Below are 72,089 nucleotides of genomic sequence, written 5' to 3'. Positions count from 1 at the left end.
GGTCCTAATGGACCCAGGATCGAATCCCGGCTGGGGCAGGGAACAGTTTAAGGATTTGAATTTCCTAAAAAGCAGACTTTCCTGATCTACCAGATGACCCGCCGACATGTCGTAAAAATACCCCCGCTAATACCAATACACCAGTCCTGTATGAGACAGCCCTAGCATGTATTCAATATGGACGGTGGGTGTTAGCGCCGAAGTGGTGACATGTGGAGGTGTAGGAGGACTACTGGGCCTTGGGATAGGCAACTGCCCCCAAGAAATAGGCCCTGAGCCTTTGCCTAGAGTCGGACACATAAAAAAAAAAAAAAAAAAAAAAAAAGTGATTAAGTATAACATTTTTAAATGTACTCATCTTGTAGTATTCAGCCAAGTTGCTCCCCTTCATCACTGGTGGTGGTGGTGGATGTCTACCACCCGACACCACCACAGCAGGGTTGGCCTTCTCTGTCATCAAGCTGCCCTCGTTGTACTGCCATAAAGTACAAACATGTTTTACAACTCCACCCTTGAACTACAATGCCAGTGCTACCTCAACCATCAACACTAGTTAAATCTTAGGCTGAAGGACATACTGAAGGCTGTATCAAACCAGCCATTTCAAGGAGTATCAGTTAATATTCTTGCCATACACACATCTACCTATCTCTCAGGAGGAGGATGGTGGACTGCAGAGGGGGAATTTTAGCATGAAGTCTCCTAGATTCATATCCAGATAAGCATGAACCCAAAACTGAGTTAAGCGCTCTAGTAAATAAGTTTCTAAGTGAAATATGTTAATACCCATATATGCCTAGTAACCAATGCATTTATTCCTATACAGTATAATGCTACTTCCCTATTCAAGATAAGCAAATGCAAACAACAAACTAGCTAGGAACAATCTTCATTTTCCTTCCTCCTGATCTTTTTCACCATATGCTGGAGTGAGGAAGGGTGCAGAAAGGAAGGACAGGGAAAGAAATAATAGAGGAAGCACCATAAAACAAATAACTCAAAGTCAAATGGCCACCCCTTATGGGATTGTGGCGTCTGGCAATAGATAGATAGATAGACTTACATTTATACCTCAACATCTTTACCCTCCTAATGGAGCGGGAAAAAGGAACTTATTTCCTTCATTCATTCATTTATAAAAACTCCAAGATGCTTCCATACATCACCCTTGATCACCTAATGGCAGTTCTCCATGCTGCTTGATCTCTAGCAGCTTCTCTGTCCAGCCCTTTATCCCTGAGGACACTGACTTCATCCCAGGTCTTTCAGTCTGCCTCTCAACTTTATCCTCCATGCTCACACCTCTCACCCTCCGCACCCAAATGTCATCCCCCGTCCTCTCCACATGCCCATACCATCTCACTCTACCCCTCCTAATCACAACACCACTACACTCCAGTCTCATCCTTCCTCCCAAACCATCTCAGTCTACCCCCTTCACATCACAACACCAATACACTCCAACCCCATCCTGCCTCCCAAAACCATCTCAATTTACCCCTTAACTCTACCCTCAACACACACACCTCTCCCCCGCTGCATCCAGTTGTCATCCTCCATTCTCTCCACATGCCCAATGCAATGGACAGTAAATTTCTATGACTGCACCTATGTAGATATACCGTATACTTTACCAATGCCTTCACCCACACTGGATAAAACTTAGGTCATACCGTATCAACTGTTCCCTAATCTTTCTTGCATAGTCTGTTAACTGCTCTAACACACGTATCTAAATGACTTGTTAATTATGCTGAAGAAGGGCTATGGCAGAGATCGGCAACCTGTGGCTCAGAAGCCGCATGAGGCTCTTAGGACACTTTTGCAGCTCCAGGAGCTTCATAAATAACCATTTATTCTTTCAGAACAAAGGCATCATATTATACATGCAAGGCAACATTAGATTTTTCATTCAACTTTGATAAGATCTATACTATAAACAGGTCAAACAATATCACCATAATGTTTTGTTTAGATTTAGAATACTGCAGATTTCGGTTTATGAGAATTTTCTGTATTGCAGCTCCAAGAGTACTACATTTTTATGAAACTTTGAAAAGATCTACAATATACTATAAGTAGATCAAACAGTATTACCGTAATGTTTTGTTTAGAATACTGCAGATTTCAGTTTGAGAATTTTTTGTATTGCAGCTCCAAGAGTACTACATTTTTTGAAACTTTAAACTAAATGGCTCTTGTAGCTTTAAGGGTTGCTGACCTCTGGGCTATGAGAAAGGTGTACAGGCAAGATAATGTCAATCTGGCATTAAGCTGTATCCCTCCACAAAAGGACAAAAAGCTATACCAATTTAAGAGTAAAATCTGTTTCTATCTCACTTAGATTTCTTAACCAAGGAAAAAATAATCTTGCCACTTAGCTATACTGTAGTCTGTCCTTCACCTGGTGGAACTGGCCCATTCTCACAAATTTAGTACTTAATTAATTAGTTTCATTAATTTTATAGTTATGGAGGTATGAATGAGTCTCCTTGGTTACTACATGTTTTCACTGGACATAACTACCACTCCCACATCAATACAGTGTGCTTGCTGGAATTCAGTTATATATCTATCTAATCTATCTATTGCCAGACATCTTAATCCTGTAAGGTATGGCCACAAATTTCCTCAACACTGTCCTGTCCTCTGCCATTTCACTGCCATCCCTCCAACTCAAACACCCCCTCTCATCTATATCCCTCCAACTCTCACTCTCCCTCCACCATATCTACCCACACTCATCCCTCGTACACACATCCTCACTCCCATATCTACTTGTATCTACTCTCCATTCTTCCAACTTACACCCCCCCCATCTCTCCACTCCATCCCTCCATCTCATTCTTGGCTATAATGTAAGAATGAGTGTCCTTGCTCAATTCAACCCTCCATAGTTACCTGCCTACACTAACAGACAAACAGGAGTGACACGAGAGGCAGACAAGAGAAAGACAGAAAAGAGACAGATAAGAGACAGATAGACAAGAGGGACAGACATGAGAGAGTGACACAAGATAGAGAAAAAGACAAGAGAGAAAGACAAAAGGGACAGACAAGAGACAGGAGAGACAGGAGATAGTACTATACCCATCACAACAAATTACAACCTCTCCAAGCAGTCGTGGCCCCTCTGCTACTCTGAGTTCTCCAGGCAGTCTCCCTTCACTCCTCTTGAACTGCCATCACACTGCCATCTCTCTGGAACCCTGCTTTCTTGTACTTCACTTACACCCATACAAACCCAAGGCCGCCACAGGAACACCACTGCAATGATTGTAGGAACATAATACAAATTATTCACATTTAGAGTAGACAGTTATACAGTAAATAGCACTACTTCTTCTACCATCTACTTGGCCTATATTTTGCCTTACGCAGTCAATCTCACACAGTTCAGTGGCAGAACAAGGTAATGCCATAGAGTACCCTTTCCACAGCACTTCTTCATGACTAGCAACATTCTACTCATCCACAGTTACAATTCAAAATTCATGATGCTATGATATTTTAAACCAAAAAAGAAGGGCATAACATCATATTCTAATAAAATTTTGTTACAGCCAAGTATTCAAAGTGGAAAGTTGTTTTTATACCTATAGCCACTTCTGAATCAGTCACTCCTGCAAAAAAATACGAAGATGTGTATGCATCTGACGAGCTGTAGTTATGAGTTAGGAATGAGTCTCCTTGGTTACTATTCCAATTTACAACTACTAAAATCTGACCGGTCACTCCCACAAAAAATACGAAGATGTGGTTGCATCTGACGAGCTGTGGTTTTGAGTCAAGAATAAGTCTCCTTGGTTACTATTCCAATTTACAACTAAAATTTGATGTTAGTCATGAACAAGTGCTATGAGTCTCCTTCGTTACTAGCTTGCTTCTACTTTACCTTGGCCTAAAATTGCCATCTCTCCATTCTGAATGCTGAATTGTAATCAGATTAACACTAGAACATGATACTAGTCACAAAGAAGTGCTATGGGATGACTATACAGCCATACCATTGCTTTTTTCCTGCCAATGCGCTACGTGAAATAATTTACAAAGGAATGAATACCTGGGCAAAGCTATTGTGACAGTCTCCTTGGTTATTAGTCAAAACTGCCCTCCTAATCTGACTACACCTGCCCATCAATTAACTGAAAAAGGGCTAAGGATCATTACAAAGCCTTGGTCAAGAGTAAAGAATAAGTCTCCTTGGTTAATAGCCAGAATTACCCCCCCCCCCAATCTGACTGCTTTGCCATAAACTGAAAATTATGAAGAGCCTCCTTGGTCATGAGTAAGGAATGAGTCTCCTTGGTTACTAGTCAAAATTACCATCAATCTGACTACTACTTGCTATCAGTTTATTAATAGTTCCTGTATGGAATACTAGCCTTAGTTAGGGAATGAGTCTCCCTGGTTAGTCAAAATTACCATTCCTATCTGCCTACACTTGGCCAAAAGGTAACTGAAATTAGGCTAAGGAGCACTACGTAGGGCTTTGGTTGTGAGTCTCCTTGGTTACTATTCAAAATTACTACAACTGGCATTAACTAAAACGGAGTTAGGGATCTTTGAAAAGTTGTCGCATGAAATTTGAGTCTTAGGGAATGAGTCTCCTTGGTTACTAGTCAAAATTACCTTTCCAATCTGACTACACTTGGCCAAGAAGTAACTGAATAAAGGGTCAGAGATCTATAAAGAGCCTTGGTCATGAGTCTCCTTGGTTACTTGTCAAAATTACTTTTCCAATCTCTACATTTGGCCATAAATTAACTGAAAAAAGGCTTAAGGATCTTTACATAATTCTATTCTTGCGTGGAATTAGCCTTTGTTAACCCCTTAACCCCGGGGCATCACTTTCGTGACACTTGGGAGCAAGGGATCATACCGCGGGGCGTCGCTTTTGTGATTCTGTGTTATTTTGAATTCACCCGGGCTTCCAAGTGGGGGCTTGTATCATCTATCAGTACTGCCAATGTCCAACACTAGTCAGCACTCCTAATCTCATCTGTACTCCCATCCATTGTTGACAATTTAGCCATTTCTCCCCGTTCTTGACTCCCCTCCCTACCCCCCCTCCATTACCCTATCCTCTCGCCTGCCTGGCCGTGCTACGCTAAGTAAATCTTCCCTGGAATTTTTCACTGATTTCATCCATTGAAATAAGCCCTATGCCCTATTCTTATACCAAATAATATATACAAGAAAGAAATAAGGTAAGTGAGAGTGCCATACACCTGGAATTGCCTAATTATCACCTGACAACACTTCATGTGCACTCGTTCGCTAATTTTCGCTGTTTATTTCCCCTCGAAATATGCCGTACAATCTATTTTCGTAATAAATATACATATAAGGAGAGAAGGGAGAAGCCTAAGTGATATTTACATTCACCTGGAACTACCTAATTTATAATGTATTGTCTAGATTTCCTGCCAATCATTTCAGTGCTATAAATAGCTGTGTCAAAAGGCTAAACGTTGGCAGTACTGATTTCCCTAGGTAGGCCTCCACCCCGGCCCACCCTTATCAGTTCACTCTCAACTTCCAGTGTAGGGGTACGTCTGTTCGCTAGTGCTAGCTTCAGGGCCTTTTCACCCCCATGCAAAGGGCCCTGTGACCTTTACCCCCTACTAAACCTCGTGCAGAAAGAGGTAAAGGGCTGACAATTGATAAAAGAGTAACTACGATCTTTCTATTGAGTAAACCAGTGCAAGTGGAATTGTAAATAGTGTGTAAACAGCAAGTGAAAGTAATGAATGTAAATATACGTGAACAATGGAAAATAGTTTTATAAGTTACTTCAAGTGACAGTGCATAACACAGTGTAAATAAAATAGAAATGTAAATAACGTAAATAAAATAGAGAACGTAAATAGAAATGTAAATGAGTAGTATTATAAGAATCCGAGTATATACCCTAGGAGTAATGAAAGTGAAAGTTTCACTCTAGCATGTCTGAATACTATGAGTTATGAGAGGGAAATTGAAAGTGACATTCACTCTCAATGCTAGTATACAGGACGAGAAAGTGAATGCTACGCATTTTACTGAAAGAAATTGAATCCCTACAGTAACAATAAACTAATACTACTGAAGGAAACTTATGGATAAAGACTGTAGATATATATAAGTGTTATATAGTAATAGAAATATAAAGTGTGAGGGGTTTTATGAATAATAAATGACAGAGTACCAAGAGCGAACTAGTGCAAGTGCGATGGTCAGACGCGCTCGTAATTTTCATTGCTTTCACAGTTGCTGTTTTTTTTTAGTATGGATCCCAAACTACTTGAAAATCATAGAGTAGTGTTTATAGTGTTAATATCTGGCTGTGGTAATCATATTACGGGTTGTCAGGAAGTGTAAAGTGGAGACTTCGTTACCCAACTTCAGAGGTCTCCATAAGTCCTACGGTAACTGAAGAAGGCTCAACAAACATTCTAGGAGAAAGCTGAAGGTATGTGCCATAAGCATATGTAATTTTAATATTCTATCTATCTATCTATTGCCAGACACCTCAATCCCGTTTGGGGTGGCCACAAACAAATCGCCTCCAAGTCGCCCTGTCCCCCGCCATTTCACTCCCCTGCTCCCAACTCACACCCCCCTCTCTCATATACCTCTCCACCCCATCTCTCCACCTCATCCTCGGCCTCCCCCTCCCTCTTTCCCCCTCCACCTCACTCACATACACTCTCTTCGTCAGTCTTTGACCCTCCATCCTCTCCACATGGCCAAACCACCTCAGTGTGTTCCTCATAACGCTTCCTATCACATCCACATCAACACCACAATGCTCCTTTATAACCTCATTCGTCAGCCTGTCTCTCCATGTGACTCCACAGGCTCCTCTTAAATAACTCATTTCCACTGCTCTCACTCTTGACTTGTGTCCTTCCAACAACGTCCAAGCTTCACTTCCGTACGTTAGAGTTGGTATCACAATACTGTCATGTAGTAACTTTTTCACTTCCATGCTCACTTCCCTGTTTCTTATCACTGCTTTCAATGAACCAGCAACCTTTCTTCCCTGCTGTACCCTTTCAAGCACTTCACCCTCCAAACCTCCATCCTTACTCATCACACTACCCAAGTACTTAAACGTACTCACATTTTCCAATTCCTCACCATCCAACCTCACTGTACATTCACTGACTTCACCTCTCTCAAAGACCATCACTTTACTCTTCTCTACATTCACCTTTAGATTCCATTTCTTACACACTCTCTCAAACTCATCCACCAAGCCTTGCAGCTCCCCTTCGTCTTCACTCAACAACACTGTATCATCTGCAAACAACAGTACAGGGAGTTTCCAAACACTATCCTCTCTCACCAGGGCCACTCCAACATCCACTACCCTACCTTGTACCTCTTTTATTACCCCATCCATGTACAGATTGTACAGATTCTAGGACTAATAACTGATTTTTGGCAAATATTTTTTGAGTGTGTCAGAGCCCGAATAACCCCGCGGCACACGCAAAACATTGGTAAACATGCCCGCGGTGTAGGGGTTAAGGAATGAGTCTCCTTGGTTACTAGCCCAAATTACCATCTCAATCTGACTACACAGCCACACAGTAACTGAAAGGGAGTTAGGAATCTTTACATAGTCTTTGTATGGAATTTTATGAACCTTAGTTATGGAATGATTTAATCTGACTACACCTGGCCAAAAAAGTAACTGAAAAGGGGTTAGGGATCTTTACGAACAGCCTTGGTCATGAAGCTCCTTGGTTACTAGTCAAAATTACCTTTCCAATCTCTACACTTGGCCATAAAGTAACTGAAAAGGGGTTAGGGATCTTTACGAACAGCCTTGGTCATGTCTCCTTGGTTACTAGTCAAAATTACCCTTCCAATCTGACTACACCTGGTCATTAACAGAAAAGGGGTTAGAGATTTTACAGAAAGCCCTGGTCATGAGTGTTATGTCTCCTTGGTTACTAGTCAAAATTACCCTCCCAATCAGGCTACACTTGGCCATAAACTGTGAAGGCTGGGAATCTGTCACTAAAAACTCAAATTATTTTTAGAAATTAGCTGGGAAAGATATACCCAACCCCTCCACAAAAGCCAGGTGGAAGTAGTATGCTTAAAATAACAATAATAATAATAAAAGAAGACTGAGGGGGGTACAAGGAACAGCGTGGTGGACTGAAGAGGTGAGACAGGCTGTGACACAAAAGAAGAAAGCATACAATGAATGGATGAGAAATAGGGGTGTGGAAGAAGTTGAGAGGCGGAAGAGAGAGTTATATGTAGAAAGAAAGAGAGGTGAAAAGATTAGTAAGAAGAGAGTGGATGAGGAATTTGGAAAGAATTTGAGTGTAACGTGGAGGGACTAAGAAAATGTTCTGGAAAGAGGTGAAGAGAGGAAGACAGGGTGAAAGTGAAGTTAGCAGGGGAGTAGTGGAGAAGGGAGAAAAAGTGAGCAGATAGAGAGAACACTTTAAGGAAATGCTGAACATAGAGGATGGAAGTAATGAGAGTAAGTGGCTGGGGAATGGCTGGGAGAAGGAGGGTGAGAAGACAGGAAAAAATCAGTAGGATAGAAGTTGTGGAAGCAATGAAGGAAGTTAAATTGGGGAAAGCCCCAGGAATTGATGGAGTGTGTGGTGAAATGCTGAAGCATGGGGGAGAGATAGTGGTAGAACGGATGTGGAAGATGTGCAGATTGGCCTGGGAGGAAGGTAGAGTCTCGGAGGATTGGAAGTCAGGTATAATTATTCCCTTGTACAAAGGAAAAGGGAAAAAAGAAGTGTGTGGTAATTACAGGGGCATTTGTCTTCTTAGTATAATAGGAAAAGTGTATGGTAGGATACTTATTGACAGTCAGAGAAAGAACAGAGGAATTAGTTGGAGAAAAACAGGGAGGCTTTAGGAAGGAAAGAGGTTGTGTAGATCAGATATTCATTCTTAGATCTTTAGTGGAAAAGTTTCTATAGAAGGGAAAGAAGTTGTATGCAGCTTTCATGGATTTGGAGAAAGCTTATGACAGGGTGGATAGACAAGGATTGTGGAAAGTATTAAGAATATATGGAGTAGATGGGAAGTTGTTGAATGCTGTGAAGAGTATGTATGACTGTGCTAAGGCTGCAGTGCGTGTGGATGGTGAACTAAGTGAATTTTTCTCTTTGAAGGTTGGGTTGAAACGGGATGTGTCATGTCTCCATGATTGTTCAATCTGTACATGGATGGGGTAATAAAAGAGATACAAGGTAGGGTAGTGGATGTTGGAGTGGCCCTGGTGAGAGAGGATAGTGTTTGGAAACTCCTTGTACTGTTGTTTGCAGATGATACTGTGTTGTTAAGTGAAGACGAAGGGGAGCTGCAAGGCTTGGTGGATGAGTTTGGGAGTGTGTGTAAGAAACGGAATCTAAAGGTGAACGTAGGGAAGAGTAAAGTGATGGTCTTTGAGAGAGGTGAAGTCAGTGAATGTACAGCGAGGTTGGATGGTGAGGAATTGGAAAATGTGAGTATGTTTAAGTTCTTGGGTAGTGTGATGAGTAAGGATGGAGGTTTGGAGGGTGAAGTGCTTGAAAAGGTACAGCAGGGAAGAAAGGTTGCTGGTTCTTTTAAAGCAGTGATAAGCAACAGGGAAGTGAGCATGCAAGTGATAAAGTTACCACAAGACAGTACTGTATTGTGATACCGACTCTAACGTATGGAAGTGAAGCTTGGACGTTGTTGGAAGGACACAAGTCAAGAGTGAGAGCAGTGGAAATGAGTTATTTAAGAGGAGCCTTTGGAGTCACATGGAGAGACAGGCTGACGAATGAGGATATAAAGGAACATTGTGGTGTGGATGTGGATGTGATAGGAAGCGTTATGAGGAACACACTGAGGTGGTTTGGCCATGTGGAGAGGATGGAGGGTGAGAGACTGACGAAGAGAGTGTACTGTATGTGAGTGAGGTGGAGGGGGGAAGAGGGAGGGGGAGGCCAAGGATGAGATGGAGGGATGGGGTGGAGAGGTATATGAGAGAGGGGGGTGTGAGTTGGGATCAGGGCAGTGAAATGGTGGGGGACAGGGCGACGTGGAAGTGATTTGTTTGTGGCCACCCCAAACAGGACTGAGGCATCTGGCGATAGATAGATAAAACAGAAGGTTCTGGCATATTCACCTAGTAAGTATCTAATTAAATGTCCCCAAAAGAAGGTTGTGGTTGTGGTAGTTGTGATAGTGGTAGCAGTCTCTCTACAGCTACATGGCCAATTACTGAACATCCAGGTCTTTTTTCTTCTTCTTGACTATCAGGCTGCCTTCTCCCCAACTCACACCCCTGAAAAAGAATATTCCTTATAAGCCATCACAAGAAAATCTCAATAAAAAATCAAAATATCCATACACAAACAAAACCACAATTCCACACACACAGACACCCCAAACTCCACACAGTCACCCCCAAATCCACACACACACACCCAAAATCTCCACATTTACCCCCAATCTATACACACACCCAAACCCTACACACACACCCAAATCCACACACATACACAATCCAAACTCCACACAAACACCCCAATCTACACACACACACATACCCAAAATCTACACACACACACACACACACGCACACACACACAAAATACACACACAACCCAAGCTCCACATACATACACCCCACCCCAGAGTTCACACCCAGTTCTGTTGTTACTTTCTTACCCTTTCAATCATCTGAGTAGGCTTTAGAAACACTCAGGCCTGTTTACAATACAAATTAAAATCAATATCACCACAGAAGCAATTAATGGAGAGAGAAAGGTAATTACTGGAGAAAAAATACTTATTGGAAAGAGAAAGGAAAAATATCTTACCAAAAGGTAGACCCTTCCCCTGTAACTGCTGGAGCCTGACTGACCAAAAGTCAGCACATTCCACCTACCCCCGCATTCCTTCCCTCCCCCCCCCCCACTAGTTTCCTCCCCCCCTCCACCACCTCCTCCCTCCCTTCACAGCCCCTCTTTCCTCCACCTCTCTCTCTCTCTCTCTCTCTCTCTCTCTCCATCCTTCCTTCCTTCTCCTCCTTGTCTTCCTTTTTACTTCCACCTCTTCCTCCTCCCTGAAAAGCACTCTTCCTCCAATTCTCCTCCCTCCTGACATCCTCCCTTCCCTCCACCCCCACTAGTTCTCCCCCCTCTCTTTCCTCCAACACTCTCTCTCTCTCTCTCTCTCCTTTGTCTTCCTTCTTCCTTCCACCTTTTCCTCTTCCCTGAAAAGCACTCGTCCTCCTGTCCCTCTCCCTCCTTACATCCTACCTTCCCTCCACCCCCACTAGTTCCCCCCCATCTTTCCTTTACCTCTCTCTCTCCTTCCTTTTTCTTTCCTTCCTCTCTCCTCCTTCTCTCTCCATCTCTTGTCATCAATCTTCCTTCCCTCTTCCTCCTCCTTGAAAAACATTTTTCCTCCATCTCCCCTTACCTCCTCTCTCCCCTCCATCCCCCCCCCCTTTCCTCACCCTCCTCTCTCCCCTCCATCCCCCCCCCCTTTCCTCACCCTCCTCTCTCATTAGACACACACACACACACACACACACACACACACACACACAAAGTAAAAACTAAAATACAATCCATTACGGACAAGGGAATCACCTATACACAAGAGAAGGATATTTGTAAAGCACTAAAGAATTTCCAATCAGTTTTTAAAGAAAAAAACTTTTAGAGGGACTATGTGAAACATGCATGCCCACACACACTACCAGATATACAAATATCAGAAAAAGTAATACAGGAGGAGTTAAGTAAATTAGACAAAGGAAAAGCAAATGGTCCTGATGAAATTTCATGTTGGGTGATACATGAATGTGCAAAGCAGTTAAGTAAACCATTATCTTTAATTTTCAAGAAATCCTTGAGACAAGGTAAACTACCTGATATCTGGAAGAAAGCAAACATTGTTCCCTTATTCAAGAAAGGGAATAGACAAAATCCACCCAACCACTGACCAGTATCACTAACCTGTGTTGTAAGCAAGGTATTGAAAAAGCTTATAAGAAAAGCTTGGGTAAATCATCTAGAAGAACACAATATCATAACAGAAAGACAGTTTGGTTTCAGAAAAGGAAAATCATGTGTTACTAATCTGTTGAGCTACTATGACAGAGTAACAGACACATTACAGGAAAGAGAAGGATGAGTGGACAGTATCTATTTAGATTTCATGAAAGCATTTGACACAGTACCACACCAAAGACTTTTATGGACACTACCATCAAGGAGGAATTCGAGGCAAACTGTATTTTTGGATGCAAGATTTTCTCATAAAAAGAGAAATGAGAACAGTACTAAGGGGAAATTACTCATCATGGAAGAGAAGTGACTAGTGGAGTTCCACAGGGCTCAGTGCTGACACCAATCATGTTTTTAGTGTATATAAATGATACAGAGAGTAACACTGGAAATGAAAGCTATCTAAATATGTTTGCGATGATGCAGAAATACAAAGGAGAATTACTAACATAGACTCTTGTAAAAAGCTATAAGAAGAATTAAATAAACTTTATAAATGGAGTAATACACGGCAAATGGAATTCAATGTGGACAAGTGTCATGTAATCAAGTTTGGTAAAAGTGGAAAAAGACCTGATTGGGATTATAAGTTAGGAAATAAAACCCTACACACATCAGAAAGAGAGAAGGACCTAGGTGTGATTATCAATAACAGACTATCTCTGGCTGACCACATCAGTGAGAAGGTAAGGAACATGTATACACTGCTTGCAAATATGAGAATAGCATTCACATACATAAATCAAGACATGCTAAGAAAGATAATAACATCAATCATCAGACCAACCCTGGAATATGCATCAGTAGTCTGGAGTCCTCATCTCAAAAAACACATAGATAAGATCGAAAAAGTTCACAGGGCTGCTATAAAATGGGTACCAAGCAGAAGGGATCTAAGCTACAAAGAATGACTAAAAAAAACTGAATCTACCAACACTACATGAGAGAAGGAAAAGAGGTGACATGATTATGCTATATAAATGCGTATCAGGGAAGGAGAAAATAGACATAAATGATTACTTAACCTATGGGGATGCATCAGCAAAAGGACACTGCAAAAAAACTGCATGGTGAGGTGATAAAGACGTAAGGAAATTTAGTTTCCCAAATATAGCAATTGAGCAGCAGAATGCACTACCAAATGAAATACTGTGCCAAAACAATTCGCAAATTTAAGGATATGTACGATAAATATGGTTTAAAACACGGGACAGTACGAGCTTGACTCATTCCTGTAAAGATACAATTAGGTAAGAACAATTAGGTAAGAACACACACACACACACACACATATACACATTATCTATAGGATGATGATGATGATGACAGTTACACCAATGATAATGACTGATTTCACACAGGATAACCACCACCATAATTACTACCACAAACCACCACTACCATCATCACAACCACCATCTATCATCACCACCTCACCACCATCACCTACCATCATCACAACCACCATCTATCATCACCACCACCACCATCACCCCCTACCATCATCACCACCACCACCCCCTACCATCATCACCACCCCATACCATCATCACCACCACCACCACCACCCCCTACCATCATCACCACCACCACCACCACCACCCCTACCATCATCACCACCACCACCACCACCATATTTCCCTACCCAATATTTCCCTTTTTTTTTTTTTTTATAATTCTACATACAATAAAACCTCACTATAACAGAGTATCTGGAGCCCAAGCCATTCCGAAAAAAGCGAAACTCCAAAAAAAGCGGTATGTGGACTTCCCCCTGCTAAGATATTTTCATACATCAGGGAGGGGGAAGCCAAAGATGAGATCAAGGGATGGAGTGGAGAGGTATATGTGAGAGAGGGGGGGGGTGAATTTGGAGCAGGGCAGGGAAATGGCGGGGGACAGGGTGACGTGGAGACGATTTGTTTGTGGCCATCCTGTATGGGATTATGGAGTATGGCAATAGATAGATAGATTTATTATCCAGGTTATATAATCTGCTTTGTGGAAAAATATCTATAGGCTGGTTTGCCTGCTTACACAAGGCCCTCCATTCACAAAAATATACATATGGAAAAACAACTAAAAGACAAATGGCCACCCCTTATGGGATTATGGCGTCTGGTTATACTATTGTTAGATATGCTATAGATAGATTTAGAGAGAGAGAGAGAGAGAGGTTTTCCTGCTGATGAGGTAGTGGATATGAAAAACTACCCACATGCAACTCTTCCTCTCTTTGCGAGGTGCTCAATATGAAATAAGAAGAAACTATCTTCATAAACCTGCAGCAAAACTACTGCAGCCAATTTAAAAAGTTTCTTTGAAACTCGTAGAATGTGAAACTGTTTTATTAAAAGGCCTTCTTATGGACAAAACTGAAAACTGCTAAATAATCAGCTGATGCAAGCTAACATGTTAATTCAACTCAAAATTTCAAGCCAAGGAACTCTGCATTTCATAAGTCACTAAAATGACTTTATAATCCAAACAGAAAGTCACATAACAGTCAGTTGATATGTCAGCCAACGGAACAGCTGACATGATAAAATCGATTCAAAATTTCAACCTGAACAACTGTATTTCATAAGAATTTTGCTCTGAGCTCTCCAAAAGCAGATATTCCAGAAGGAGAAATATGAAAAAGATCCCCAGATATACAGACCTGTCAGCTTCACCACAGGTAAAAATACCCATACATAAGAGCTGCCCATTTACAGACCTGTTGGCTTCACCCACACATAAGAGCTGCCAACGTACAGACCTGTTGGCTTCACCCATACATAAGAGCTGCCCACTCATAAGATGTGCCCTGTTTAAAAATTATCCATATGTAGTACAGGCAAACCACGGTTTAATGATGCAATTGTTTAAGTAAAAACCCATCACTAGGTGGCATATTGTAACTCAGGGTAGATTTAACATGTAAAGTACAGTATAGGGATGCATTGTGGTGCCTTGGGTTTCCACCCAACCAAGTCCTAAACCCACTCAAATGAGTTCAAAAACAAGTTTCTAGCTAACCTTAACCCTAAAATAGCTTTAAAACAAGCTACCGTAACTAAGCCTAAAAACATGGGGTGTGAGTTGGGTGCAGGGCAGTGAAATGGCAGGGGACAGGACGACGTGGAGGCGATTTGTGTGTGGCCACCCCGAATGGGATTGAGGCGTCTGGTAATAGATAGATAGGTAGACAGACCTCGCCTAAACCCAAAAATAAAATCTGAAATTCATTAAATATGTCTGGCAAAAATCAAACTTAGTAAACTGTACCCCAAAATGACACTGTTCACTCCACCTGTGACTAAAACACATTATTCTTCGTCTAAAAGCAGTTTATAAATCAATCTAAACAAAAAATTTGTAAAAAAAAAAAAAAAAAAAAAAAAAAAAAGTCATACCGGGGTTTGGTCATCGTTCAGTGGGGTAGGATGGTATTTCTACCCCCATCGCTATGCGGATGAATCGCATCTAGGCATATGGTATCTCGGGGTCTGCCTGTAGCCTTCCTGTTGACACGAGGCTATCTATCTATCGTCAGACGCCCTAATCCCATAAGGAGTGGCCACTTCATTTAAGCAGGATGACTCTTACATTTTTTTTTTTTTTTCCCACTGAGTGCCTTGTACCAGCACTCAATGAAAAAAAAAAATACCCACGCATACGAGTCTTCCTGCTTATACAATGTGGTCGATATGAAATATGTCTGTATGTAAGCTTTCCCTCTTATCGGCAGTGCTCAATACAAAGAAATACCTGTATGTAATGGTTTTCCTGCTGATATGAGGCACTGGATATGAAAAAATACCCATATATAAGAGTCTTCCGGCAATACAAGACCTCGATGTGAAATAATATCCATACGTAGGAGTTGTTCTGCTTATACGAGGTGCTTGATATGAAAAACTACCCATACGTAAAAGTCTTTCTATTTATACAAGGTCTTTATATGAAAAAATACCCATATGTAAAAGTCTTTCTGCTAGTATGAGGTGCTCAATATGAAAAAATGCCCATACATAGGTGCTTTACCACTTATACGAAGTGCTCAATACAAACAAATATCCACATGCAAAAGCTTTCCTGTTCATGCAAGATGTTCGATGTGAAAAAATACCGATTTCTAATTATTTTCCTGTTCACATGACATACCCAGTATGAAAAAAATACCCATACATAAGCTATTCCACTTACACAAAGTCCCCAGTACAAAGAAATACAGAGTTTTCCTGTGCAAATGTGGTGCTTGATATGAAAAAGTACCCATTAGTACTAGTCTTCTTGCTCATACAAGGCACTCAATAGGAAAAAAAAAAAAAATACAGTACTCATACTCAGTTTTTATGCTGATATAAAGCGCTTGATTAAAAGAAATACCTGTACTCATATACAGGAGTTTTTATGCTGATATGAAGTGCTCGATTAAAAATACTCACAGATAGCTTTTATGCTGATATGATGCCCTCTATTAAAAATACTCATACACTAGAGCTTTTATGCTGCCATGAAGTGCTCGATTAAAAAACAAATACCGGTATTCATATGAAGGAGTTTTTATGCCGATATGAAGCGCTCGATTAAACAAAATACTCACATGAAGTTAATAAGCTGATATGATGCGCTCGATTTTAAAAAAATACTCATGAGGAGTTTTTATGCAGATATGATGCGCATGATTTAAAAAAAATAATAATACTCATACACTGGGAGTTTTTATGCAGATATGATGCCCTCGATTTAAAAAAATTCCTGAGTGGACAACCTAACCCCTACAGATAACGGAGGTTTTCGTTCGTTTCGTTTCGTTTTTAAAGGCTCCAACATGCTTGCATGTGTCGGCCTTGGTCACCTACTGGCGGCTCTCCACACTGCACGATCCATTGCAGCCTCCCTGTTCAGTCCCTCAACCCTAAGGTCACACTTAAGACGGGCTATGCTGATAAAATCTATAACACTTACCAATCACAAAGTGCCAATTCGGTAAATGACCGCCGATTCGGTATTTCGTCACACTCCCCTGAAGTAATGTAGTTGAGTCACTGAAACTTTTTTTTTCTTCTTCAGAAAACTAATAATGAAGAGGTCAAATATTAAATATGAGTATAATACCATCATAAACTCATACAACTGATACTGTACGGCATACATTTAACACTTCCCACCTCATGAGGTACCAGCACCGCTCGGGAATGGTGTAGCTGTAAGCTACTTCTGGTCGATTTCACCACAATTTACTTACCTAACAGGTACCATCCACTTACACCACGAAAAATATTCCTTCACAACATACCTGAAGGGGGTAGTTTGGATCTACGGTGGCCATGTAGGTACAACTATCATCTCTGTTACTGGTAGAGTATTGTGTGATGGATTGGAGCGTCGTCTGCAGTGTGAATGCTGACGTCATCGCCAACATGGCGGGTCCTTCCCTCCAGCCGCAAAGAATTAAAGTTATCACGTGTTGCTCAGTGCAAATGATAAATTAAATTAAAAGATACATATTGTAATGCTGTGTTTTTATGGCGACTTCTCGTCGTAAAAACACGAGCACTGGAACGGGGTCCCTTTACTAGACCGGATGTAATGCACTAACAAAGGAACAGGGCATAAAAAGAGACAGTATACCGTATCACATCTATTGCTTAAGTTCTACTCATTACAGTGTACATACAACGATATTTAGTACATAGGAGAACAGAGATACAATATTACACTCATCTGCATAGACTGATCCAATATATATTAACACGTGGCACAGGGCAGTCGTGGATATTCTTTACTGTTACTTGAATGGAATATTACCTCTCACTGTGATTGTTAGTTTGAATTAATTATTATGTTACTTCAAGATAATATTAAATTGGGGAGTTTCACTTTGGATCACTGCGATTGGGAGTCTGTGTCGGAGATATTACTATAATAGAGGTAGGGTGCGGATGGCGACACTCGACACTGTCACCAAGTCGCGGGGGCACATCGCTTGCCTTTCGGCTCACTCGCGCACCTACCTCTAGTTCCACAGAAAACTCCCTGGTTCCTCGATGCAGGGGGGGACTGAATTATTTAACACTTTACACTTCGTACCCTGGTTACACGAATTTCTGTTATGCCACTGTTTAATATATCTTTTATAAAACACTGTCACTATACTCTGGATCACTGTCACTGTACTCTGGGTCACTGTCACTGTCACTGTCTTACCCTTGTTTCCTGGGCTATTAAATCACTGGTACTTACTGTCAGGGAGGCTCCCTTGTCGGGGGCCTCGACCTGAGGGGCGGCTCCTTCCTAGGGCCGCGCTGGTGGCGTGCAGGGAGGCCCTGTGGTCTGGGGGCCTCGACCTGATCGGGGGCCCTCGGGGCTAGGGCCAAACAGGCGGAGTAGTCGGGCCTGCTTCCTCTGCTTCCGGGGAGTGAGGGAGCCTGGATCTCCGTCGTTGTAGACTGCGGTGGAGGGCCTGGGCGTCCTGGGACTGCGGGTGCTCAGGGGGAGAGGCGCCGTCAGGGCTGGGCTGCGGCAGCGTCTCCTGTAGGGCTCCGACAGGGCTAAAGAACTCCCGGGTGTGGGCAGTAAGTCCGTTATCGGCCTTGCCACCACTCTAGTGCCTCCTCCTGGCCTAGAAGCCTGGATGGCGACGAAGGGCTCCCCCAAGGGAAAGAGGCTAAAGGGAGACTCACGCTCTTCGTGGTTCCCTGAGTGTGTCCATAGGTCTGAGTCGGGGCTCTACTTCCCCTATTGTGCACTTTGGCTGAAGCCGTGAACTTGCCCGGCGTGCGGGGAACACCTATAGGGTGATCGAGGTCGCCCTTTCGCCGTGGCAAGGTACCGCCGGCGTGGTGTTCCTCCCGCAGTAGGAGACAAGCCGGAGTGAGGGGCTCAGGAGCCGCACTGTCTCCAATACGGACAGATCCTACCGTCAGGGTACGTGCCCCAGCCGAAACTGAGTGTCTGCCCGTACGGAAAGCGACTAACGGATGAACAGGTTCACCCGTCCGTTGCTGCAAGATACCGACCCCGGGACGCCGCTTCCGTAATTGGGTAGCGCTACACGTACGGTAGCAGGGTCTCTCTACCCTGGACCGTATTCTGGCCGTAGCCAAAGAACAACTGGAGAGGGATGCACACAGGCAACTCTCTCCCCTCAGCGTGTTAAGGCCGGAGCCTGGGGTCACCTTCCCCTTTACACACACTGTCAGGCCGTAGCCTGTGTCTATCTCTCTTTCTTTTGGCCGTAGCCTTGGGCCTCTTCCTGCCCTAGAGGGTGTAACAAGACCGTCAATACGGTGTTACCTGGGACTGACCTCTTTTCAGTCCCACCCCTGGTCTGACGATCACTACCCCGCCCGCACAGTAGTTCAGTTTCCCTGAACGCCTGGGGTTGGGGCACTTGCGGGGAATAGGGGCTCAGGGCCGGGATGCCCCGATGACCCTCTTGCCCGGGGCACTAACCTCACCGGTGTCTCCTCCCGGGGTGGTGGTGGGGTGGCGGCTCGGTGGTGGAGTGGGGGGTGGTGAGGTGGGAGGTCCTGCGGCGGCCACGGCGGGCATTTTACATATACCGTAAGTTTTTAAGTACATGGCACAGTGCACTGGCCATGTTTACCCAGAACCGACAACTCGTCTATTCCTCACTGTACAGTAAAACTTTGCACGTTTTCCCATTTTCCTCAAATTCTTGCCCTCAGCTTCCGAAAATCCTTCACAACCGAAGTGGACCCAGAATTTGCATTAGACACAGCATGAGCCGTCATCAACATGTGCGTAACAGTGACCACAAATTTCTCTTATTTTTTATTCCACTTCCTCTTACATTCGCGGCAGCCATGTTTACGCCGCAACTCTTCGCTTCTAGTTTATAACCACTTTAAATCCTGCACAACTGGACAGACAAGGTCTTACCTGTTATTTCCCCCTAGTACACATAGGTAGGCCAGAAAAGACGCAGAAGAGAGTCCGGAAGATTTGCAGACCGTAGTAATCACAAAAAATTCAGCAGCTCTCAGACACACGTCCACCCTCTTCACGCTTCCGTAATCCGTATAGGCTACTACGCTTTGGCCACTGATTGAAGAGTTGAGGGCCTGGGATTTTTGACAGATGAAACCACACACTATAGTAAATGGGCTTTCACAAAGCCTTCTGTGAGTCTGTAATTCGGTTCCATCTATCTGGTTCCATCCTTCCACCCATCTGGTCTCCAACTGGCAGGTATCTAATAAGTTTTTAATATGGTGGAGTGAGGATAAGGGTTGTATTTTGATTATGCTTGTATACCAAATTGTTCTGGTTACCCTTACTCCAGTCATCTCCTCACTTTGGTAAAGGTCATCATCTTCCGCAGCCTCAAAAGCCTGGTAAAACTGTACAACATAAAGCTAGGTATAGTTTTATTACCTACAGTGACACCAATGGAGATGTGTTTTTTACATTGTCATCAAGGTGATCAGTTGGTGGAGAAGAGGCTACGTTCAAAGTAGCGTGGGAGAAAAAAAAAGTCAAGTTGTCAATGTCCCTGAACCTCCGCATTTGCAGATGACTCTATGAGCTACATGCCCAAAACAACACGAGTCAGAAGAACACCTGCCACAAGCAAGAGGATTTCACTACCACCATCATATGCTTCAGCACTGTATACTGTATGCCTTTGCTCGTGACAAGCTACGCAGTTCTGGCATCTCTGTTTCCCCCTGATCTTCAAAGAAAATGGCCTATCCTTGATCATAAATCTTTCAGTTCACTAGCACCACAGACTAAGACTATCAAGCCAAGAACAACTTTATGGAAGAAGTTGCATCTGGACATATCCTTCAACCAGCAGAGATGCACACACGGACCAGAAGTCCTGGAACAATAACATACAAAGTCTCGAGTCAAAGACCAAATCTCTCTAGTCCTGCTGCCTCCTCATGATGACAAAGCAGTGGGTGTGGTAAAGATGTTGCAAGACTCAAGAGCATGACAAATACAGGTAGGTACCACTAAGAGAAAAAGTTAGAAGGGCCTTCCCGACAAAATGCCCTCCAAGTTCAGATACCTCCCCCTGAAGACAAAGATTTCCTCCCACAAACAGATAAATGATGGATCCAAGTCCAGACAAGGAGCAAAGCAAAGACCAACCAACCTTAAAGAGGCTAACTGTTGTGCTGGCACAAACCTAGTTCCTTTGGGCTCTTCTAAATAGGGAGGAACACAAAATTCGCTTCCAATATACTCTGGTAGCACAAGGAAGACACAAACCCCGGATGGCTATAGTACAGGTTTATAATTATTATTGGTTCTTTACACAACCTGGATAAATGGTGTGAATGACAATAGACAATGGGAGGAAAATGGCTGATTTAGGGTGTGGGGTCTTGATCTAAAGGTTTGGAGGGAAGCTCTCACTTCCTTCATACCGAAGATCACCACCAGGGCTACACACTGGAAAATAAGGAAATCCAGGGGGTCTAGTCTACATCTGTATATGTGGGTGTTGTGGTGTGTAAAGTAAGATTCTGGTAAAGCCCGTAGGGATAGAGTGCGATTCTAGCTCCAAAGGGGAGGAACCCGATGTCTGGTTCTCTCTATGGTCCTTGTGGAGGGCAGATGTTAACTGTGCTTTGTTCCCAGAGTGGGCATACGGGTACAGGAAGCTAGAAGAGACCCAACCCGAGACAGCCAGTATAGCTAGGTCATGTACTGTTATCCCCGGGAACTTTCCAGGTGTGGGGGGAAGGGAACTGAGGAGAGGTGAAGGGGGAGGTACGGTACAGGAAGGGGATCCACTCCAAAGGCAATGGTATCTGGTGGCAGTTAGTCCGAGCCAGGGGCACGTCATGGCTCCTTCAGGGCTGAACCATCTCTAGCAAGTTCAGCGGTCGAAGAGGGGCGTCAGGACTCCTCCATAGCTCAACAGCATGTAGCAAGTCCAGAAGCTGAGCCGCATCTAGCAAGTTCAGTGGCCATAAGGGGAAACTGGTGCTCCTGCATACAGTATTTGGACTGCGTCTAACACATCCAGAGGCCAAAGAAGGACGTCGGTGCTCCTGCGTAGCTGGACTGCATGTAACAAGTCCAGGGGGTACATCGCTTCTAGCAAACATTTGAGGATTGCCTCTAGCAAACCCAGTAGCGAAGAAGCATCTAGCTTTCCCTGTAGTGCTGCCTCTAGCAAGCACTGGATTGGAGAGCTCAGGTCGCCGGCAGTACTTGGGGCTCGGGCTGCAACGGCGAGTGGGTGACGACTTAGGGCTAGGTCTGCCTGTAGCTGTTAGGAGCTTCCTTAACCAATGAGAATACTGCCCTCACCCTCCAATCTGGGAGGACAGGAGAATGATAACTACCCCTGGGCAAAACAGGGGAACACTTGAAACAAGTAAGGATATTGTATACACAGACAGCAGTGTTCTGCCTTGGAACAGCTCCCACCATAGTGCCACAGCTCTGCTGACCATGGTGCATCCAATTGGGTGCACCCATATCTTCCATGTAAACTAGGTGTGGGAAGGTGTGCTCTTAGTGCGAACATGCAGTCCCACACTCATTGCCAGCTAGAAGAGAGGAACTTGCCATAACACATCACATAATGTGGGCTGACCACAGTGATCAGCAGAAATGCACTTAAGTCCTCCAAACAACCCCCACGTGGAAAGGTGTGCTTAAGTCCTCCAAACAACCTCCATGTGGAAACGTGTGCTTAAGTCCTCCAAACAACCCTCATGTGGAAAGGAGTGCTCTGCACACACAGGCAAATGCCACATTCACCACTGACCAAAACATGAGCCAGACTTGACACACTTACTCCACCCACCCCTGACACATGAATTGGAAACATGGAAGTGTCTGCCACTGCTATGCATAAGTGTGCTCATCTTCAAGATGGATGAGATCCAACTTCCACGGCTGGTACCAGCCTGTGCTGACAGTTCTCTGAGAACGGTATAAAAATAAATCAGGCTGTTCTCCATTTGTCCACCAGACTCCATCCTTATCAACTCATGGACTGATTCACTTCTTCACTATTTGGCCCTCTTGGCCTGGTTCTGCTCTGCCATACCTGCTGTCCTCATTTGCCTTCCCAGTCCCTGCCACACCTACCCTACTTGCCCAACATGAGGCTGCCTTTCCAATTTCTTTGTGCCTGTCCTGCATCATCTTTTCCTGTTAGTCCTTCTTTCCCCTGCCCCTTGTCCTGCCTAGTGCTTACATTATACCAATGCTATCTTACCTGTTTTACATCCACCTACTTTCCCAGCCTGTACCATCTCAGTCAATCTGTACTGTTTCCATAGGCAACCCTGACCACTCTCTAGTCTCACCTCTGATCACCTCACGGTACCCTCTCAGGCCAAGAATGAAAGAGAATAAGATAAACAAAATATGTGAGGTCAGAGTTGCAGCACAGGTGGCACAGAGCAGTGATCACACTATGGGTTAGGTGCAAGGAAGCTTGAGTCCTCCCCCACACACCTAACCTGAACAGAAATTGAAGGAGATGCTGTCACTGACTGAGGGATCCACTGTGGTATCACAAGCAGTGCCCATCTTCGCAGGCAGGAACACATTACCAAACTCTATGGTTTACCCCTGTGGAGGACAAGGCACTTGGGAATTCTAACAGTTGGGGACCAAACAGGAAGTCCAATTTCTTCCTTATTAATTACAGATATACATACTAGAGTCAAAGAGTCTCCCGTAACAGAATTATGAACTAAATAAAGGATAAAACGACTGCTAGTGTTCTATACTTATCCATCAGACACAAATAATGTATAAATACTGAACTAGAAAGGAAAGCAAAGCTGAACATCAAGAGAATAAAACTCCTTAAGGACAAGGTACAATCAAATAATCTTAATTACCCTAAACTTAGCTAAAACAACCTGATGAGGCCAGAATTGATGTGATGAGCCAGACTGAACCTGATGTAGCACTGTTAAACCTAACTGATCCTGAGTATACTCAACTGGTCCTGACTGAATCTGAATATATAACTGAGCCTGGCTGAATGTTGTTGTTGCTGCTGAGCAACCCTAGTTTGTCTGACTGAGCAAACCCATCAACTGCAGGTAAACAACCATCCTACAGGGCCGTCCCATACAGTGAATTGTCCCTTGTGACTGGCAGTACCTCACCACCATGGAGCTAATGGAAGAGTGGAGGTTTGGTACTTAGGAGGATGTCACATGTCTCTCCACCCAATTAACAGGGGCACCATAGCAGGCTTCACATCACCCCATTGTTTGGTTACATGGTTACCACCTAGCACTGTAAGTGATTTTCTGGGCTACAGGAAACCATTAGGCTTAACACTCAGTGCAGAGCCACGTGGAGTCGAAAGAAAAGTAATAAAAAGTGAAAGGAAGGATGAGAAAAACAGGAAGAGTGGGGGGGGGGGAAGACACAGAAAAGAATGATAAAGGCAAAGGAAGTAGTAGGCAACACTAAAGTGAGTGGATGATGGTAACCACCACCTACCACCCTGAATGGACACTAAATGGCCTGAATGGATCATACTGGATCTGAAAAGCCCTGAACTGACCTTAATGGACCAAGGTGATTTAAGTGGAACTGAAATGACAAAAACAGTATTGTACTGATCTTGATTGCTCTGCCTCGATCTAAACATGAATGATATGAATTAAAAGAATGATCTCAAATTGCCTGATCTAACCACTGGACTACTTTTTTTTTTCACTAGTTCTGGCAGAAGTCATCAGCCATTCTGACTGTTGTTTTTCTAATGGTTATACCAGCAAACAGGTATGTTAGCTGATGGTTTGCTAGTTGACAGTTATGTCAGCACCACACAGGCAGACACTGACAAGTGCATTTGCGATATTATCAGTACCTGTACATGACCAAATTTCAAAGACATTATCCACCTATTATAGCCACAAACTTTAAATTTTTATTCATTATGGTAAATACAGTATAGTACAAAATAATAACATCACTTTTATTTTCAGAAATGATGCATAATTCATACATTCAATCAAAATCACTGAAATCCTACAGTACAATGTTCCAATGCAATTATCACCTACTCTGATACTATCTATATTGCATGTGTTTACTGTGTATATCTGTGCAAAAGTTTACAAAAGTTATCTTGTATTACAGAAATCAATGACCTACCATGGCAGTAATATACACAATGGTTTTATTGTGCTTTACTTCACAGTTAGTAATACTCAATAAATATTATTCATCAAGGTAAATGCAATGGAAAATTAGTAATCTTTGATTCTTAAATAAGTTTAAAATACCTGTGGAAAAATTAAGTGCTGCATAGTACAGTATTAGATTTTTTCCCAACATGTCACCTTAAGAGCATTACAGTATTCATGCAATACACAAAGTGTTCCAGTACAGTATTATTTGCATTATGGGAAAAATTTAATTGTCCACAGTATACAGCACAGCTAGATGAACATTATTTTTCTGGGTATAAATTAATGAATTTGACTGTAGTACCCTTTGTATTCTGAAGTTCTTGGTCACAACTGAGCATTAGGTCTGAAAGAAGTTACAAACATCAACTCTTTATAATATCCAGGACAAAAAATTAACTGACATGGTAACCACTTGGAATATACAGTACTGCCAAGCTCTGCAGTTTCCTATTTACCACATTAAAAATTATGTTGCACTGTGCTCTTACACATGTCCAATATCCTTTGCTCTAATTCACACTTGCCTACAGTGCTATGACAAAATTTTAACTCGTGTCATTATCCAACACAATGATTGAGTACCGTGGAACTTTATCCACTACAATAATCCAAAAATCCCAATACTCCGAATTTGTCAAGGCAAAATTTTTTAATTTTTCTGGTCTTTTTTCAATTTTTTCTGGAGTTTATCTAAGGATTTATCTAGCTTGGACTTGCCTTGGACTTGGATCTACCTGCCTGCAACTATTCATCACACTTCTATGCATTTCCAGTGAGTAAAACAATAACCCATATCATTTCAAGTGTTTACTTAATGCTCATGTACATATTTCTAATATTTTCAAAGGTCCCTCCCAATAGACCGAAAAAAACAGTAGTCCGAAAAACCCTCGGTCCCAACTGGTTTCTTGACATGTATATAAATTAACAGTAAAACTACAAACTATTTCATCAGTATTCCTCTACCATTACCACAGCCCTTAGGTGAATTATATGATCATAAAACATACACCTTTACTCACATAGTATTTCAGTTCCATTAATGAAGTATCTGTGCGGACACATGGTATTGCAGGAATGAATGGTACTCTGCAATATCCCTTTGTGAATAATCCTGTATCCAAATACTCAGCTTCCTGAACTAATAAATTAAAGTACTGAAAATAAAGGATAAACATACTGCTGTCTCCCCTTCAGCAGAGTACCATAGCAAAGTGGTGAACTAAACAGCTTTAAATTAACTCTACTGTATACAGTACCAGCAAATTATGCATTTGTCTGATATGTATATGGACAAGAAAGACTTTACACGATACAGTACTAACAGCCCTTAAGAACATTCTTACATGATTAAGACAGTGTGATTTTTCTTATGTGTGCATTATGGTGCCACTTCATTATCATCATCATCACCATCATCTAGAGATGAAACAAGAAAAGGAAAATGCAGAGAAATAAGTGAATCATCAAGAGTGAGCCCAGTGAATGGGTCATAAATCCATTCACTTATTATTCAAGCCATCTAAATTCTTGGCTTCACCCCCCAAACAAAAGCCTTCCATACTGAGTGCTTTGTTTGATTATATCACTCACACATTTGTAATACAGAACTACTGTAAACAATCAACTGCCAAGTTAAGAAGTGCAATCGTTGTCATATGCATCCATCCATTTCCGTCCATTATCAATTCGCCGGGAATCGAACCCGGGACTCTCAGGTGAGAGCCAATAATCTTTTTCTTTGCTTCTTTTCCTCCTTCCACCCTTAAATATAATCACATTCATCTTCTTCATCACCCTAGTTATTTCTGCATAAGAGTATAGCAACTGCTACTTGCCTAAGATACATGAATAAAGTGAATACCAGAAAATGCAACAAAGACTGATATCTCTTGAAAAATATACTACGTCAATGCATACTCACTATTTATTAAACAGAAACATAAAAATGTATGACAGACAGCATTGTCCATCATCCGCTCACTGATGTAGTGCTACCTTTTGGTGACTGCTTCAGGTGACAAACCAAATGGTTTCCTGTTACCCAAGGAAATCATTTACATCACTAGCTGGTAACTATCTATCTATCTATTGCCAGATGCCTTAATCCTATATGGGGTGGTCACAAACAAATCGCCTCCACGTCACCCTGTCCCCCGCCATTTCACTGCCCTGCTACCAATTCACACCCCTCTCTCTCATATACCTCTCCACTCCATCCCTCCATCTCATCCTTGGCCTCCCCCTCCCTCTCTCCCCCTCCACCTACTCACACTCTCCTTGTCAGTCTCTCACTCTCCATCCTCTCCACATGGCCAAACCACCTCAGTCTGTTTCTCCTAACACATCGACATCCACACCACAACGCTCCTTCGCATCCTCACTTGTCAGTCTGTCTCTCCATGTGACTCCACAGGCTCCTCTCAAATAGCTCATTTTCACTTGTCTCACTCTTGACTTGTGTCCCTCCAACAACGTCCAAGCTTCACTTCCATAAGTTAGAGTTGGTATCACACTACTGTTTGGTAATAACTTTTTCACTTCCATGCTCACTTCCTTGTTTCTTATCACTGCCTTCAAGGAATCAGCAACCTTTCTTCCTTGTTGTACCCTTTCAAGCACTTTACCCTCCACACTTCCATCCTTACTCATCACACTACCCAAGTACAGTACTTAAATGTACTTGCATTTTCTATTTCATCATCCAACTTCACTGTACATTCACTGACTTCACCTCTCTCGAAGCCCATAACTTTACTCTTCCCTACATTCACCTTTAGATTCCGTTTCTTACACACTCTCCCAACCTCATCCACCAAACCTTGCAGCTCCCCTTCGTCTTCACTTAACAACACAGTATCATCTGCAAACAACAGTACAGGGAGTTTCCAAACAATGCGCTCTCTCAATAGGGCCACTCCAACATCCACTGCCCTACCTTGTATCTCTTTATAACCCCATCCATATATAGATTAAACAAACATGGAGACATGACACATCCCTGTTTCAACCCAACCTTCATATAAAAAAACTCACTCATTTCACTATCCATACGCACTGCAGCCTTAGCACCCTCAAACATACTCTTCACAGCATTCAACAACTTCCCATCTACTCCATATATTCTTAATACTTTCCACAATCCTTGTCTATCCACCCGGTCATATGCATTCTCCAAATCCATGAAGGCCACATACAACTTCTTTCCCTTCTCTAGAAACTTTTCCATTAAAGATCTAAGAATGAATATCTGATCTACACAACCTCTTCCATGTAATAAATAAACGGATACCCTTTTAACCCACTCCCTTCCTCCTCTGATGGATTTTATATTTTATTCTTGCTACTACCAAATGATTTATGCAACTTCAGAAAGACCTTCATTTGTGAAAGTGTTAATGATACATCCCACCCACTCAGTCTGAAAAGCCCATCCTGAGGATGATACAATTGTGTGGAGATACTAAGAAAAAAATAAATAAAAAGGCCACTAGACTGAAGAAGTTAATGTGGAAAGAGTTTGGATGATGATGATGATGATGATGATATGAAGTTTTGTGAGTCATCATGTTTTCAAATCTAGCTCCCAGAGAAGTGTACATATTTGTAGAAGGAAAAAACAAAGTTTCTTATTTTCTTTTACATTATTTTTTGGGGGCAAGGATCAATGGTGGTAGGTGGACACTGGTGGTAGGTGGGGACGCTCACTATCCACTCACACGATGTAGTGCTGCTCTCGGGTGTCTGTCCTTTCCTCTCTTCCTTCCATCCTCTTCTGTCTTTCTTTCCTTGTCCTTCTGCCTGCGGGTAACTTTACACTCTTATTCTGTCTTTCTTTCCTTCATTCTTTCCACTTCCTTTTGCCAGTGGGTGACTCTACACTAAGTGACAAGCCAAATGGTTTCCTGTACACCAGAAAACCATTTACTATGCTGGGTGGTAACCATATAGCCAAATTTTGCCATCTGGTGGTTCAGTGGATAATTACAGCGCTCCAGTCGGATTGAGCCAGTGAAGGTTTATATCCAAGGGGTGGTTGGGGTTTATTGCTCACATAATGTCACTTAGGGATCAGGAGGCTGGTCACTCTCATCTTAAATGTCAGGACCAACTTGCCTAGCCCCAGGCTCCTACACTCCTCATAGAGCAATGTAAGATTGGATGATGAATGATGATGAATGAATGATGAATGGCATTAAAAAAAAAAAAAAAAAAAAAAAAAAAGTTATCATCTATAGTCTGAGTTACAGAAAACTCAACGGTGCAAAAACTTAACTGCATTTTCCAGGGTTTTTAAAACTCATTTACCTAGTTTTTTCACACAGCTCCTCTCATAATCTGACAATCCCCCACATCCACTCCACCTCTTGCTACTTCATACACAGCACAGGTAGCTAAAGGTAATAATTCTGAATCTTACTTGATATCAGATTTACAGCACTATCCTTCACTAAAACAAGTGCCTAATACGAGTACAGTATCGTAATTTCAAAATGAATACTGCACATTATTCCATGACAGAAGCACCCTCAAGAGCAGTAAATAATATCCCCTACCACCACAGACATAGCCAAGGGCCAATGAACAATCCATTAACCCAAGGTTAAATTCAGAATGATATCATGGAGGAGTCTGTACAAGTAGATCAAAGATAATATAGGTCCATGGTTTTTGTCTGCTGGGAAGATAACAATAACTGTTTTTGTATGTACATTGACTGTCGAATCCATCTGCCTTTAAAATGTTACTAAGTCTGAATCATCCAATGCTCATTAGTTTTGAAACTGTCATAATCAACAATTTACTGTAACATGCCACAGTGGCTGAGAGGTCAGAGTCGCTGACAGTGAACCTACCAGCACATTAGCATTACGGTTCGAATCCTGGTGCAGGCAGTTGGCATCAGTTGACTCGGGTGTCCATCCACCCTTTATGGGTTGTTAAGCAAAATGAGTACCTTGGATAACACCTAGGGGAGGTAACCGTGGTAACCTGGCTGATGCAGTGGCCTTGTATCCCAGGATATAGGGAGAAAAATCCACCAGAGACTCAAAGGCCTAAGTTACAGAGATAAGCACCGCAACTAAGTGCATCATGGTATCTACCCCCACCTTTTCCTTTACCTTTTGCCTTAGTTCCGCAATAAAACATGTGTAAGGATCAATTAGTATATGTTGTTAAGCAACTGAGTACTCATACCTCCACAACTACTGTATTGTGTAGGAGCTTCAGTGATGCAACCATATACAGTCATAACTCGCTATGTGATGAGGTTATGTCGTGAAAACCTACTGCATACTGATTTAGCATACAGTAATCGATGTTGATTTAACATGGGTTCAGCGGGGATATATTGGGGGCCAAATGCCACATAACTTAAAATCTCAAAAAACCTTACCCTTTTAGGCTTGTCCTCAACACCTTTAGCAGCACTATGCTTTCCATTAGGGGTGGGATCTTTGCCAGACATAACTTCCAAGTCACAGGTTTCAGTACCACATTTCACACAAAAGAGTTATCACTCCACTTAATGTTGCATACTGCACTATTTGTTGTGCACTTGCAGTATTATCTGGTGATGGTGTTTCATTAGGCTTGTACACATAAAACAGAATGAATGGGAGATGACCACACCTCTACAGACAAATGTCAGGCAGGTGTGCAGAAGGGAAGAGGATGTACAAAACAGATTATGTTTTTATGATTTTTAACTGACTTTGCTATGTGTACGAGAAAGAAATTATATGTTCTGTTTGTGGATTACAGCAAAGCATACAACAGGGTATCCAGGGAAAAGCTAATACAGTAAGTATTTAAGATCACTGGGATGTGGCAGAAGAATGCTTTGTGCCATTAAATCTATGTATAAGTGTACACAGAATGTTCTGAAGTCAGCAATAATTTCTGCTACTAAAGAGGTGTGATAGGGTGCCCTGACCAACTGCTTACTGTTTGTAATACAGTATACTGTACAATACTTAGACAAGATGGAGATGATGTTATATGAAACTATTCAGGCTGATGGCTTTTTAGGCAACTTACACTGTTTACTGTTAATGGACAACGTCATTCTTGTCAATTAAACACTGGGCAGACATTTTGGCTCAAACATCTGACTGTTGGTTTGTCAGGAGGCACTGCGTATGCACAGGATTGCTGTACGTGGGCACCACAATTATCGGATGTGAATTTCAACCCAAAATCAGATACAACTTCATCATTTCATTCATTTATTGCATACCAAACTGTGTGTCAGTCACGACTGTACAAGCCTGGTGAGAAAAAATAAACGAATGAAATGTCATGGTAAAGACATCTTTTATTACCATGTATGCAAATCTAACTTTTGTCACTAAATTATACCAATCAGGCTATCATCTGTGGGTTGTTGCTGTAGTGTAACCCAGTCTGTCTGGCCAAGCAGATCCATCAACTGCATGTAGGCAACTGCCCCTGTAGGGCAGGGTGAATTAAATGAACAACTAATCAACAACAATATGGTACACAAATAAATAAAACTTAACAACAGAACCTCTACCTCCTAAACTCAATATAAATACTGTAATAACAAATGTTAAACTCAGCATCGTGAGAAAATTATCAAAGAGTCTACTTTTCTTTTTAAAAAAATCATACACTATGGGGAAAAAATAATAATAAATAAAAGTACAGAAGCATTTAATATCTAAACTTAGGAGACTATGTACTTGTGTCTGGTAATGATACAATTACATATACAACATGGCAGCTTACTCAGAACTGATTTTTTTTTCTTTTTTCTGATAGCTACTAGTATGATGAGTTTGTAAATACAGTCATACCCTAAGATGCAAGCCCATGTGTTAGCCTGGCACACTCTGTATCAGGACACAGCACACCTGAACATTAGGCAATTTGCCCCATTAAATAAAACTAATATGTTCACCACATGTTGAGCCAGACCTCCACTTGCCCACTAAAAACCATAAATGAAACAAACCTGACTACTGATATGCTATGTAGATATACCCTACTTATGAAGGTAAAACAAATATAAGACACTGACCATAAAGGTTCATCCATCTATCATCCAATCCTACGTTGCCCCATGAGGAGCATAGGAGCGTGGGGCTATGCAAGTTGGTCCTGACATTTAAAATGAAAGTGACCAGCCTCACTCATCCCTGAGTGGTATTATGTAAGCAATAAACCCCAACCACCCCTTGGATAGAAACCTACACAGGCTCAATCCGACTGGAGCGCCTTAATTACCCACTAAACCACCAGGCACCATAATTTGGCTATATGGTTGCCATCCAGTGCAGTAAATGGTTTCCTGGTGTACAGGAAACCATTTGGTTTGTCACTCAGTGTAGAGTCACCCATAGGCAGAAGAAAGAGGAGAGAATGAAGGAAAAAAAGACAGAACAGGGAGTGTAAGGTCACCCGTAGGCAGAAGGAAGAGGAGAAAATGATGGAGAGAAAGACAGAAGAGGAAGGAAGGAAGAAAGGAAAGGGCAGGCACCCAAGAGCAGCACTACATCGAGTGAAAGGATGGTGAGCGCCTTCACCAACCACTAATAACAAAAACTAAACCGTAGTAGTTGCTAATATCACTGTCAATATTATAGCTACCATCACCACCAATTCAATAGCTACCATTATTATGGCAGGCACTTAATTTGTTTCTATTTTTTCACTGTATATGAACTCACATTTCTTGCATGGAAACTGTAATTCTGATAGAAAGAAAACATTGCTAAATCTGAGAAAATACAATAAGGTAGGTTTCAAAGCCACAGAAAAAGAAAAAAAAGAAAAGAAAAAAAGGGCGCTGTGCATTCCTCACTAATTATCTGACTCCATGGGCTTGATGTTTATGCTGTCAGACAGTCTTACACTCTCTTCCTCCCCTCCCACAATGACCCTTACGATACCACGGAATAAGCATTATTTTTGTTACTTCTGCTTCACTGCTCTGGGCCCTGATACTACCCATATCCCTCCTCTAAAGTATGCTCTCTTATTTATTTATTTTTTTTCTCCCTGTCTTCTCAACCTCTCCTTTCCTGCTCTCTTCCATCATCTATTTCCCGATTTCATTTCCTCTTCCTCCTCCTCCTACTTCTCTATATTTCTTCTTTCTCTTTTCTATCTTATTCTTCTCTCCTTTTGTTCTCCTGTCACTTCTCTTCCCCTCTCTTTTCTAATTTCTTTTATCCTTTCCTCCACCTCTTCTCTCTCTCTCTCTCTCTCTCTCTCTTAAATTAATCTCTCGTAGGTGTTATAACTGGTACTTTTGCTGTTTACATTCGTAAACAACTTATCGCAGCAACTGGAGAAATAAGACAAGAATAGGTCAAGCGATGAAGATCGCTAAATTTTCTCACAATCCACATACGAGGAGACAACTGTGTAACTGGAAAATGGTCATGATTCAATCGACCACACATCTTGAAGAAGCATACTCTCTATCTCCAAAACGTGTATCTTGTTGGATGAATGTAGTCTAAGCTTTTGGTTTAACCCCTTCACTCTGGTCATATTTTAAAAATTATATTCTTGCCATCTCCAAACAACTATACTGTATTCACATCGACTGACTTTTTTAAATGGTGAGGTCAGATACATCCTTCACTACAAGAGACCTTACAAAAGCTGAATAAAATAATTAAGTGATGGCCTGACTGAAGGGGTTTGCACTTTGATATGTCATATATATGCCAGAAAAAATACACTATCAAAGTTAGACATAAATGGAGGCAACCAGGGATGATAGTAAGTGCTCACTATGTGTCCGAGATGCTTCCCAAAATTTCACAACATTTTCATACAACCTGCACTGTATATCACCATCACCATCATCATCATTCCAATCTCTTCCTACCTGAGGATGAACTGAGGCCCAGTACATAAATGGGGAAATCTGGTCAATCAGCTTAACAGGTAGGAATGGAGCTTTAATAAGTGCCCTTTTTGTACCATTACTGACTATGGACTTAATTCAACTGAAGTATAAACAATCTCTTTCTAATGTGCAGTGGGTTGAAATGGAAAAAGGGACATAAAAAAGAAAATATAACAAGGACTTGTTGTACTTGTTAATTTCAATATCAAGCAGCACTAGCCAGTGACTAAACACTGAGGTCAGGAACTGAAGCAGAAAACTATATAGTGCTGCTGTATTTCTTGAGCTTCAGCTATAACTGATGAATAACTTCACCTGAAGAGTTCCAGGATTTTCTGAACAATGCTGCTCTCTGATGAGTTTTCCTGTTATCTAGGTTCATAAACGAGTTACTTCTCCTGCATAGCAACATTGTCAGTTGCTTCTCCACTTAAGCACTTCTGGGGAAATGGAAAAACTGCATGTAAGGATAAATGCTTTAGCTAAACTCGACATATGAAGAAAATTCAATAATTAAAGCTTACAAGAACTTACACTTAAGTGACTTTCAACCCCTGTTCGCCCTAAACATACCGTTATATGGTATACCATACAAACATTATCTCACATACATAAAACACATTCTGAGAAACCTAGCAACATTATTTAAAACAAGGCTGATAAACAGGATATAAATGTGTCTTTTGTGAAATCATTAAGATGGCAGAACTGGAGGGCTTGGATAGTTGATGGGATTCAGACTTTCTAAGGCAAGCTGGAACTCACAGGATGGGATGAGAGTCTTTCACAGTGCCTGTGTGCTGACCAGGTAGCATGCCCCGGCCAATTTTGAATGTATGGAATCACAATCAGTGAGTAATTTACACTTAAGTGGAAAAAATGAATAAACTGAATGTAATTTTATGCATTCCACATCTGTATAAACAAAGCTCTAACTGTATGGAGAGTTAATAAGTACTATGTGACCTGTACCTTGAAAGGAAACCCCCATGTTAACTTCATATTCCAGGCAAATGATGACAGCTTGTGCATTTGCATATACATTTACATACAGTAAACTAAGTTCTTCTCCAATCTGACATTCTTAGAAATGAATTTGATTATATGAAGGGGAATATGAAGTAACTGCCATTCCCACCTCTCCCCCTTTTTTTTTTGCTACTGCCTCAATCCTAGAAGTGAGGCCTTTCCTCACTTGCAATTATCATCCAGGCGTAATGGGGGCTGGGATAATTTCCCACACTGTAAAGGGTAAGGCACTTCCCTGCTGGTAACTGCCATTACAGAATATTACTAATTTTTTCACTCCCCTTCTCATCAAGAGAGCTTGGGTATGCACATGATGATGCTGCGCATAAGTTAGGACCCGACTATGCTGCAATGTCATGACTAAGTTGACTACACATCAACTCAGTCACCAAATACAGTTCTGTTTTCACCACATTTCTTATTGCAAACAACTTTACCATTCATGATTACAAAAATTTGGGCCTAATATTGTCCAATGTACTGCAATGAATGCCTATGTAAACTGTTGGTGTCATAAAACAACACACATTGTCTTTGCCTGGTTGGTGTAAAGTGCCTGGGTTCTACCATAACCCCACACACATCACAACTACAGTATACACATTTCTCCACTAGTAAATCCCATCACAGAAAATCATTTTTTTTTTTTTTTTACTTCACTTTTCATCAAATAAGGCTGGTTACACACAAGAAGATACCGTAATAAAGTCTGGGCCTGAATAAGATACAATGTACAGTAATATATGATGTTGACTACACTCAAATGGAGTGACATCACCCTTGGATGTCACATGGCCCCACATTAAAGCTTTTCTTGACCAAGTTTCTGACATAAGGCTAGAATTACACTAGTGTCTTGTTTACCCAGTAGTAATCATTCCAGGTGCAAGCTCCCTGAAACCAGGTTGTCCTCAAGAACTCTGCTTCTGTGCTTACACCCTGCCTAGGTAAACTCTTTCATCTTTGTCTATCAATTTGTACCTTTCCTTCTTGCTGGAAGTCTGCTCTCATTCAGCTGGTCCCAAAGAAGGGTGATCATTCTCAACCCTCTAACTATCGATCAACTGCTTTAACATCCAGTGTCTCACAGGTTTTTGAGTCCATCCTTAACAGAAAAATATTAAAGCATCTTTCCTACCACAATCTTCTTTCTGACTGTCAGTATGGGTCCCATCAGGGACACTCCACTGGCGATCTTCTCACCTACCTTTCAGACTCCTGGTCATCCTCTTTTCAGGACTTTGGCGAAAGCTTTGCCATTGCACTTGACATCTCAAAGGCTTTCGATCGAGTCTGGCATAAATCTTTAATTTCCAAACTGCCCTCTTACGGTTTCTATCCCTCTATCTGTGCCTTCATCTCTAGCTTTCTTTCTGGTCGTTCCATAGCCACTGTTGTAGACGGCCATCGTTCTTCTCCTAGATCTATGAACAGTGGTGTTCCTCAGGGCTCTGTCGTATCACCAACTCTCTTCCTTTTATTCATCAATGACCTAAGCTGTACATCTAACCCTATCCACTCATACACTGATGACTCCACCCTTCACCTTTCCATTCGGTTCCCGCAACGTCCATCGCAGCAGTTACTTCAGCAAACAAGGGATGAGGCTATGGCACACCTAATGTCTGACTTGGCTCGTATCTCTGACTGGGGTAAAAAATAACCTGGTTGTTTTTAATGCATCAAAAACTCAGTTTTTACATCTATCAACCCGAAAAAATCTTCCACAGGTATACCCACTAATGTTTAATAATATTCAGCTTAATCCTGCATCATCCTTGAACATGCTTGGGATTTCATTTACTCGAGACTTATCTTGGAAAGATCATATTACATCTCTTGTAAAATCTGCTTCCAAGAGATTAGGTGTGCTAAGCCGACTCCATTCTTCTTTACCCCTGCACAATTGTTGACTCTATACAGGGGTTTTATCCGCCTCTGTGTGGAGTACAACTCTCAGGTATGGGAAGGCTCCCCACATACAGCTCTTCTCAATAGGGTGAAGTCTAAGGCTTTTCGTCTCATTAACTCTCCTCCTCTTACTGACTCCCTTCAACCTCTGTCTCTTCGCCGCACTGTTGCATCTTTATCTCTTTTCTATCGCTACTTCAATGATCACTGCTCCTCTGAACTCTCTGCATGCATTCCTCCACCTCTACGACGGACGCGTAGCACCCGTCTAGCAGCAAACTCTCATCCCTTTTCTGTACAACTCTCTAATGCAAAAGTTAACCGTTACTCCCAGTCCTTCATTTATGCAACAGGTCAACTCTGGAACTGTCTCCCTTTGTCTGTATTTCCAGCTTCCTATGATCTCCAGTCTTTCAAACATAGTGTGTCCAGGCATCTCGGAATGATTGGATCTTGAATTTGGCTCTCTCTTGTATTTTGTTTTTCTCTTGGAAGGGACAATTTTGCGGGCTTGCGGCCTTAAGTTCCTTCTTCCACACACATAAAAAAAAAAAACATGTGATGAGGTTATGGCACACCTAATGTCTGACTTGGCTTGTATCTCTGACTGGGGTAAGAGTAATCTTGTTGTTTTTAATGCATCAAAGACTCAATTTTTACACCTATCAACCTGACAAAATCTTCCCCAGGAGTACCCAATAATCTTTAATAATATCCAGCCCAATCCTGCACCATCCTTAAACATATTTGGCGTTTCATTCTCTCGGGATTTATCTTGGAGAGATCATATTACATCTCTTGTAAAACCTACTTCCAAGAGATTATGTGTGCTAAGTTGACTCTGTACCTTCTTTACCCGTGCACAGTTGTTTATTTTACACATGGGTTTTATTCTCATGTAGAGTACAACTCTCATGTGTGGGGAGGCTCCCCACATACAGCTCTTCTCAATAGGGTGAAGTCATAGGCTTTTTGTCTCATTAACTCTCCCCGTCTTACTGGCTCCCTTCAATCTGTCTCTTCGTCGCACTGTTGCATCTCTATCTCTTTTCTGTTGCCACTTCAACAGAGATGGTCACTGCTCCTCTGAACTGTCTGCTTGCATCCCTCCACCTCTACGATGGGCGCATAGCACCCGTCTAACAACAAACTCTCATCCCTTTTCTGTCCAACTCTCTAATGCAAGAGTCCTTCATTTATGCAACAGGTAGGCTCTGGAACTGTCTCCCTCTATCTGTGTTTCCTACTTCCTATGATCTCCAGTCCTTCAAACACAGTGTACAGGCATCTCAAAATGAACGGATCTTGAATTTGGCTCTTTTTTGTATTGTTTTAGTTTTTTTTCTAGGAAGGAATGGTTTGAGGGCTCCTAGCCTTTGGTTTCTTCATCCTTGCATTTAAAAAAAAAAAAAAAAAAAAAAAAAAAAAAAAAAAAAAAAAAGTACAGACCTTATCATATTACACTGTGCCTCATGCCCTGAATGGATGACAGAGATGCTTCTCTTCCGTTTTCTCTGTTGAGTCTGGCCCAGTTCCCTGTACCTACGATCATCCACTAACACTCAAGGTCACGTTTACAAATGGCTTTGTTTACCTTTCCTGGCCATTGTACAGAAGCTGCCTAGCATGGACCAACCAGCCTATAGTAGTTACTGTATTCTTTGTTCTAATATTCTAAAGTATGATTCCCCCCTAAACTTGTGATAATCCAAGAGGTGGTTGGGGTTTATTGCTCACATAATGCCACTCAGGGATGAGTGTGGCTGGTCACTCTCAACTTAAATGTCAGGACCAACTGCCTAGCCCTGGGCTCTTATGCTCCTCATGGGGCAACATAGGATTGGATGATGGATGGATGGATATCTTTCACCATCAAAGACATTCGACAACAGATCACTGACGAGAGAGAGAGATAGAGAGAGAGATCAGAAACTGTATATTGCATTTTACTTTGATCAGTGGAGCACTGAGAAGCTTTGATGGCACCATGTAAATAGTTAACTCAGGAAAGTACTCCAGGATAGGCCACCCATATAAAGCTCTCAAGTACATTAGTCTCTTAATTATCCATCATCATAATATCTGGCCCAACATCATATCTGTTGCTTTTTTCTTGACTCTAATAAAACAATATCCGGTGAAATCAGGCAATATCCATCTCAGAAACAAGACGCAGTGGGTGGTGATGTGTATCATCCGGCTCACACACAGGACCCAATCGGCATGTGGGCAGACCCTGCAACACACCAACCAATCACAATGTGTTGTGGGAGCCTACTGTCACTATCTCATTTTCTCCTGTGGATGCCATATAGTGAGGACGTATCTGTGCGTTGTGCATTTGTGACCAATGCAGTCGTTACCCCACAGTGGTGTGACTTCCCTTGTGGCCCCTCAGCGCTCTGACTACTGTATAGTGAGGATGCGTCTGTGCATATCTACCCTCCACTGATGCCAGCACTAGGTGAGTACAGTATGATTATTACACAGGTCTACACAATCAAACTTTTTTCTCTCATCAGGTATAAAATATAACATATCTAAACCTATTTTTGACAACGATCACAAATATGCAGTTCATTTTAGCGTAGTATGTCACAATTTTATGAAAACTACCTTTTATCATTTGGCTGAATTTTATCGCTGGACACATAGCTTACTTATAAAAACAAAGTTTTTCTTAATATATTTGAGGTTTCGAAGTCTTTTGAGGTATGTCGATTCCTCATATAATTTCATTGTCTCCAAATAGTCCACATATACATCGTATTTTCATCCAAATTGAAATGGCAAAACAGGAAACTCTCCTGCAAGACATAATATTATAACAGAGAGTGAGTTTCAGTGCACTGTTGCAAAGGTCAAACTACTCAAAATCATCGAGCTTTAGACTTCCCTCGATGCTAAGTTCCAGGCTTGTCCCTGTACAGCATCCAGCAGTAATCCGCGAGCATACTTTCATTCCAGAAGCCTTGATAGCAATGCTCCATTGCACTGATATCTTGATGGAAGCATTCTCCCTGTTCGTCAGAGATGGCTCCCAGGTTCTGCTCGAAAACTTCAAGGTGCGAATGGAGAAAATGAACTTTCAGCGACATCTGACACCCCATAGCAGCAAATGAATTGAGAAGTCCCTCAACACCATCTTCATAATCCAGTGACCACTTGTGTCCCAGGAAATTTTCACATATCCACTTGAATGAGGTCCAGGCAGCCAGTTCCACATCAGCCAGATTGGTGCTGAAGTTGTGGTCTCTCAGAAGTTCCTTTATCTGTGGAATGGTGAATATTTGTTCTTTCAGCTAGCTTCAGTGATGCCTGGGACTTTGCTTGCAACATATCCGAATACTTCAGTGTTTCTTCTTCCCAGTGTCTTCACGAACTACTTCATTAAGCCAAGCTTTATATGAAGCAGAGGAAGATGAATGGAATGAATGAAAGAAAATGAGACATGGCGGCGCAACAGCAGAGGTCATATGCCGCCAAACATAAAATTAAAAGAATGTAAAAATTTATAAAAAATGATAAAAGGCCGAGACAAACAATGCATAAAACAAATTAACAATATAAAAGAATAAAACAAACCAAAGTTAAAAAACATGGTGGAAAGATATGGGTTAAAATTAGAACACTATCATTAAAATACAAACTAAATTATCGAAAACCCCTACAGCTTGTGAAGAAGGCCAGAACTCAACACAAAAGAGAAGGTGCCTCCCCCCATAGTACAAGCCTCTTCCCCAAGAACAAAAGAAAGAAGGTATGATCCATCGGCAGCTCAGCACCCAGATAAGTATTGCCGTCGAAGGTCCCAAAGACTGGGGCATTTGACAAGGAGATGCCGCACAGTCAAAGGAACCAGACAGTCATCGCAATAGGGAGGGGGCGCCCTCTCCATTAAAAAACCACGAGTCAGCCTAGTATGGCCAGAGGCTCATTCGCAAAGTTCGAAGTTCCTGGCTTGTATGTTTGTCTATGTGGCCATGTCGACTACACATAGTGCTTGGAAGTTGCACGGCTATCCCAGAGGCATAAGAAACAGCAGTGTTTTATGAAGCCTGATTGCAGTCCCATCTGCAAACCGATCTCATGTCTCCACACAACTTCCATTTGTATTCTTCACATTTTATGGCATCTAAAAGGGCCGTAATGCTTTCACAGCACTCTTTCATGTGCACTGAATGTCCTAAAGGCACAGAAGGTTTCATGTTCCCATTGTGCAGCAATATCGTCTTCAAGCTCTTCTTTGATGAATCAGTGAATAAACGCCATTGAGAAGGATCATGCTCCTGTGAAAGGCAGCAGAACAATCCATCAGTGTTGCTGCAAAAACATAGTGGTCCATCAACACAAAAATAAAGAAAAAAGATCTTCATTTCATTTCCTGAAGTAAGATACTCGAACATCTTTCTTGAGAAGACATTTTTCTTTCAAATGAGAAGCCAAAAGTTCAGCCTTGTTCTTCAGTAGTCCCAAATCTCGAACTAAGTCATTCAATTCTCCTTGAGAGAACTGTTCAAGTGTGTCTTCACTGTCGGCTAAAACCTCTGCATCCTCAGCCGCTTCCTCTGACTCAGTTGCTGAGCTACATATTCGTTCTCTTCGTCGCTACTGGTGATACCATCTTCTGGTGGTAATGGAATGGGAAGATCTTCATCACTGTGCGGCACTGGTCTTTCAGTGGATTCGAAACTGGGGTATGCAATCCTGTGCTTGTTCTTAACAGAAAACCCGGATATGTTGACCCTGCAGAAGTAACAATTAGTAGCATGATCTTTCGGCTCCCTCCATATCCCAGGAACGGCAAATGGCATTGCCCTCTTATTCAGCCAACCTCTTAGTCCATTCGAACAAGCTGTACAAATTACATGCGGTGCCCATTTTCTGTCTTCATCTGCAAGAGCACAGCCGTAGGACAGATGACAGACCTTCTTGATATCGTTTGTGATGTTGCGTCGCTGTCCCCTGGGGGTGAACGAACCACAGACGTAGCAGACACAATCGGGGCTATTTTTGCATTGCCTTGACATATCAACTGATTCAATACACAACAACAGTTGCAAAAAAGCATAAGCAGTGTTAAGAACAGGAATATACAGTATGTGAATACTGTTACATACGGTACAGTTTCAACATGAAGGTTCACCAATCATCATAAAAACTAGATGTGGTAGGAAAAAACGGATGGGATTTTCGGAATCAGCACCTAAAACTGTATCAACAGCACCAAAAAACTTTCATGATGATTTTTTACTGTTGACCGGTGTTATGATTATATTATATACCGTATTAATGTACTACATGTACTGTATCTATACTGTATTGCATTTTATTACTTTTAATCTTTTACTCATGGGTAATTTGTGGCAGGTGGTGGTGACCATCATCCACTCACTCACTGTAGTGGTGCCTGCTTCATCCTCTACCTTTATCATTGTTTTTCTTTGTGTCCACCCTCCTCTCTTCCTATTTCTCCCAGCTTTCCTGTCACTTTTTATTACTCTTCTTCTTCAGGTGGCTTTACACTGAGAGGCAAGCCTTGGTTTTCTGTAAGCCAGGAAACCATTTACAACGCTGGATGGTAACCATATAACCAACCAACACGTGCTCCCTATGTGTCAACGAGTGGATTGGCAGAGGGTTAGTGCCCTCCCCAAAAAACCACTAACTCAAAGACAAATAGCCACCCCTTATGGGACTATGGCGTCTAGCTATGGATAGACAGATAGATAGACTCATGGATAATATCACTGGAAAGTTTTTAGGACAGAGGGTCGAGATGGATAGCTTAGGACAGTGACACATTATCCAGCTCAACAGTGAATGGATAGCCGATTGGGGGTACCAATGCAATATCCAGTGTTTCGCATTAAACTCTCAATTATCCATCATCACAATATCCAACCCAACGCAATATTACTGTACTCTATCATAACTTTATTGTATTTTATGCTTAACTTTCATCTTTTACTCATGGGAAAGTTATTAGGATAGAGGTTTGAGATGGATGGTAATGCCATATCTGGCTTGATGCTGAACACTGAGCCAATGGGGGATACTATGAAATATCCAGCATTTTGCTTTAACCAGTGTAGGGCTTGGTTGAATTACACCAGATAACTGAAAGTTTACTGTATTTGGAGTGGGGGTTGGCTACATTATGCTGGATAATTGAGAGATTCCTGTACTGAAAAATGACAAACCATATGCTTATATTTGTCTGTTAAAGACTGCCCAGTGTATTAATTCCTGATGTCCTTAGTTTGAGTGGTCTGGTTTCCAGGACTTGTGGCCACCAACCTTCAGACTAGTGAACATCCCAATTTTCAGTATTTCATCACAGTGCATGAAATATACATTTGTTTAAGCATTCACACATAGCAATAATAATATTATTAAGTACTCTAGAATGGGACTACCATATCACGGATTCAAATGCTGAAAAACAACAAACCATATACTTATGCTTCTCTGCTGAGATTGCCCAGCATACCACTTCCTGATGTTTTTGGGTCTGTGACTGCCGACCAGTAGATGAGTGACAACACTTGGTTAAACTCAACAGAGAAGGAGAAGAAGCATATCGCCTTCCAATGTGAACAACGTACAGTAAACCTGCGTTTTATACGTGCTGGGTTTGTTTTTTTTTAAATAACATGGTCACAAATGGAATAAATCCACTTAAACTTAACAATTTATTTGAAATAATGCATGGCAGAGGATTTAAAGTAAGGTGTGTGGACGCCTGTGCATGTATATTAACGCGTGTGTAGCCTACTATGTGGCTGTAGTGAGCGTGTTACTATTTTCTCTCGAAAAGATTAGTTGGCAACTCAGTGTGTTTGCACGTGTGTTTAGGTGCATATTTGTGTGAGTGGATGAATATTCTTTCATGCAGCTGTTTGGAGTAAGCTATAGGTCTAGTGTATAGTAAACATATGATATGGAAGCCTAATATACGTACATACTTGCAGCAGTTGGAGAACGTGTCCCTTTCATTTTCCTTTATTACTTGTGAGATCATTTTCACTTTTTTGTTTTCATTTTTGAAGGCTCCAACAAACTTGCATGCGTCAGCCTTGGTCACCTAATGGCGGCTCTCCATGCTGCCCGATCTCCGGCAGCTTCCTTATTTCATCCCTTTACCCTGAGGTCACACTCAATGACTTCGTCACAGGTCTTTTTTGGTCAACCTCTCGCTACCCTAACCCCAACATTAACACTTCTCACTTTCTATACCAAGTTATCATCCCCCATCCTCTCCACATGACCAAACCATCTCAAGCTACCTATCCTCATTATTTTGTTTAAACTGCACGAAAATTATTTTAAGCGACCTCTTCAGGAATGCATCTCTCGCGTAAATCAAGAGGTTACTGTACCTGATTTCCTTAGTTTCACAGGCAGGAATCTAAGGGTTCCTGCCCGAGTCTGCTGAGCTTTACCTTGGCAGGATGCACTTGACACACAATCCTTGGCAAAATTACTTGTTTCCCAGGACAACCCAATTCCAGGCACTAATGCAATAGTCCCTTATGAGTTATATTTTACCTGCAGTGCTATAAAAAAAAAATGTGCTTCATTTTAACTTGTAACTTGAGGTTCCACTGTACAGAAGAAGGACTGGCATTTACTCTAACTTGTATGGCATGGTGGTGGTACAGTGTAAAAGTTACACCACAAGGTACTGTACAGTATAACCCATCATGAATGCAAATACCATATATGTAAGGGAGATTGTATGGTCCAGCAAAGACTGAAGAAGACTGACAGTGGGAATGTCTCCTGAATATACTGATTACTGTGGTTACTAAGGCCCTATGATTAGCCAAAGGGGCAATGCAAATCTAGTAAAAGGGCAAAAGTCAGAAGTGGTTGGAAATAATATAACACTACTGCCCCAATGAACAATGGTTCACCTGTGAGAAATGCAATGCTCTATGGTAGTGAAACACGGGTAGCATTATGTGTATATGTTCACGAATTTCAACATATAAAAGTTAGGACTGTGAGATGGATGTGTATTGTCACAGTGAGGGACAGGATAACAAGTGCAGAATTAAGAGGATGTTTGGGTATTAAAGCTTTTAGGAGAGATGGCTGGCTCTCACTGATTCCCACCATGAGAGTGAAATTTGGTTACAAGCTTGGTAACTCACTGGAAAAAAATCTCAGCACTAGAAGAAAACACAGCACTTGATGAAGAGAGTCAAAACCCAAGATCTGAATCTCAGCTACAAATCTTGTAACACAATATTTTTTTGTTCCAAGTTTCTAACAGCTGCTGGGGAATTATTAGCCAGTCTGGGTATATAGCTAGTTTCTTTCCATAGAAAACACTGCCTGTAGTATGACCAGCCCCAGATTTGGGTTCCTTAATAGGAGGAAAAGAATCATTCAGTTTTATCTGATTTTGGTATTAACCCCCTTAAGACATACAGTAACCTTTAATATTTTATCCATGCTATCTCCAGATACTTTGATACAATTTAAAACTGGCTTTTTCTCATTTACGGGCTAAATACATTATCCACCTGTCTCTAATAATGACAAGTTTTAACAAATTCATTCATGCTATCATCAGATTATTTAATTCACCTAAGGAGTGGCTTCTTGTTGTCTAAGGGTTAAGAGTGTTAGTGATGTGATGAGTAAGGGTAGGCTAAGATGGTCTGGTTTGTGGGCACAATGTGTGAGAGAAACTATTTGAAGTGCCACGTGGACCTACATGTGAATGGGTGACCCCAGCAGACAGAACAGGCAAAACGTACAAGGAGTTTCTAAGAGGGAACTTAGTACTTACAACAAGACAAGACAGGAAAACCGCAGGTATCATGCAGTTCACATAACAGCCATTAAAAACACAAAACTGACTCATGCAGGCACAGTACTAGCCTTTCAAAATGAATGTAACAGCAGGGTATCACATATTACTGTACTCAGGGTTGAAGAGGCCTCAATAAAGGACCTTGGCCTTAAGATCTTTCTAAAAGGACAACCTATCCTTAATATATGACATCATGGTTTTAATAAAAGCCTTGACCTCAGCAAAATGATTACCTGTAAACCAGGAAATCGTCTACAATGCTGGATGGTAACCTTAAAACCAACCAACACATGTTCCCTACATGAAAACAAGTGAGTTAGCAGAGGGTTAGTGCCCCTCTCCAGCAAACCACTAACTATACTGTAAATACAAACAAGAAGCCTTGGCCCAGGACTGACCAACAGGTGACGGCTAAGGACCGACCAAAGGACATGGTACGGATTGCGACAAGCAATGTATGGGGTGCAAATGATAAGGTGAAAAAGAGAGATTGTCCAGGTGCTTGAGGGTACAAAAGTGGACATATGAGGAATAAATTGAGACTAAATGGCGAGATGTGTGTGAGGAAGTGGAAGTATGGATGGAGTATGTGCGTGAGAGTAGATGACAATAACAGGGCAAAAGAAGGAGTACAAATTGTTTTGTGCATGTGATGGACGGAGAATATAAGAAAGTATGAATCAATTGGCTCAAGGATTGTGTGGGTAAGAGTGAAAGTAGGACTATAAATGTGGGCAATTATGTGTGCATATGTGCCAACACAAGATAGTGCAAGTAGAGTAAAAGAAGAGTCCTGGGCAAATGTGGAAGCATGCATGGACAAGTCTGAAAGGAATGAGAGTGTTTTTGACTGGAGATATGAGTGGAAAAGTAGGGAATGTGAAAGTGGATGTAGTTGATGAGTGGGGTGTGCCTGCAAAAGTGGATGCGAATGGCTGTTCTCAAGTGGACATTTGAGCAGGGAGGGGGTTAATGAAAGCCTAAACCCTCTTCAGGCAAAAAACGATCCACAGGTATACAAGCCAAGTGATGAGATGGGTGCGTGGTGAAATGAATGAATGGAGGGCGATGTGTGTGTGGATGACAGAATGAGAAGGTGTGTAATGGATGCAAGTGCACACAGAGGTTGCGGGAATGGACTTTCTGGCCACCACTTGGTGGTGTTGAAAGTCAAGGTTCAAATACAATGAAGGAATGGATGGTAGGATGGACAGGAACAAATAGTCCACAGAAGGAGGATAGCAAGGTTGCAAGAGGATGGAAAAAAGGCAGAATATGAAAGAGAAGTGGAGGACCAATAGGGTAAATATGATCTGGAGCAGATGAAAGAGGTGGAAGATGTGTGCAAGACATTCCTAGAAGAAATCTGTGCAGCACGCAAGCTGGTGTGTGGGGTGAAGACAACGAAAGGGTGTGCAAGGAACAGCATGGTAGAATGAAGAGGTGAGACAAGACGTGGCACAAAACAAGAAAGCATAAAGTGAGTGGATGGGACGCAGAGGCATGGAGGAAGTTGAACGATGGAAGAGAGAATTAGATGTTGAATGGGAGAGGTGAAAAGATTAGTAAGAGGGAGTAAGAAGAGAGTGGATGAGAAATTTGGAAGGAATTTGAATGTAAGGTGGAGGGAATGTAAGAAAATGTTCTGGAAAGAGGTAATGAGGGTTAGACAGGGTGATGAAAAGATAGCCAAAGAGTGAAAGATAAAAATGGTAGACTGCTAATGGAGAAGGGAGAAAATGTAAGCAAATGGAGAGAACACTTTAAGGAACTGTTAAACATGGAGAATGAAAAGTAATGCGAGTGCGGAATGTCTGGGAGGATGAGGAGGGAGGTGAGAAAAAGAGGAAGAAATCAGTAGGATGGAAGTAGTGGAAGCAAAGAAGACAGTAAAAATAAGGAAAGTCCCAGGAATGGACAGAATGTGTGATGAAATGCTGAACCAAGAGGGAGAGATAGTTGCAAATGGATGTGGAAGATGTGCTGATTGGCCTGGGAGGAAGGTAGAGTCCAGGAGGATTGGAAGTCAGGTATAATTATTCCCCTGTACAAAGAAAATGGGGAAAAGGAAGTGTGTGGTAATCACAGGGGCATCTGTAATCTTAGTGTAATAGGAAAAGTAAATGGTAGGCTACTTATTAACAGATTTAGGGAAATAACAGAGGAATTAGTTGGAGAAGAACAGGGAGGTTTTAGGATGGGAAGAGGTTGTGTAAATCGGATTTTCATTCTTAGGTCATTAGTGGAAAAGTTTCTAGAGAAGGGAAAGAAGTTGCATGCGGCCTCCATTGATTTGGAGAAAGCATATGACAAGGCGAATAGACAAGGAATGTGGAAAATACTGTATTAAGAATACATGGAGTAAATGGGAAGTTGCTGAATGCCGTGACGAATATGTATGAGGGTGCTAAGGCTGCAGTGTGTGTGGATAGTGAACTGAAAGAATTTTTCTATCTGAATGCTGGATTGAAACAGGGATCTGTCTAAGGAGATACATGATAGGGCAGTGGATGCTAATGAGAGAGGGCAGCATCTGGAAACTCCCTGAACTGTTGTTTGAAGATGATACCGAATAGTTAATTGAGGTCAAAGGGGAACTGCAAGACCTGGTGAATGAGTTTGGGAGAATGTGTAAGAAATGGAATCTAAAGGTGAATGTAGGGAAGAGTAAACTTATAGTGTCTAAGGGAAAAGAAGTCGCTGGATGTACAGTGAAGTTGGATGATGAGGAAATGGAAAATGTGAGTGCATTTAAGTACTTGGGTAGTGTAATGAGTAAAGGTCGAAATTTTGAGGGTGAAGCGCTTGAAAGGGTACAGCAAGGAAGAAAGGTTGCCGGTTGTTTGAAAGCAGTGATAAGAAACATGGAAAAGGGCATGGAAGTAAATGTCAGTGCATGAGAGTACTGTGATGCCAACTCTAATGTACTGAAGTGAAGATTGGACCTTGTTGGAAGGACACAAGTCAAGAGTGAGAGCAGTGGAAATGAGTTATTTGAGAGGAAAATGTGCAGTTACATGAGACTGACTGACAAATGAGGAAGTAAAGGAGCACTGTGGTGTGGATGTGAAAGAAAGCATTAGGAGAAATACAATGACATGGTTTGGCCATGTGGAGAGGATGGAGAGCGAGAGACTGATGAGGAGAGTGTATGTGAGTGACAAGGAAGAGGGGGAGGGGGAGAGGGAGGGGGAGGCCAAGGATGAGATGGAGGGATGGAGTGGAGAGGTATATGAGAGAGAGGGGTGTGAGCTGGGAGCAGGACAGTGAAATGGCGGGGGACAGGGTGACATGGGGGCGATTTGTTTGTGGTCACCCCTCATGGGATTAAGGCATCTGGTGATAGATAGATAGGCCTCAACCTTGAGCGCTAGGGCAAAATCTCAGACTTTTGTCCGGAGTGCTACGATACTTTTTATCTTAGTGGAATATTGCTTCAATATTAATGTACAGTTACCTCCACTTCTAATGAGCAAAGTGGGTGGTGTGTTTGGTGAAATGTGCCACGACTGTGTTTGTTTACATCGTAGTAAGAGTAAGTGAATAGGCTTGCCTGGCAGAACTTCCCCTCTGCTGCAGTATCTAGTACCCACAGAAACAATGTTTTATCAAGTCATACTCTCTCTGCAAATCCAAGTGTTTGCCATGTATGTATAGTGGAAGGTAGAGAGAAAAACAAATAATAATGACATTGTCTCCCATTGTTTCTCTGACAGGAAATGACTGTAAGGTGAGGTGGAACGGAGGGGAGGGGGGAAAGGTGGTGGGGGCACATGTATCAAACCTTTGTCGTGTTTTGTTTAGAAAGATGAAGGTAGTGATTATACAGATGTTCTGAGGTGATCCGTAACTCCGGATGCAATAACGTGCATTGGATTAATGTTGGAATCTTAATGTTTGTCATACAATGTGTTGAACAACCGTAGCTGTCCATAAATGTTAGAAGATGTGATATCCGGTGTCCTGAAACGTGGTTCACCTGAGTCTAGTGAGTGTGTGAATCAACTGCAGCAACATTTTTGTGGCTGAACCTGGTGACCATAAATAATTCATGATTATGCATACGACACAACGGTCATGCCATGTTGTGCATCATCCAGTCTGTTTTATTTTGAGAGAGAAAAAAAAAAATCATTATTTTCGCAAACCATGGTATAAGTAGATGTCCTGTTACATAGGTTTATAGCTACTTTGAGTGTTGCACAGCTATTGGCTTATTGTGCGAAAATGTTGTGCAATCATAATACTGATGGATGACGCGGAAGTAATGAAATACTATCTCTATCTATCTATCTATTGCCAGACGCCTCAATCCTGTTTGGGGTGGCCACAAACAAATCGCCTCCACGTCGCCCTGTCCCCCGCCATTTCACTGCCCTGCTCCCAACTCACACCCCCCCTCTCTCATATACCTCTCCACCCCATCCCTCCATCTCATCCTCGGCCTCCCCCTCCCTCTTCCCCCCTCCACCTCACTCACATACACTCTCTTCGTCAGTCTTTCACTCTCCATCCTCTCCACATGGCCAAACCACCTCAGTGTGTTCCTCATAACGCTTCCTATCACATCCACATCCACACCACAACGCTCCTTCATACCCTCATTCCTCAGCCCGTCTCTTCATGTGACTCCACAGGCTCCTCTTAAATAACTCATTTCCACTGCTCTCACTCTTGACTTGTGTCCTTCCAACAACGTCCAAGCTCCACTTCCATACATTAGAGTTGGTATCACAATACTGTCATGTAGTAACTTTTTCACTTCCATGCTCACTTCCCTGTTTCTTATCACTGCTTTCAAGGAACCAGCACCTTTCTTCCCTGCTGTACCCTTTCAAGCACTTCACCCTCCAAACCTCCATCCTTACTCATCACACTACCCAAGTACTGTACTTAAACGTACTCACATTTTCCAATTCCTCACCATCCAACCTCGCTGTACATTCACTGACTTCACCTCTCTCAAAGACCATCACTTTACTCTTCCCTACATTCACCTTTAAATTCCGTTTCTTACACACTCTCCCAAACTCATCCACCAAGCCTTGCAGCTCCCCTTCGTCTTCACTCAACAACACAGTATCATCTGCAAACAACAGCACAGGGAGTTTCCAAACACCATCCTCTCTCACCAGGGCCACTCCAACATCCACTACCCTCCCTTGTACTTCTTTTATTACCCCATCCATGTACGGATTGAACAACCATGGAGACATGACACATCCCTGTTTCAACTCAACCTTCAAAGAGAAAAATTTGCTTAGTTCACCATCCACACAACCTGCAGCCTTAGCACCATCATACATACTCTTCACAGCATTCAACAACTTCCCATCTACTCCATATATTCTTAATACTTTCCACAATCCTTGTCTATTCACCCTGTCATATGCTTTCTCCAAATCCATGAAAGCTGCATACAACTTCTTTCCCTTCTCTAGAAACTTTTCCACTAAAGATCTAAGAATCAATATCTGATCTACATAACCTCTTCCCTTCCTAAAGCCTCCCTGTTCTTCTCCAACTAATTCCTCTGTTCTTTCTCTGTCAATAAGTATCCTACCATACACTTTTCCTATTATACAGTAATCACTCCAATATCCGACGTAATAGAGCCATAGTTAGGTCCGGATATTGGTTCTGTCCGGATATTGGGCCCCAGCCTATGGACTTGTACTTATGGACCCTAACTCTGAGAAACACCTATACAACTCCCTCTGGACATGCATAGCACCTATTTAAGACCCAAATCACACCAATAAGGCACATAAATGACTGAAATAAATGCAAGAGAAACAAAATGAGGGTTTAGAAGTAGGTTCATACAATAATATACAGTACATTCTGGTGACTGGCTCCTGGACTGGTACTTATGGACCCTAACCTAGCCTAACTCAGAAAAACACCTTCCTACTGCACATGCATAGCTCCTAACACCCTATTCACACCAATAAAGGACATTAAAGAGTGAAATGAGGTAAGTATAGTATGGAAAAAAGTACAGTATGAAACATTCTTATGTCCGGATAGTGGGGATGTCCGGATATTAGAGTGATTACTGTACTAAGAAGACAAATGCCCCTATGATTGCCACACACTTCTTTTTCCCCTTTTCTTTTGTACAAGGGAATAATTATACCTGACTTCCATTCCTCCGGGACTCTACCTTCCTCCCAGGCCAATCTGCACATCTTCCACATCCATTCTACTACTATCTCTCCCTCATTCTTCAGCATTTCACCACGCACTCCATCAATTCCTGGGGCTTTCCCCAATTTAACTTTCTTCATTGCTTCCACAACTTCTATTCTACTGATTTCTTCCTGTCTTCTCACCTCTCTCCTTCTCCCAGCCACTTATACTCGCATACTGTATTTGCATAATGAATGCATATATAGGTATTGTGTTATAATAATTGAAATAACGGTGTTACGAGTGTCCAGTCCAAAATTGATGTCACTTTCTTCGAGGTGTTATTTCATTAGTCTGGATAGTTGTGACACATAAACATTGATCATCGTATATTATACTCTCTTTAAAACACTCATACGTTAGTTTTCATTCAAGTAGTACACATTCAGACCCTCCTTAGCTCCAGATGCATTTTACTACTTAATCCTGTATCTACACACACACTGTTCATCCAGAGTGAGCAATATTTCCTTTACCATGCATGTTTGTCTGTTGTCTGCCATTACAACACAAGATTTAGTATGTGGCCATGGCTACACAAAATACAGTAAAACCTCGATATGACGGACTTCAATAGACCGGAATTCACTTTCATCGGAATCGAGGAGCTACCGGACTAAATTCCTATATATTGGAAAAAGTCCAATAAAGCCAGAAGCAGTCTGGACTGCCTGACCACTTCAGCTATGTTCACCACAATAAGGTAAATAAAATACATGTTTATCAGTGTACAATATGGTATTATTATATATATCATACCACTGGATTACTGTAGTGAAGTTATAACACAGTACAGTACCGCAATGATAGTCAAAACAGTTTAAAAACTGTTCATGTGATTCGGATTATTGTCTGATGTATCAGAAAAAGTCCGGGTTAGCAGGGGAAAGTCCGGATGTCGTTTTTATCGCAATTTCGCATTCTTCGGAATGGTTTGGGCCCCAATTAGTCAGCTATAGCGAGGTCTTACTGTATATCGGTAGCGTGGTGCTGCTGGGAGAGTGTAAAATTGCGTATAGTCTACATGTGTTTGTGCATGGTGTCCAGTAATACACTTCACCGACTTATTCACAATCATGCCGAGACAGCAGCCAAACTCACGATTTTGGTGACTATACTGGCTGATCATTTAACACACCTCCCAGCAGTCTGAATGAGATCCTGTTTTCAGCTAATAGAAACAACATGGAATACAGTGAACAATGCAATTTTAAATGTAAAGTTAGGAGTGTTTTATGCACCGTGTCATCATACAGGCTTATACAGTATAACACAGCCAAGGATAAACTGGACCTATGGTAGGATAAAGGTTGAGTGCTGCTGAAGCATCCAAGTAAACGTAAGCAACATTGGTGCACCAGCACCTGCATGGTAAAACCCAACCACTGCTCTCTAGGCAAAATACCCCCAGGTTCTGAAGCTACCCCACATCATCCAGGAGATTTACACAAGGCAATTGATGAGGCTGCAATCTCGTCATAGTGAAACGACATGATGAGGAAGTCAGTATCAGGTCTCGTTACCCATTAAATGAGGAAGGGCCAGAATTTTGCATGCGAGAGAGAGAGAGAGAGAGAGAGACCGACAGACTGGTGCATTCATGTTGTCATCATTACAAATTTCTAAAATACGATAAAATAGACACAGGGAAGGACAGAGGGTCCTTGTCTCTGTAACAGTGAATACTGGCTCGATACTATCCTTGCAATTTCAGTGACAGAAAATGGATACATTGTATATCAGCTGTAGGCCAATGGGAAGCAGGACCTAAAATATCATGATATATAAGGTGTCGGGCACTGTGGCGGTGGTGATTGTAGGTTGGAAGCGAAACGTCATTATGGTATTATTGTTTAGAGCCATCATATGAGATTCATAATAACCTCAAGTTCGATAATATATTTTGATATTACGCATATCTGTGATGCCGTGTCCCATGATGATGAACATTGAAAACAATATTCCCAAGGCAGGTAGAAACAGAATAGAACATTTGGTAGGTAAGGGGGTATACTTGAGCAGAGGTTGGTCAGTGGGATGGGGCATTAGGAGAGGAAGGAAATGTTGCAGGAACAGAGAGGGTGGAATGGCTTGATCACCCTACGTGGTGGTAAGGTGTGTGTTGAAGTGGACTGTTGTGAAGTAGGAACGAGTGAGGAGATGGTCAGGAGGGAGTAGGGTCATCACCAACATATGTGATGTTTGGTGTTGGTAAAGCAAATACTGTCCCTCTGGATGAACAGAGTGTGAGTGCAGACACACGATTAAATAGTATAATGCATCTGAAGAAGGAGAGAGAGAGAGAGTGGGGTCTCTGGCTCTCTTCTTTTATACATATATATATATATAGTATATATACAGTAAATCCTCATTTTTGGCTGCTTTGATGTTCCGCCAAAACCTTGCGAACTGTGAAACGTCGAAGTGTGAAGTTAAGAATCAACAGGAAAAATAGGGGAGCATTCTGGTAGGACGCATACCCACCCTATCAGAAAGTACTATAACACCAAACAGGCCCTACCTAAAATCAAATGAAGAGGGTCTGCTAGTGCTAAAACAGCATAACACAATAAACATGTGCTTGAAAAGACATTAAAACTGTTATAAAGAGTTGCAACACGAAAAATCCTTACCAGAAATAAAGTGAAGACTGGCTTGTGTGACAAGTGAAGGTGTATTGAGAGTGGATGGGCTAGTTCCCAATGTCACAAACCAAGGAAAAGGTGCCACTTTTCACCAGATTATTTAATTTTCGACATCAAAGTAGGTCAACTAAACCCCGGTCATTTTATGTGCCCTCTTTGTCACTAAAAGAGTGGGAGAAATTATAACAACATTATTTTACTCACTGCTACAAGGAAGAGAGGCTGTAATACAGTAAGACCTCACTATAGCGGACTAATTGGGGCCCAAACCATTCCGAAGAATGCAAAATTCCGATAAAAGCGACATCCAGACTTCCCCCTGCTAATCCGGACTTTTTCCGACATATCAGACATTAGTCCAGATCGCACTGAATGGTTTTTAAACTGTTTTGACTACCATTGCGGTACTGCACTGTGTTATAACTTTACTACATTAATCAAATGGTATAATATATATAATAATACTGTACTGTACACTGATAAACATGTCTTTTATTTACCTTACTGTGGTGAACATAGCTGAAGTGGTCAGGCAGCCTGGACTGCTTCCAGGCTTTATCGGACTTTTTCTGACATATAGAAATTTAGTCCAGTAGCTCCTCAATTCCGATAAAAGCGAATTCCGGTCTATTGAAGTCTGTTATATCGAGGTTTTAGTGTATTGTCAGACAGAACAAAAAAATTGGCAGGCGGAATCTACCATCTGCATATTGGGACGGTTATTATTCTTTCCTTCCTTAAATATCGATAAGCTTTATTTTACATCTATTTCAGGTATTTGTCCATCATACCCAAAAAAAATTGCATTACGAGAAAACAAGTAACGATTCTTTGTTAAGAAACAATAGCACGACACGGCTGAAGATCGTATGTTATGATCACTAGAAAATAACAAACTCACGTGTGTCTACTGCCCCACTGGACCTGCTGTGTATTCAAGACACAGTTGAAGATCGTATGTTACAATCATAAACAATAACAAACTCACGTGTGTCTACTGCCCTGCTGGACATGCTGTATGAAGATCATGGAAAACTGTTGCATAGAAAAATGGACAGTGCCTAGACTGAGCATCGGTACACATCGTCTGCTGAGTGTCAGCTCCTGGCTGGCAGGGTCGAAATGCAGGGAAACTAGTGAAGTGTGAAACAACTTGGAAACTTTTTTCTTGCGTGAAAAACAAGGCGTCGATGTAAAATGCATCAAACTACGAGGATTTACTGTGTATATATATATATATATATATATATACACCCACTGCAAATTGACTTAGGACCTACACACACAATTGCTATGGGAGAGTTGTCTGTCTTTGCTTTGTGTTTCCACCTTTACCAAGTGAATTTTGGGGTCAAGAAGTAACTGGCAACACCTCTGGTGTTGGCGGTAGGTGGTGAAACACTCAGCATGTCAGTGCTTGCCCAGAAGTGAGAGTGGGAGTATATGTTTCTGTTGCTCTGAGCTTGCACCATCCTCTTTTTTCGAAGGCATCACTGTTTGCTGTTATTTTCCTAGAGGTGAGTTGTCATGCCTGGAAAATACTGCTCAAGGGATGAGAGGGTCTATATCATTGCATGGAGGCAGGATAATGTCCCTATCAACATGATTTGTGAACGTATTGGACGCACAAAGTCGACTGTCATGAAGATTCTTGCTGCAGCGTGCAGCCTGCCACCTGATGTCATACCAGAGCACAAGCATGGCGGTGGAAAGAAGAGGATGACTTCCAGAGGTACAGATACGCTTCTGAAATGGGAAGTAATCAAGAATCCTCGATTGACAGCAGCAGAATTGAAGAGAACACATCCCCAGCTGTTACAAGACATCTCAATTCGAACTATCCAACACTGCTTGCAGAAGGAACTGGGTTTGCCAAGCCACACTGCAGCCAAGAAACCGCTTCTCACTGACTGCATGAAGAAGCAGCACATTCAGTTTGCCAAGAAGTATGTACACTGGACATTGGATGAGTGGAGAAAAGTTATGTTTTCCGATGAAAGCACATTTCAAGTGTTCCAGGTGCGTTCTGCCAAGGTTTCTCACCCTGCCTCCCATAGTCGATACGACCCTCCTTACATGGTGCCAACTATTAAGCACCCACAATCAGTAATGGTATGGGGGTGTTTCTCAGGTGAAATGGGAGGGACAGGCCTCTACTTTCTTCCTAAGAACTTGATAATGAATGGTGGCTGGTACATTCAAGTTCTGAAAGATCATTTGTTAAACTTTTTTGCTATTCATGGGTGAGACTTTTTCATGCACAATTCAGCTCCATGTCACAAGTCAAGAAAGTGACAAAATGGCTCCAGGATAATCGGATTGAGGTCCTCGACTGGCCTGGCAACAGTCCGAATGTAAAATCCAATAGAATACTGATGGGCAAAGATGAAGAAATTCATGGCAAAGAAAAAGACACCTAATCTGGACAACCTCAAGACTGAACTGACAAACATATGGTGCAAAGAAAAGTCCTTAGATTACTGTAGGGATCTAAGTGATTCTACGCCAAAATGCATCCAACTGGTCCTGAAAAACAGGAGAAACATGATTTCATAGTAATGAATGGCATTTCATGAACAAACATTGTCTATCTATCTATTGCCAGATGCCTCAATCCCATTTGGGGTGGCCACAAACAAATTGCCTCCAAGTCGCCCTGTCTCCCGCCATTTCACTCCCCTGCTCCCAACTCACACCCCCCTCTCTCATATACCTCTCCACCCCATCCCTCCATCTCATCCTCGGCCTCCCCCTCCCTCTTTCCCCCTCCACCTCACTCACATATACTCTCTTCGTCAGTCTTTCACCCTCCATCCTCTCCACATGGCCAAACCATCTCAGTGTGTTCCTCATAACGCTTCCTATCACATCCACATCAACACCACAACGCTCCTTTATATCCTCATTCGTCAGCCTGTCTCTCCATGTGACTCCACAGGCTCCTCTTAAATAACTCATTTCCACTGCTCTCACTCTTGACTTGTGTCCTTCCAACAACGTCCAAGCTTCATTTCCGTACGTTAGAGTTGGTATCACAATACTGTCATGTAGTAACTTTTTCACTTTCATGCTCACTTCCCTGTTTCTTATCACTGCTTTCAAGGAACCAGCAACCTTTCTTCCCTGCTGTACCCTTTCAAGCACTTCACCCTCCAAACCTCCATCCTTACTCATCACACTACCCAAGTACTTAAACGCACTCACATTTTCCAATTCCTCACCATCCAACCTCGCTGTACATTCACTGACTTCACCTCTCTCAAAGACCATCACTTTACTCTTCCCTACATTCACTTTTAGATTCCGTTTCTTACACACTCTCCCAAACTCATCAACCAAGCCTTGCAGCTCCCCTTCGTCTTCATTCAACAACACAGTATCATCTGCAAACAACAGTACAAGGAGTTTCCAAACACTATCCTCTCTCACCAGGGCCACTCCAACATCCACTACCCTACCTTGTAACTCTTTTATTACCCCATCCATGTACAGATTGAACAACCATGGAGACATGACATCCCTGTTTCAACCCAACCTTCAAAGAGAAAAATTCACTTAGTTCACCATCCACACGCACTGCAGCCTTCGCACCATCGTACATACTCTTCACAGCATTCAACAACTTTCCATCTACTCCATATATTCTTAACACTTTCCACAATCCTTGTCTATCCACCCTGTCATATGCTTTCTCCAAATCCATGAATGCCGCATACAACTTCTTTCCCTTCTCTAGAAACTTTTCCACTAAAGATCTGAGAATGAATATCACAAACATTGTGATATACTATAATTTCTGTGCTTTATAATACCTTGTGGGGGGAGGTCCAAAGTCAATTTGCAGTACCTGTGTAAACTGTATATATAAACTGTATATATATATAAAAAGGGAGAGACCCCTCTCTCTCTCTCTCTCTCATACACACAAAATTCCGGCCCTTCCTCGTTTAATGGGTAACGAGACCTGATACTGACTTCTTTATCATATCGTTTCACTACGATGAGATTGCAACCTTATTAATGACCTTGTGTAAATCTACTGGATGATGTGGGGTAGCTTCAGAACCCAGGGGTATTTTGCCTGGAGAGCAGTGGTTGGCTTTTACCATCCAGGTGCTGGTGCACCGTTGTTGGTTACATTTACAGTACTTGGACGCTCCAGCAACACTCAACCTTTACCCTACCGTAGGTCCAGCTTATCCTTGGCTGTGTTATACTGTATAGGCCTGTATGATGACACGGTGCATAAAATACTCCTTACTTTACATATAAAACTGCTTTGTTCACGACACTACTTAATGTTTCTATTGGTTGAAAACAGGACCTCATTCAGACTGCTGGGAGGTGAATGTATGTTCAATTGGTCAGTCAGTATAGTCACCAAAACCGTGACTTTGGTTGCTATCTTGGCAAGAATGCTAATAAGTCGGTGAAGTGAATTACCAGACTCCCTGCACAAACACACATAGACTATACGCAATTTTACATACCATCGATATATTTTGTGCAGCCGTGGGCACATACTAAACCCTTGTGTTATAATGGCAGACAACGGACAGACATGCATAATGTTGCCCTGTGCTGCAGTGCGTTATATGTCCGTTTATCACACATAAACATCGTAGACGGCATCTACTGTGTTAAAATGAATCTGGAATGGCCAGTTGCATTACTGGAGCCCTGCACATACATGGCTAGACTACACAATTTTCCTAGCAAAATCACACTATCGAAATGCCTCTGTAACAGTGAATATTTGCCCAATACTATCCTTGCAATTTCATGACACACAATGGACACACATAGTGTATCATTCGAAGGACAATGGGAGGCAGGACCTAAAATATGATGATGTTTAATGCACCGGGCACTGTAGTCGTGGTGATTGTAGATGGGAAGCGAAATGTCGTTATGGTATTGTTCAGAGCCATCATATGAGTTCATAATAACCTCAAGTTCGACAACATATTTTGATATTACAGATATCTGTGATGCCACGTCCAATGACGCTGAACATTGAAAATGATACTCCATGGCAAGCAGAAATAGAATAAAACATTTGGTAGGTAAGGGGGTATACTTGAGCAGAGGTTGGTCAGTGGGACAGGGTTTTAGGAGAGGAAAGAAATGCTGCTGGAACAAAGAGGGTGGGATGGCTTGACCACTCTGCTTGGTGGTAAGGTGTGTGTGGAAGTGGACTGTTGAGGAGTAGGAGCGAATGAGGAGGTAGGCAGGTGGAAGCAGGGCCATCACCAACATATGTGATGTTTGGCGTTGGTATAGGAAATATATTATTGCTCCCCCTGGATGAACAGTGAAGTGAGTGCAGACACACAATTAAATAGTATAATGCGTCTGGAGCTAAGGAGGGCCTGTATGAAAACTAATGTATGAAAGTTTTAAAGAGAATATAAGAAACGATGATCAATGTTTGTGGATGTTGCATCACAACTATCCAGACTAAAGAAACAGCGCCTCCAAGAAAGCGACATCATTTGTGGACCGAACGTTTATAACACCGTTAATTCAATTATTATAATACAATATATGCATTCATTATGCAAATACAGTATCTCATTACCTTCCCGTGTCCATCAGTATGAAGATTGCACAACATTTTCGCACAATACACCAATAGCTGTCCAACACTCAAAGCAGCTATAATCCTATGCAACAGGACATCTACTTATACCATGGTTTGTGAAAATAATGATTTTTTTTTTTTCTCACAATAAAACAGACTGGATGATGCACAACAAGGCATGACCGTTGTGTTGCATGCATAATCATAAATCATTTATGGCCACCCTGGTTCAGCCACAAAAATGTTACTGCAGTTGATTTGCACACTCACTAGACTCTGGTGAACCACGTTTCCAGACACCGGACATCACACCTTCTAACGTTTATGGACAACTACAGATGTTCAACACATTGTATGACAAACATTAAGACTCCAACATTCATCCAATACACATTATTGTATACGGAGTTACAGATCACCTCAAAACATCTGTATAATCACTCCCTTCATCTTTCTAAATGAAACACAACAAAATTTCGATTCATGTGCCCCCACCACCTGTCCCCCCTCCCCTCCATTCCACCTCGCCTCACAGTCACTTCCTGTCAGAGAAACAATGGGAGCCAATGTCATTACTATTTGTTTTTCTCTCTACCTTCCACTATACATACATGGCAAACACTTGGATTTGCAGACAGATTATGAATTGACAGAACATTGTTTCTGTTGGTACTAGATACTGCAGCGGTGGAGAAGCTCTGCTGGGTCTGCTCATTCACTTACTCTTACTATGATGTAAACAAACACAGTGATGCCACATTTCACCAAACACACCACACGCTGTACTTGTTAGATATGGAGGTAACTGTACATACTTCAGCCAGAACTATCGATAAAAGAGCAATACAATCCATGACCTAAGATTTGATAGGGTGCAACATAAATTTCAACTACATAGAATAAAATTTCACTTTATGAGCACGGAACAAAAATGATATACTGATTTAAACATAATGTTTACCAAGACTCTTCATTCCCTTACTTGACTTTATTTCTCAAGAGTGATGGTATTACTGCTTGGCTACTCGAGCCTTGACTGATGCCTGGAAGAATTCTCCATCACCCTGTGTTGCAGCCTTGTTGATAGCCCGGTGGCGGTCTCGACTAACACACTCCTCTAACACCTCGCCAGACCCCTTGATCAACCTGCAGGCCCAAACACCACATAAGTACACCAAGGCTTAGAGATGCTACTTAATACCTTGTGAGAAAAACACAACTGAGTTATTATTATTAATTTTTTTTTACCATACATGATACTGTACTCTGCTAATAAAGAATTCATGAATAGGTTTCTTCCCTTCTTGCTGACTGGGATACACTCTTGATAAATAACCTTTAGATAAACAATCACTGTCTCAAATCCGATGGTGATGTACTTGGGGTAACTGTATGCTGATGATGCTGATGTAAAAGTACACTCTGGATGCACTTTTTTTTTTTTCTAAATGAAAGTATATATTTCTAGTGTCCTTGACAGTACATCAACCAAGAGATAACATAGCCTCTACAATTAAAAACCCAAAACCTAACTACTGTAATGGGAAAACAGTTTTGCTTCCTTCGCCAAATTCCATTTTAGTGGCATACAGACCTGGGTTGGTTGGGCATTAGTGTGCTGGTGCAACCAACTTAATCTAACCTTACTGAACCTAATTAAACTATTTAGTCTATGGACATCTTCTTCATTTTACTCCTGCAATTTCCTAAGAATATAATTAGCACTTTTTTTTTTTCTTTTAAGCTGGAAGGGTAACATACAGCTTTAATACAATATACTTTTCCAATTCAGGAGTCTTTTCTTAAGTTAACTAAAATGATTTGGTAACAGCGAGTATATACTGAAAAGGATGTCATCCAGATTAAACGGATTAATTAGTCCTTTTCTGACGTCAGTTTTCATCAGTTTCTCCCAGAAACATTTTAAATAAACAACATTCACCAGTGCTTCATTATGGAAAGAAAATGCCAATACAGTTGCCATGCAATGGTAAAGTTAAAGGCTGAAGTGTTAATCATCACACATAAAGGTACCAAAAGCCTCCTCCAATTACTGTCTGACCAATGATGTTTAGTAATGCTGCTTTCTCTTACAGATAAGTCTTCTAACTGAAGCAGTTTCTCTCAAGAGAATAAATTTGTCTGGTACAGCCAAAATAAAACTTTAACCCTTTAACCGCGGGCATTGTTTTGCCTCGACTGTCCTCTCCCGCGGGGGTTTTGACCAAAATGTAAACAAACTTTAAACCTTCGTAACTCTGCACAGAATAAATCTAGAGCGAAAAATAAGGTACCATTAAAAAGTACTAACCTTCGGCTTTGCAATGATGTAGGTTTCATGATTTCGTTGACTATCACTGGATGGGCAGTGCCATTAGAAGTGAGCGATCTAAAATCACTATTTTTCGCTCACACACCATTACCTTCGCTCATACACCATTACCAAATGCCAACCTCATTCTGATAATAATACTATAAACATATATGAACACTGCACATACGATAAACACCCACTCTGTGTTCACTGAGGCAGGTAAAAGGCACTGTAATTACCCGCACTTCACTGCCATATCAGCGGTGCTGTAATCACTATTTTTCGCTCACACACCATTACCAAATGCCAACCTCATTCTGATAATAATACTATAAACATATATGAACACTGCACATACGATAAACACCCACTCTGTGTTCAATGAGGCAGGTAAAAGGCACTGTAATTGCCCGCACTTCACTGCCATATCAGCGGTGTTATCATCACTATTTTTCGCTCACACACCATTACCAAATGCCAACCTCATTCTGATAATAATACTATAAACATATATGAACACTGCACATACGATAAACACCCACTCTGTGTTCACTGAGGCAGGTAAAAGGCACTGTCATTGCCTGCACTTCACTTCCACATCAGCAGTGTTGTCACTCACACAGCTGGACAGATACTGATGCGTGTTTGGTCCGGGGTGGGGTGGGGGGCCCAGGGGGTGGGAGGTGGGGCCCCAGGGGGGGGAGGAGGGAGGTGGGGGTCGGCTGGAGTGAAAGAACTTAATAGCTACTCTCCCTTGAAACAATTGGCGCACGGAAAAAACGCGGGGTATTCAAAATATTCACAAACATTCGAGAATGACACCCGCGGTTTGGTCCAGTTTTTGCAATGTCATTCTGGAATGACACCCGCGGTTAAAGGGTTAATGTGTATCAATAGCAGAGAAAAGAGGTTACTTGAAATAATTTTTTAAACCTGAGGGCTAGGATTTTTCTTAGTTGAAGAAAATCTTCCATTGTTAGCCTGAATATATTAACCTAGTGCACCAACAGCAGTAACAAGGTTAATAATATCATGCAACTACTTCATTAAAATCCTTAACCCTATCATTCTTGTTAGCTCTACATGATTTTCTTCAATCTAAGACACTGGGAACAGATATTAGCCCCATCAATACAAGGGGGGGCTCACCTAACCTGAATAAAGCTGTCAGGTTGTGGCATGAATTACAAAAATGCATCATCATGGTGAAGTGGTTAACTCACACACCATACGAACCATTAGTAAATGTAGTGCAAGTACAGCAACTTCCCAATTAACTTTTCACCCAAATGCAAATAATATCTCCAGTGACAAAGCACTGCTCTTTTTTAAAAATTTCTTTATATACTGCCGCAAAGGGTAACAACATATCACACAAAGTTCTCCCATCTCTTTGAAACAATTAAAGTACGTCTCGGTTCCACCTTTCCTTCTGTATTATATAAGCCACAAGGCTGTCATCATTAAGCCTTTCAATTCGATGATGTATTTTCTGGTTTACTGTGACTGCAAACAGATTATAATATGCACATATAAGCCCTTAACCCTATAACTGCTAACCTCATTGATGGATTATCTTGGTTCAACAGCAGGCAACATATTATCATCAACCAATGATCAGTTCAGGTTGATGATCAATTTTCTACATTTCATGGGACATACAGGTAATTTTTTTTTTATATCTATGGGTTGATGAAGACTACATGTACAACTTTCAGCTGGAAAACTCTCTCCTAATCAGAATAAATTCATCTGAAGGTAGCAAGAATATAAAGAAAAAATACAGTAAAACCTCGATATAATGGATTTCAATAGGCCAGAATTTGCTTTTATCGGAATAAAGGAGCTACCGGACTAAATTCTTATATATCGGAAAAAGTCTGATAAAGCCAGAAATAATCTGGACTGCCTGACCACTTCAGCTATGTTCACCACAATAAGGTACATAAAAGACATGTTTATCAACGAACAGTACAGTATTACAATATACTGTACTGACTAAATTCTTACATATCGGAAAAAGTCCGATAAAGCCAGAAGTAATCTGGACTGCCTGACCACTTCAGCTATGTTCACCACAATAAGGTACATAAAAGACATGTTTATCAACGAACAGTACAGTATTACAATATACTGTAATTATACCATTTGATTATTGTAGTGAATGTATAATACAGTACAGTACTGCAATGGTAGTGAAAACGGTTGAAAAATCGTTTCTGAGATCCGGACTAATGTCTGATAAAGCGGAAAAAGTCCAGGGTAGCAGGGGGAAGTCCGGATGTTGCTTTTATTGGAATTTCGCTCTCTTCGGAATGGCTTGAGCCCCAGTTAGTCCATTATAGTGAGGTTTTACTGTACATCTTCAGACCAAAGGTAAAAAATGCACTGACCTGTGTCTGCCTGTCTCCTGATCATACACTCTCCGCACAACACTTTCTTGTTTCTCCCACTCCTCCCGGGTCATGGGGGTTGTGGAAGGTTGATTTGAGGTCATCAGGTCAACACTGGGACCTACTGAAGCCGATCCATTTTCAATTACTTCTGATTTGGTGCTCTTGGAGTGCCTAGCTGTCTTGTCTTTGCCAGTGTCACGCTTCTGATGGCTGCTTTCCTCAAGTTTCTGTTTGTTGTGAGCAACTGCCTTCTTTTTAATCCGCTTTACATCTTTTTTCTGATCTTTCCTGAGTTTCTTTAGTTTCCTGAGGAGCTTCTTCACTTTCCTTTTAACAGTCTTCTTCTGCTCCTCTTTGGCTTGCTTTTTGAATTTCCGGAGCCGCTTCTTCAGGACTTTCTCACGTTTCTTCCGTTTCTTCAAAGCCTTCTTCAGTGACTTTCCCTTCAGTTTGATTTTATGCTCCATATCTGATGCTGATGAATCAGAGGAAGATGATGTTGAGGATGAAGAGGTTGAAGATGATGATGAAGAATCAGAGGATGATGAGGATGAGGATGATGATGATGATGAAGAGGAAGAGGAGGAGTCAGAGGATGGTGGTCTGATTATCTTAGGCTTCTTCTTCTTCTTCAATTCTTTACGTTCTGGGGAGGCAGATGAAGATGAAGATGATGAAGATGCTCTTTTTTTCTTACTCTTGGATCGTGATCTGGCGTGAGTGGCAGCTTCATCTGAACATGAGATGGGGTCCTTCTCCATCTCGTCTGATGACAGAGGATAAGTTAGTATGAATAAATTGAGGCATTCTTGAAGTGGCAAAAAATTTATTCCTACTCTAACATTCCAAATATTAACCATTAAAGAATTATTTTCTGTCAATAATCTATATTTCTAATCTTACTGTAATCATTTCACTTTTATTACCTACTGCAAATGAATACATTTTGAACTGTTTAACATCTTGTTTTCAAGTGTATGGCAACAGGTTTAAAAGTCAAATACCTACCACTACACAATTCTAGGAAATTCATATCATACCTAAATACAGTATGGACTAACATTAAATGAGGCCACATCTTTAAGCTGCACAACTTCAAAATAGCTGATATTTCACTATATATGCACCAATTGCATTAACAGTGAACCTGTAAATAGTATTTTGCTATAATAATGAGGGCTTTTCCAATTAACAATGCCCAGTCTTGTTTTAAACTCCTTCCCAATCTGCAGATTTTCAACCAGGCTATGCCATACATGATGAACACCTTCCATAAACCATCACTTTTCACCATGCCATACACAGTTCCCAGATCCACGAACACCACTAATATCTTGCAGTCCTTCACAAATGCTTTCTTTCCATCTTCTTTCTGCAGATAATCAGATCCACACATTCCCTACCACTCTTGAAAACAACGTGTTCAATACTCACCAGACAATTTTATATCTACGGTACCTTAATTTTGCTGTTTTGCATATACAGTACAGCACCTTTCCCAAGACACAGAAGCTTACCTTATGATGATTTTGTCCTCACTCTGGAAACTTAACTTTCTGTACAAAAATACAATTACAGCTGCCTTCCTCTCCACTAATACGGCTCACTTACCCAGGACTGTTGGCATGTTTCCCACTGAACAAAGTTTGATTAAAGTTTTTTCCACTTCTCCCCTTTCACATCTCTAAACATTAATTAAAATTTATCTGACAAGTATTCTTATTTTTCAAAATCAAAAGGTTATAAACTGACTTGTAATTCCTATTTCAAGATTTAATTTCATAACTGGGCATTCCTCATGAAATTTTATCATCTTTATCAACTCCATATTTTTCCTGATCTAAAGCCCATGAAATTTTATCATCTTTATCAACTCCATATTTTTCCTGATCTAAAGCCCTTCCTACTCCCTCAAGAGTTTAACATACTATACAACAGGGAAACTGCACAAGTCTGGGGTAACTTCCCCAACTACTTGAAAGTGCCCATTATGAGTGGTTGCCAAAATATGCAGCACTTATTGAAATATAACCATCTGGAATTTATTTACTACTTAATGTTCTATATAATCTCCAAATTACATCATGTTACATGATTAATATGTACTCTTTTTAAAGGAAAAAAAATGTATTACCAATTTTAACAAAAAAACAGCTATTTGCTGGAAATACTAAAGTTTGGTGCTAAATGAATAAAGCAGCCTGCATACTTCAAAATGCTGTCAGTAACTGTGGATGGTATAAGGTATGTCAGGGCAATCATGTGACTTTATAGCTTTGAGCATATAATGTGTGGTCCCTTACATGCACCAACAGGGCAACTGTGTCAAGAATGTATGGAGTAACTGCAACCATGATATTAATGAACGTAATGACACTAATAAGTGTTGTCAACATATGTCACACACTGAAAATAACTAGCTACAGTACAAGTCCCATTATTCGGCATCTATGGGACCAGGATGATGCCGAGAAATTAGATTTGCCGAATAATCAAAAACCTACCCACTCAGTACCTTAAATATATTGGTGAACACTCATCACCACTTATGGTACGGTATTACAACTGTGTTTGGAGAGAGTACTGTATACCGTACAATACTGCAATCAATACAGTACTATATCTGAATCTGAAATATATATATATATATATATATATATATATATACATAAATTAGTGAACATATACAAGGGCAATGACACAGTAGGCCTACAAGTCAGATAACACTTCCTGGATGGCCGAAATGATACGGAATATTACCTACCAGCTCAGTACATCACTTGTATTGGTGAACTCATCACTACTTATATTATTACAAATATGTTTGGAGTGAGGATTGTATACAGTACTTTTTCCAAACAAAATAAAATAGTCGGAAAATTGCATAAAATAATGGGATCTGAATTGGTAAGGTCTTTCTGATGAAAGTTATAACTTACATTTAGCACTCACTCTTTTGTTCGTTTTTTTGTTTACATGTGAAAGGAGAGTACTGATGGAAATAGTAATGTATTCCATGAACCCCTTAATAACCTCCGACGTTGAACAACCCTTTACAGTACCGATGTCGAGTTAGTGAACTATGGAAAAACTGTGAACAATTATGGGAATGGAACGAAGGTCACTGGTATGTTTACATGACTCTAAGCTACGATTCCAAGCAGTCAGGGGGTCAGTTAATCTCAGATGTTTTCGCCCATTTGGTAAATGCACCGTAACTTTATCAATTCTCCAGTCAATCATAGCGAATCATAGCATGGGTTTAGGAAGCTAAATAACACATTTCTAGGTGTGCCAGACGATTATCTTCACATCTTATAAGAAAATGGAAGAAATTAAATCCCTCTCTGAGTACGTAAAGTTCTTCCATTCTTCTGAAATCAATTTATTTTTCTTAAAGATGGGAAGATAATCGTCTGGCTCACCTAGCAATGTGTTATTTAGCTTCCTAAACCCATGCTATGATTCGCTATGAGTCACGGAAAGATTGATGAAGTTACGGTGTAGTTACCAAATGGGCGAAAACATCTGAGATTAACCGACCGCCTAACTGCTTGGAATCGTAGCGTAGTCATGTAAACATACCAGTGACCTTCGTTCCCTCCCCATAATTGTTCAGTTTTCTTTACAGCTCACACTAACTTAACATCACTGACATCGGTACTGTAAAAGGTTGTTCAGTGTCGGAGGTTATTAAGGGGTTAATAGGATATATTACTGTTTGCATCAATAATCTCTCTTTCACGTTAAGCACAAAAACAAACAAAAGAATGAGCACTAAATGTACGTTTAACTTTCATCAGAGAGACCTTAGCAATTCATATTCCTCCAGTTTATTTTTAAGTATTTTTCTGACTTTAGGTTAGGTTAGGTTTGGTTAAATTATTAGGTACAGTTAAACTCGGTTAGGTTAGGTTCAGTAAAACAGGACAGTCCCTTCCACCATTATGCTGAGGAATAAAAATACTAGAGCTGTCACAAAGGTACAGCTAAAAACAACGGGAAAACTGATTTAATAAGCAACATTTATTTATGGGTAATGGATTACAGTGTCAGTGGTTCATGGGCTACTCAATTACCAGTAAGTGTCATTTTCAGGAAGGCATCAAGAAAAAGAATTTCAAGAATTAGCGTGGGGGCTTGGAACATAACCCTCGCTAATTTGGTGGGGGTGGTTACTGTAGTGTGTGATACTGTGCAATATTGTAATCAATACAGTACTATATCTGAATCTGAATAAAAATATGGAAATTAGTGAACATACAGAAGTGTAATGAAACATTAGGCCTACAAGCCACAGATAACACTTCCTAGACTGCCGAGATGATTCCAGACATCTGCCGAACAATCAATGATTTTCGTAAATAGGACTATTTCTCAAAACTGCCGAAATGTCGGATCTACCGAACAATCAGCTGCCGAATAATAGGACTTTTACTGTAATGTGTTTTGCTTATTTAACATGTCACACATTGAAAATAACTAGCCGTGTTTTGCTTATTTACAGGTAAATTCAAGCAATATCTAAAAAGATGATGCAGACTTACAAGCCCTGACTGTGGGATGGAAATGGGTAAGTATGTTCTAGTGCACTATCCAGGTAAAGGCCATGGCAAAGACCATCATTTTACAGGTCTGTTACACAATCTGACTAATTCAGAAAGCACTGCATAGGATGTTTCCTTTTTTTTGTGTATGGATATGTTTAAATTTGAATTACAAAGTATAGCCTGGGTTTCAGACTTTCAAGATGCCTGAAGTCCCAGACATTGCTGTCACATCTAAATAGCAGATTGTTTTCAAATTAGAGAAACCTGAGTTTGTGAAGGGGAAACTCCTATTTAAAGCTATGTTTGGTGACAAGGCTCTCATTGTACATTAAATTTTGTGCTCTCTGATGCTATCATACATTTTCATTATATTTAACACTGATTTAATGAATGCAACAAGATTTTCAAACATCACATAATGTTCTGCTAATGGCACTGTATGATTTTCTAGTCAGTAGTAGGTGAGGGCACTCACCATCCACTCACTCGATGTAGTGCTGCTCTCGGGTGCCTGTCTTTTCCTCTCTTCCTTCCTTCTTCTTCTATCTTTCTTTTCTTCATTCCTTCCTGTTCCTTCTGTCTTTGGGCAACTCAGTTACACTAAGTGACAAGCCAAGTGATTTCCTGTACACTAAGAAACCATTTACTACACTGGGTGGTAACCATATAACCAAATTATGGCACCTGGTGGTTTAGTGGGTAATTAGGGTGCTCCAGTCGGATTAAGCCAGTGCAGGTTTATATCCATGGGATGGCTGGGGTTTATGTAATGCCACTTAAGGATGAGTGAGACTGGTCACTCTCATCTTAAATGTCAAGACCAACTTGCCTAGCACAGGGCTCCTGCACTCCTCACATGGGACAGCACTGGACTGAATGATGATGATGATGATGATGATGATGAACAGTGTTCTGTTCTTAGCAGTGCTTAATGTTTGTTTGAAGGTTTAAATGCTATTGGCAGAGTATTTATGAATGAAAATGACTGAATCATATATAGACTACCATGACTGTTCCCAAGCATGAGTCAACTGCACCATCATGTTTTCCCATTTATCAGTGTTTATTATTTTGTGTAGCAACCCTGATTTCACAAAATAATTTCTTCATACATAACGTATAACCATAGCTTGATGCACTAAACTGATGCAAATCACACTTGTAGTTTCCGTAACAATAACAATTGGTGAAAAATGAAGAAGAAAAAAAAAATGTGCCATTACCCTGCTGCATGGTACTATGCATAATACAGTATGTGCATCTTCTCCCTGTGGTAGGTGGTGGAGGTGCTCACCATCCACTCACTTCATGTAGTGCTCCTCTTCTGTTTTTCTTTCCTTCATTTTTTCCTCTTCCTTGTCTATGGGTGACTATGCACTGAGTGACATGCCAAACGGTTTCCTGTACACCAGGAAACCATTTACTACACTGGCTGGTAACCATATAACCAAATCATGGTGCCTGGTGGTTTAGTGGGTAATTAAGGCACTCCAATCGGATTAAGTACGTATGTGCAGGTTTATATCCAACAGGTGGTTGGGGTTTATTGCTCATGTAATGCCACTCAGGGATAAGCGAGGCTGGTACCCTCATCTTAAATGTCAGGACCAATTTTTTTTTTTAATGCAAGGAAGAAGGAACCAAAGGTTGAGCCTGCATGAATGCTCTTTCCAAGAAAAAAAAAAAAAAAAAAAAATACAAAGGAGAGCCAAATTCAAGATCCATTCATTTGAGATGCCTGGACACACTACATTTGAAAGACTGGAGATCATAGGAAGTAGGAAATAAAGACAGAGGGAGACAGTTCCAGAGTTGACCTGTTGCATAACTGAAAGACTGGGAGTAATGGTTAACTCCTGCATTAAAGAGTTAGACAGAAAAGGGATGAAAGTTTCTTGCTAGACAGGAGCTACGCACCCGTTGTAGAGGTGGAGGGATCCAAGCAGACAGTTCAGAGGTGCAGTGACCATTCAAGCAGCAATAGAGAAGAGATAAAGAGGCAACAGTGTGCCAAAGAGACAGAGGTTGAAGGGAGTCAGTAAGAGGAGGAGAGTTGATGAGACGAATAGCCTTTGACTCCATCCTATTGAGAAGAGCTGTATGTGGAGAGCCTCCCCACACACGAGAGTTGTACTCTAAACTGGGGCGAATAAAACCCGTGTAAAGTCAACAACTGTGCAGGGGTAAAGAAGGAACGGAGTCGGCTTAGCACACCTAATCTCTTGGGAGTTGATTTTACAAGAGATGCAATATGATCTTTCCAAGATAAGTCCCGTGTGAATGAAACCCCAAGCATGTTCAAGGATGATGCAGGATTGAGCTGGATATTATTAAACATTAGTGGGTACTCCTGTGGAAGATTCTGACAGGTTGATAGGTGTAAAAACTGAGTCTTTGACGCATTACAAACAACAAGATTATTTTTACCCCAGTCAGAGATACAAGCCAAGTAAGATATTAGGTGTGCCATAGCTTCATCCCTTGTTTGTTGAAGTAACTGCTGAGATGGACGTTGCAGGAACTGAATGGAAAGGTGAAGGGTAAAATCATCAGTGTACGAGTGGATAGGATTAGATGTACAGC

General features: G+C 41.4%; 1 protein-coding gene across 1 annotated transcript; it reads right to left on the bottom strand.

Annotated features, from left to right (window-relative positions):
- Positions 1 to 24,883: 24,883 nt before the first annotated feature.
- On the bottom strand, positions 24,884 to 65,717 carry LOC145402005 (uncharacterized). The gene is made up of 3 exons (XM_080274106.1): positions 64,954 to 65,717; positions 61,229 to 61,392; positions 24,884 to 25,514 (listed from the first exon to the last, which is right to left on the bottom strand). Exons 1-2 carry the CDS (start codon positions 65,715 to 65,717, stop codon positions 61,257 to 61,259), a joined length of 900 nt encoding a protein of 299 aa, XP_080130232.1. The 3' UTR covers positions 24,884 to 25,514; positions 61,229 to 61,256.
- Between the last annotated feature and the right edge of the window lie 6,372 nt (positions 65,718 to 72,089).

The sequence above is a fragment of the Coenobita brevimanus genome, chromosome 6 (genome assembly GCF_032717465.1).
Source record: "Coenobita brevimanus isolate Jiangsu-jjx chromosome 6, ASM3271746v2, whole genome shotgun sequence".
In the NCBI taxonomy this organism is placed as follows: Eukaryota; Metazoa; Arthropoda; class Malacostraca; order Decapoda; family Coenobitidae; genus Coenobita; species Coenobita brevimanus.
This window is presented reverse-complemented; position numbering and strand designations above follow the sequence as displayed.

What these genes read in the sequence shown, in the direction of transcription:
- LOC145402005 (XM_080274106.1), bottom strand. Translation starts at nt 65,717, where the DNA reads ATGGAGAAGGACCCCATCTCATGTTCAGATGAAGCTGCCACTCACGCC. An exon ending in CAGGAGACAGGCAGACACAG is followed by an intron (nt 61,393 to 64,953) that starts GTCAGTGCATTT and finishes TTGGGCCTGCAG; the next exon opens with GTTGATCAAGGGGTCTGGCG.